The following is a 72,089-nucleotide window of genomic DNA, read 5'->3' as shown; positions in this document are numbered from 1 at the left end:
AACCAAACTGTGTTAGCCTTGCCTTGCTTTCTTACTTTGTCTTTACTCTATTTCCGCTGTGCGCTTAACTCTTTTCGAACGAAAGTTTTAATCGATATTCACCCCCCTCTATCGAACGCTTACGATCCAACAAGTGGTATCAGAGCGGGTACCGCTCTGATTTGGTGCAACCACCAATCAGACAGGGGGTGAACTTTCTATTAAGTTTTTTTGTTTTTAATTTTTTTTTCACATAATTCCAAACCGGTAATCTTACCTTTTTGGAAAGATTTTTTCTTCGTTATCTAAATTGGTGCAACACCCATTTAGATCTTTTTTATCATCCTTTTCTTCCCACACTGCTAAACCAAGACCAAGTCTTGGGACTTTTTCTTGTCTATTTGTTTACTTGTGTGCAGGATTAAAATGTCTCAACTTGAAGGATTCAACATAGTGCGTCCTCCCCTCTTCAACGGGGATGACTTCCCGTATTGGAAGAATTGCAAATGGAAGTGTATCTCAAGACAGACTTCGACCAGTGGATGAGCGTCACCAGACCCTACAAAATACCAGTCGACAGTTCCAGGAATCTACTGGATCCAGAAGATTGAAGATTGGACATCAGACGTAAAAAAGAAGGCATTAACAGAGAACAAGACAATCAACACCCTACAGTGTGGGTTGACTAGAGAAGAACTAAACCAGGTCGGACCACATAAGAACGCCAAAGAGCTGTGGGACAAACTGATCGAGCTGCACGAAGGAACGAGCGACGCTAAGGTAACAAAACGAGACTTATTATTAAATAAAATATTTAATATAAAAATGCAGGAAGGGGAAACTGCAAGTCAGCTTCACGCGAGGATCAAGGACATCCTCAACGGACTCCACGCCATCGGCCACCAAATGGAGAACCGGGACTTAATAAGGTACGCATTAAACGCATTTCCACGTAATAGTTTGTGGGCATCTATCGTAGATGCCTACAAAATCTCTAAAAATTTATCTAAACTTAAATTAGACGAGTTGTTTTGTGAATTAGAACTACACGAACAAACTAATGTCGAGGCCGAGAAAGGAGTTGCTTTGTTTGCAGGTTCCTCCAAAGAAAAGAAGAACAAACCTGAACCTGAAGAAGATTCTAACCAGGACTCTGAAGATGAAGACACCTGGTGAACTTGGTAAGGAAAATGTTCACCAAGAGAAAGAGGAGCTTCAGCAAGAAAGACCTTCAGAAAATCAACTCCCCCGAATCAAGGAGCGTGACGTGCTTCGGATGCAACAAAAAGGGCCACTACAAGAACGAGTGCCCCAAACTGAAGAACAACAAACCGAAGCTGATAAAAAAGAAGGCGCTCAAAGCGACGTGGGACGACACTTCCTCGGACGAATCGGAAGCCGAAGAACAAAAGAACCAGAGTTACCTCGCGCTGATGGCCCGCGAAGAAGAATCGGAGGATGAATCGGAAGACTGGTCTGAACCCAAATCAAGCCACGAGTCTGTACTCGTTTCCAAAGGTTCTGAAGAGGTATACCGAAATCTAAACAGAAAATTTTTTAAAAATATTTCCTGCTTAAATAATAAATTAGTAAAAATAGAAAATGAAAATAAGTCACTCCTCAAGGAAAATCAAGACCTCAAGGAACAAATCAAAAACTCAAGTCCAACTCAAGATCTAACACTTGAGGAGGAGAATCTATCACTAAAAATAGAAATTAATAATTTAAAAGAAATGTTAGAAAAATTCACAACGAGATCCAAGAACTTAGATTTAATTTTAAACAATCAAAAAGCAAGTTACAATAAAACTGGACTTGGTTACAAATCAAGTTCAACTAAAACTTTTAAATCATTAATAACCCAACACAAGCCAACATGTAAAGCTTGGGTTCCGAAAGCGTGTCTCACCACGCAAGTAGGACTTAACCAATTTTACATACCTAAAGAAAAAATATATTATATAAATTCAAATAAACCAAATCAAAAACCAAAATACAAACCTAAATCAAACAATTTAAAATCTAAAACTCACCAAAAATTAGACTATCACCTAGTTAATTATAATTATAAAAGAAATAAACATAAACCAAAGAACAAAAAATTAAATTAATGGTCATTAATTCAGGGGGAGGTTCTAGAATAGCTGACACCTCCAAAACTAACCTACCCGGCAGGGTAACCCCAACCAACCTACCCGACAGGGTAATTAGGACTAGTTAAAGATGGTTCAAGTTTAACTTGAAAAATGGTACTGGTGACGTTTTGGATGATAGTACGTTAGGGAAGCTTAGTCTATACATGTCTAGGAAGATATGGCTTCGACCTAGTGCATTTGGCTAAGTGGAACTGACCGAAGCTACCCTTTATGAATCCTAACCAGTTAAACCAAGATTTTGTACTAAGTCCAGTGGATAGGACTATTGGGAAAACCTCGAAGGCATGATTACTTTAATAATGTCCGAGTGACTCACCATAGCCCAGAAGTTTATCCAGAGAACGCCTATTTATTGAACCCAAAGCTAAAACTTGAATCTAACACAAGTTAAAAACAAACTCCAAAATTGAATATAATTCATCTCACAAAATTATAGGATTCCCTGATTGACAATTTAGATCGGGTGAGATAACTAAGGATTTTAAAATAAAATTAAAATAAATTAAATTGAATTAAAATTAAATTAAAATTAAAATTAAAATTAAATTAAATTAAAAATTTAAAATTTAAAATTTAAAATTAAATTAAATTAAAAATAAAAATTAAATTAAATTAAAATTAAATTAAATTAAATTAAATTAAAATTAAAATTAAAATTAAAATTAAAATTAAAATTTAAATTTAAATTTAAATGAAATTAAATGAAATTAAAATTAAATTAAATTAAAATTAAAATTAATTAAATTAAAATTAAATTAAATTAAATTAAATTAAAATTAAATTAAATTAAATTAAAATAAAAAATTAAATTTAAATTAAAAATTTAAATTAAATTTAAATTAAAAATTTAAATTAAATTTAAATTAAAATTAATTAAATTAAAAATGAAATTAAAATTAAATTAAATTAAATTAAAAAAAAATTAAATTAAAAATTAAAATTAAAATTAAAATTAAAATTAAAATTAAATTAAATTAAATTAAATTTAAATTAAATTAAGATAAAATTAAAATTAAATTAAGATAAAATTAAAATTAAATTAAAAATTAAACTTAGAATTAAACTAAATTAAAATTAAAGTAAATTAAACTAAAATTTAAATTAAATTAAATTAAATTAAACTTACATTTTTTAACCTAAAAATTTATTTGGATTTTTTTATATATAAACTTTTAAAATTAACTGATGCTTAAGAATTAACTGAAAATAACCTTAAGTGACTAAAATTACACTAACCTTAATTCCTATTTATTGTAGGGAACTAAGTGGATCTTGGGTAGTGGTTGCTCCAAACATATGACTGGAGATCACACCATGTTCACTCAGCTTACTTACAAAAGTCTAGTAACAATTGCCTTTGGAAACAACGGCAAACTAAAGGTAATTGTCATAGGTAATATTGAACTACAACTTGACTTTATCATTACAAATGTCTTACTCGTTGAAAATTTCAAGTATAATCTACTAAGTATCAGTCAATTGTGTGACACTAGATATAAGGTTAGGTTCTTATCTACAGAATGCCTAATCAAACACCTAGATAACCCTAACATAAGCCTAAAAGGGTTTTGAAAAGACAACATCTATGCAATCAACTTAACCACTTCTTCAATTAAGTGTTATTTAACACAAAAAGAAGAAACCTGGTTATGGCATAGAAGAATGTCACACACGAATTTCAGAAATATAAACAGACTAAATGGATTAGTTAAAGGATTACCAAAATTACCTAACTTAGATTCAACTGTATGTAATGCTTGTCAACAAGGTAAGCAAACAAAATCCACCCACAAACCAACTAACGAATCACAAACCAACTCAATTTTAGAACTATTACACTTAGACCTATTTGACTCCCATGGAGTTAAATCAATAAATGGAAGCATATACTATCTAGTGATAATAGATGACTACTCTAGGTTCACCTGGGTAAAATTCTTAAAAAACAAGGATGAAATTTTTGAAAATTTTTCAAACTCTTGCAAACAAGTTGAAAATGAAAAGGACCTTAAAATTAAAAGAATTAGAAGTGATAACGGAGGAGAGTTTAAAATCATAACTTTAACAAATTTTATCTTGAAAATGGCTACCATCACGAATTTTCGTGCCCTAAAACCCCCCAACAAAATGGAATTGTAGAAAGAAAAAATAGAACCTTACTTGAAGCCTCTAGAACGATGTTAAATGAATACAACTTACCTAAATATTTGTGGGCAGAAGCTGTTAGTATAGCTTGCTATGTACAAAATAGAACAACACTAAATAAAACCCATAACAAAACCTTTTTCGAAATTTATTATAATAAACAACCCAATATAAAATATTTTAAAGTATTTGGTTGCCCAGCCTTCATCTTAAACACAAGAGAACACTTAGGAAAATTCACCTCTAAAGTTGAAAATGGAATTTTCGTAGGTTACTCCCCAAATAGTAGGGGCTATAGAGTTTACAATAAGGTTACCCTAAGAATTGAAGAAACGACTAATGTGAAATTTGAAGAATCCAAACAAAGCCTAGAACAAACACAACTTCACCCAGTTGAACTTGATCAAGAAAATAATAATTCTGAAGGAACCAACCAAACTCTAAATCATGAAGAAGAAGGGCAACCTCAGGAAAGTCAACCACCTAGAACTTTAAGGTTACCAGGATTCATAAACTCTAATACTTAAGCCTGGAGGTTTAGAGTTCGAATCCTGGGGGAGACAAAAAATCCACTGCTGGGGGTGGAAAGTCCTAGTGAGTAACGGCACGGCCAAGGGTCGTCGGTCGACGACATTAGAGGTCGCCAAATGGGCCGACGACATAAGGGCCGACGGTCGACGACATGAGAGGTCGCCAAATGGGCCGCCAAATGGGCCAAGAGGGCCATCTCACTTGGTTACCAGGATTCATAAACTCTAATACTTAAGCCTGGAGGTTTAGAGTTCGAATCCTGGGGAAGGCAAAAAATCCACTATCAGGGGTGGAAAGTCCTAGTGAGTAACGACACGGTCAAGGGTCGTCGGTCGACGACATGAGAGGTCGCCAAATGAGCCGACGACATAAGGGCTGACGGTCGACGACCCGAGGGTCACCAAATGGGCCAAGAGGGCCGGGTCGTTACACTTAACATCCAAAGGGTTCAACCAGGGTCAAATTGACCCAACCTTGTTTGTTAAATCATTAAATAAAGACATATTTATTGCACAAATATATGTAGATGATATAATCTTTGGTTCAACCAACTCATATTTTTTAGAAGAATTTACTAATCTAATGGAACAAGAGTTTGAAATGAGCCTAGTAGGAAAATTGACTTATTTCTTAGGATTACAAATCAAACAAACAAATGAAGGAAACTATATTTATCAACAAAAATATACTAAAGAACTACTTAAAAAATTCGGAATGGAAAACACAAAAGAAATAAAAACACCTATGGCAGTAAATACAATCCTAAATGATGACCCCAATGGAAAACCAGTAGACTTAAAATATTATAGAAGTGTCATAGGTAGTCTACTATACTTAACTACAAGTCGATCCGATATTTTATTTGCAGTTAGTATGTGTGCTAGATACCAAACCTGTGCTAAAGAATCCCATTTGACTCAAGTCAAAAGAATTTTTAGATACCTTAAGGGAACAACAAATGTAGGTATTTGGTATCCTAGGACCAACAACTTTGAATTGATAGGATATTCTGACTCAGATTATGCCGGGTGCAAATTAGACCGCAAAAGTACAAGTGGTGGATGTCAACTATTAGGCCCATCACTTGTCAGCTAGTTTAGTAGAAAGCAACACTGTGTTGCATTATCTACAACTGAGTCAGAATACATAGCAATAGGAGATGTGTTGCACAACTATTATGGATGATGCACACCTTAAACGATTTAAACTTAACTATCTCAAATGTAAAAGTTTTAATTGACAATATTAGTTCAATTAATTTGACAAAAAATCCAGTGCATCATTCTAGAACCAAACACATTGAAATTATGCATCACTTTATCAGGGATCATGTCACTAAAGGTGACATTGAACTCAACTACATTGAGTCCAATTCAAATTTAGCTGACATATTCACCAAACCACTCCCTGAAAGTGAATTTAGCAATCTACGTAGGAAATTAGGGATGTGTCTAATAGACTAGGATGTTCAAAATTCAAAATTGTTTTCTAAACTGATTGCTTTCAAAATTCTAGGTTAAACTTGTTTTCATTTGTTTTAAAACCTTCCAAATTTTAGAATTTCAAAACAACTTTAGCCTTAGACTAGAAAATTCCCTTAGAAATCATGTTCCCCCAGGACTAGTATTTGAGCATCTCACCAACACCCTATGCTTACTTTGATTGTGATTGACAAACTTAGAAAGGGGTGAGATGCATAGGCCAATTGCCTGGATTTAAGATGCTTATTTCAGTACATCAATATAAGTCTGGGTGTTAAATACAAAACCCACATTAATCAAGTTAAGTTGTTCAGCTTAGTCAACCACTAACTGATCACAATGAACTTAACTTGACTAACCAGGTGAAAGCTGTCATCTTCTGATAATCAGTAAGTAACTAATTGGTTAGACAGCTACTTTTGATGTCAGGTTTGGGGGGAGGATTAAATCAACACTTAACACCAACATTATTTTCTCCACCTTAAACATAATATTTTTTTTATTTTTAGTATTCAAATTAGTCTTTGGTTTCAATTTTTTTCTTGAAAAGAAAAGTCTTTCAAACTTAATTTTTGAAATCGTATTTTTCAAATATTCTTTTAAAACTAGCTCTTATAAAATTAAATTCTTCAATTAGATTTTATAAACTCAGAGGTATTTTTAAATCTAGTTTCAATCAGTTTTGAAAAGAAAATATCTTTTAAAAATCAGTTTTGAAATTTTTTTTCAGAGTTGAAAAAATGTTGTTTTGATTGTCAAAACTTATGTTTGAAAAATACTTTAAAACATATTTTGAAAATTCACCCTAATCCTAAAATTTGAAAAATATACTTATATTAGAAAATTAGCTTTTCAAAATTTTTATTTGAAAATCCTCTATGAATTTGCAAAGTCATTCTTGAAAATTAAATTCTGGAAAAATAAATCTTTAATGCTTTATATTTAGCAACTCCTCGAGCGTTATTAATGTTTCAGACAAATCCTCGAATGTTAAAACTCCCCCAAGTTAACTTGACATCATTTTTTTGTATTCTGTATTTTTGAATGTCTAAATGATATCCTTGTTTGATGAATGCCAAAGGGGGAGAGATAGGTGGTTAAGTTAGAAAATAAAATTAAAAACTAACTTAAACCTCATGCGAGAACAAAATGCTCATTTTTTTCGCATATTTTTACTAACTTAACCAGATTGTCATTCCATCAAAAAGGGGGAGATTGTTGGTGCGGTTAGCACTAATGGTCTAACTCAGGTTTTGATGAATGACAAATCGGGTTAAGTTAGGTTTGTCGTGATCTAACACTCTGACCGAGTGTGCAGACGAAGTCCAGACAGGTTGACAGGCTGACCAGATGTCTGGCACAAAGTCCAGCTAGGTAGACAGGCTGACCGGATAGCTGGCAAGAAATCCAGCTAGGTCGACGGGCTGACCGGATAGCTGGCAAGAAGTCCAGACGGGTCGAAGGGCTGACCGGACGTCTGGCAGGTAAGTAAGGTAAGTCACTCGAGGGCAGTGACTGTGAGGACGCGTTCCCGGGAAGAGTACATTAGGCGTCGATCCGACTTATATCCATTTCGGATATCTAAGTCGAGACCATGATTAGATTTCAGTCTCGGAAAGATGGAATCTAAGTCATACTTTTTATGTCAAACTTATAGACTGTGCTAACGATCTGTTTTGCAGGATATACATTATTCATTTACCTCGGACTAACCTTGTCTTGCAGGAAAGCTGGTCTCTGGAGAAAGGTGGTCTGGGTGCCCGGAGGGGATCCGGGTGCCCTGAGGTCCGGGCCTCCGGAAGGGATCCGGGCGCCCGGGAGGCAAAACTCATCTTGATCGTGCGTCGCCACGTGGAGCTTGCTGGTTGGACTTGCCACGTCCCACCAGGGCACCCGGAAGGGATCCAGGCGCCCCGAGCCTCCTATATAAGGAGGGTCAAAGGCAGAGCACAAGACAAAACTCAGAATTCTCAGACTGCTTACTCTGCTGCTCTACGCTCCAGCGATGCTAACGAAGCTTCGACAACTCGCTCCTGTTCTTTTAATTTCCTCCTTTGTCGGTATAAGCTTTGTTTTATTTTCATTAGCACTTCTGTACTTAACTTTCTGTAATCAAATATTCGAACTGCTAGTGGATTGGCCAACGAAAGCACTCGACCAGTGCGGGCCTTGGAGTAGGAGTCGACACAGGCTCCGAACCAAGTAAAACCAAACTGTGTTAGCCTTGCCTTGCTTTCTTACTTTGTCTTTACTCTATTTCCGCTGTGCGCTTAACTCTTTTCGAACGAAAGTTTTAATCGATATTCACCCCCCTCTATCGAACGCTTACGATCCAACAGTTTCTCTAAGGAACTAGAGCGCTAAACACATTTATGCGCAGTGGAAACCATCTAGTTTCTTCAGGAGATCCATGCGAAGGGAAAGAAAAATATACTAAGTTTTCTAAAAAAGCATGAAAAGGTTAATCTTTGGTGCGTGCACACGGACTCCAAACAGCTTGAATCACAACACGATCACACGTTCGCGCCTCTATGGTATCCACACGAACAAGCCTTGCCTTTGTTTGTCTCACAAACTCACAAGTAGAAAAAGGAAACCACCTAAGGTTGTGCTAGCAACCTAGAGAAGGGGGTTCAGCCAAAAGGAGAGGAGAGGAAGGAGGGAATGAAGATATTGCCCAAAAAATGAAGAGAAAAATGCTTAAGTATTTTCATCTAATGAAAACATTTAATGTGCATGAATTCAATTAATGAGACTTAATGAGTATTTACACTCCATTAAGGACCACACTTGAAACTCCTCATTTTAAATTTAATTTAAAAAATTGAATGAAATGATTCATTGAATTTCGAAATTCAAAGAATATCTCCATTAATCCTCACTTGAGTCTAACTCAAGTCTAATTCACTTGAGTCTAACTCAAGTTTAATTCAATCGAGCCTTATTTCAATTAATCTCATGCAATTTCAAATTCAATGAATCATATTTTATCAATTTGAATTGACTCAATAAGTCCAATTCGGATTAGACTTAATCCAATGATTCATCGTATGAAGTCATCTCCAAATCTACTTGTTCTTTGTGTGTGACCTAATAGGTTCTCGTAATGTTGGCAATGCACCCAAATTAATATTTAGATACATAAGCATTGAGTAGCATCTAGCAAGACATCATTGCTGCCCAAGTGATGAGAAAGTCGAGATCCGACCTAACCTGTCCGTGGTTATTATCTTGTATGACTTGGTCCCTCTATCCTTAATATTTAGATTGATCAATGAGTCATAGACCGTATCATCCTCTTATCAACCTTTGTGTTTCTTGATCTCTAAGTATACACACTCAATCAAATAAGCTCAATATCTCATATTGACTTATTTGAGCATGGTCATGCTTTCTTGTGTCCTACTAATCAAGGGGCCCATAGATATCACTTCCGTCATATGGAAGGGATAGATCTCATCTACATCACTCACATCCCTCCGCATAATTCATTGCATACCCAGTGATCGACTTTATTATCCACCTTATTACAGGTGACGTTTGCCGATACCAAAGTACACAACTCATTATGTAGGGACCATAGTGACTTCAGGTCTAAGGACTATTCATACCAATAGTCACATGTGAATGTTTATGACACTCATATAACGATCCATGAAACATTCTCATGACGGATTATTCAGTATATATTCTCTAATATATACCCATGTGTCAACCTGATATCTCATATCCATGACTTGTGAGATTAAGTCATCCGTTGACCTACATGCTAGTCTCAACGCATTAATATTGTTCTTGTATATTAATGTTTGACTAGGAATAATTAAGAGTAGTGCTCGATGTATATCTACAATATCTCACTATCAATTCAACTAATTAATATGTTGTCGATATGAACCTACTACCCAATGACATTATTATACTTATTCAATCGGCACTGAATTGAAACAAATATAATAATCAATTTTGTCTTTTATTAATAATGGAATATGATACAAAAATGAGCCCTTTACAATTATCTCATAATTGATACTAGGGCGAATACTGACAGTTTCAACAATCTATAGGTACTCATCATAATGATCAGCAAAAACTCCATATGTCAATTGACGGATAACCGCGGTACATTTCTGAAGTGGCGATAAGTCTTTTGTTCCTGTCGTATCGACTTTAGATTGAAAATATTTTGAATGATTTTTCAATGCATGGACTATATGAAGGAATAACCTTCTTTCCATTCGGAATTGATGTCGAAATATATCATCAGGATATATTAACTCATTAGAGAAATAATCGTTAAAAAGACGAGCATGTCCGACTTCACGATCCCGATTTAAATGTCTTTTCCTCTATGTTCTATCGGAAGAACTTTGAGTTCTTTGACATACCATTTGTTGTTGTTCATATAGCCGGAGCATTGTTTGTTCATTTATATCCTTTGCATCTTCCTTCAATTGATTTATCCAGAATTCACGAAGCACAGATTGATCTGAATTTTCAATTTTTTAAGATATTTTTGTGGTCGAAAGAAATAAAAAATTGAAAAAATAATAAGAAAAATAAAATATTAAGAATATATTTATAAAAAAAAATTAAATGAAAAAATTAATCGTTGAATAGCCATTGCACAACGGCATTCACTAAAACGGTCACTACCTTTGCTTTTTAAATATTTTAATATTTTTACTTTTTAAAGAAAAAAAAAAAAATAACGTTGAAACAGTGAAGCACAATTGTTGGACGTGTTAGGTCTTGGGTGTGTATTATTTTTTTATAACAAATATTAAAAAAAAATAATTAAAAAAAATACTACAACGGGGAGACTCCCCTTCAATACTATGAAGCATCATAAATTATGAAATGAAAATTTTAGCTATTATTAGTCACATTATCGCATAGAGTGAAAGAAAAATTAGGATAATAAAATGGAGCTCAATGCTCAACATTTGACATAGTTACAAAGTTAACCTAATGGATCAATTTATTAGAATGGTTATCTACAAATACATCCACTATAAAACAGGCACCAAACAACACAACTGTTTTTGTTTGGCCTGTAACTTCTTTCTACTCTAGTCGATCTGCAAGTCTCGAAAGAATTCTTGTTCTAAAACTACTTAACTTAAAATTTTCATAGAATTTGGCAAAACACTTAGCACTCGATTGATCTAGACTCTAGTTTTTAGCAAAACCGATTCGATTCAATCTCGGTATTTGTTTCGTCAATGTTCAAGTAGGTGAATGGAGCGTGAATTCGAGAGTGTGTACCTCTCTTTCCCACAAGTGCAACAACAATTCCATCTTGAGAGTCTGAGTTTGATCTTCTCAAGTTTGCCTTTGATGAAGTAGATCCATCCATTAGATTTTCGCGAAGATCTACCCCGATTGTATTCGGGGCTCTGAGATAAGCCTTCCTTGCAGGAAACAAGCTTGTTGTTCAAACCAGAATGCACTTGATCATCCAACTTCACAGAGTTAGTCTTTTCATCATCAGTGACAAGTGAGCCGCGGTGCGGTCCGCGGAAAAGCTTTCTTCTCTTCCGATTCGAGCGGATGCTTGCCGAACTATGGGCCATTCGAAAACTTTTCAAAAAGTATAGTTTCATCTGCTCACAACATGGAAACAAAAGGTGTAGGCTGGTGATCGATTTTCAGAATATATAGTAGAGTTTTATCAGTAAGAAAGTATTATGGAACTCATATAAATGTGAAACCTCAGAGACTTGTATGAAACAATGAATCAGTTCCTTGAGCTCCTCCAAAAACACCTCTCTCAGTTTCTCATTGGGGTGATCTTCTTTGAACCCTTCCCTCCTCTGCCAAAGAAAATTGTAGAAGATGCACATTCGGTGAGGTTCTAAGATGGAAATATATCGATTGCAAATTGATAATAAAAATTAGTCTAAGGTGTCAACAAATTCACAAAATGAACAAATTTTTTATGGATGAGGAGGTGTTACTGAGCACCTCTGTTCTCTTCTTCTTGAATGGCTTCTGCTCCCTCACCTTCAGTTTCTTGATCCAGCACTTTTTGAACGAACCAGTCCTCCTTTGTACAGATTCACAAACACTCTCCAAACTAATTAAATCAGAAACAAACAAACAAACAAAAATGATAAAAGTTTGTCAAAAAAAAAAAAACGATCAAATCACTAGCAAAATCTCATAAATATCAAACCTTGCGGCGAAATCTGCTTCAGGGGAGTAGTCATGGTCGTAGGCGTAGTCCTCCTCGCCGAAGATTGCTTCCGGCGGTGGTTGAGGCAGAGCCACCATCTCCATCGCCATCGACTTCCTCCTCTTCCCGGCGCCGCGGCCAGCCGTCTTGATCTGCCGTGACAGGGAAAGGAGGCTCTCGAAGGCGCGGACCAAGTGCATGACGCGGCCGGCGCCGAGCTCCGGCATCGACCTCCTCGCCTCCTTCATCATCCTCCGGCGCATCCGGGTGATCTCCATCTCGTCCCAACGGACCACCATCGTGTCGTCGCCGGTGCAACTCGAAGACGCCGAATTTAACGTTGAGAGCGTTTCAGGGCTGCGCAGAAAGGAAGGAGGAGATTCATCAGTTAGTTTCGGATGCAGTATATAATCCATCGTCCTCTTTCGAATTTGCCTTTTTTGGAATAATAATAATGATAATGATGATGATAATAATTACTATTTTAGAAATTTTGATGAACGTTAGGAAAAAACAATCTTTATGGCATAATTAAAAACGTATAATTTCTAAAATGATCATAAGTTTTTGTCATGAAAAATTCAACTCTGTCCTACAAATGAGAATTTGAATCTTTCTTTCATTAATAAATAATTAAATACATGTATTATTATTATTATTATTATTCAATGTGGTTTATATTTATTAACATAAATATTTATAAATTTAAATGGCACCAAATTAAAAGAAGCTTTTTATTTTTATTATTATAAAAAAACTTCTCTTAAAAAAATTAAAAATATTTTTTATATTTTAAAAATACCCTTATTATAATGCTTTTATTGTATTTTTTCAAATTTATCAAATAATTATAATCAAAATAATTTTTATTATTAGTTAAAATTACTCAAATATTAATTTAAATCATTTTAATTTGATCAAAATTTGTCTAACTTAGTTTACAAAATAGTTGACCAAATATTAATTGGAGTAATTTTGATCAAAACTGATACAATAATATTAGATAAGAATATTTTCATAATATATAGTGGTCTTTTGATATATATATATATATATATTAGTGATAATGAATATCTGAGGCTTATAGGATATATCATATGTCCATGCAATGAGGCCACGGATTAACCCATGCAATGAGGGATTGATTTTCTTATAGGATATATCATATGTCCGTATAGTACTTGAATTACTGGTGATATTAGGCCACGGATCTATTGCGCTTCCAAATTTATTTGATGAACTCACCCCCAAGATTAATCAGGCGTGATGGTATGAATATCTGAATTAACAACAACAACAAAATAGTATGGTTATAGCTTCGTCCAAGTATAAGATCTTGAAGTATATAGCTTATTTGGTGAGGCCTTTACTTGTTGCCCCATATTTTTTGTGATTAAAAGTATAATTCAATGAACAATAAGGGTGTAAGTGTAAAAGTAGGACTTTACTTCACCCCTCTTCGGGAAGCCTGTTTGATAGCTTGCCTTGTTGCCACCGCAGCGCCGCCAAGGTGGTTCCTTGCTCGGCCCTTCTCTGTTATCGTCACATCGCACGCTGTTTTGATTCGTTGAAAGTTCAAACCTCCCTCCTGACGCGCTGTTTGGCGATTCCGCCTCTCGCTTTGGCACCATCGTAGCTTAGTAGCGTGCGCAGCTTGCCTTCCTTAACGCGACGGGTTGACTTTTGGAATTCCGCGCAACTTTGATCCAGAAAGGTCATTTTCTTCCGATCTTCTTGTTATTCTGAAACTTTGATGCTCCCTTCTTCGCTGAATCCTCAGAAAAGGTGCTTTTTTTTCCTTCTTCCTTTTGTTTCGTGATTTCTTGTCAAATCAGTAACTTTAGGCGTTTCGAGGTATTCTACGAATTCTGTGCCTATGACTTGATTTAGGATCCAGTTCTGATAGCTTGAACCCTTGGGATGATGATTTTTTCTGTTTGATGTATTGGTTCAGCGCTTTCTTTTTAATCTTAACTTGACCTAGTTCGTTGCTGCTGATAGTTGCTTTGCATCTTTTTTTATATGAATTATGGGATTATGAGTCTGCTGGTTCGAACTGGAAGAATCTTGATCGACTCACAGCCGGATTTTCTCGAGTATGATTTTGAGATCTCTTACCCATCATACCTCATGAGTTGAGGGGCGTTTATACCGATCAATTTGATTGCTTTGCACAGATAGCTGTTTGAGTCTGATCGGAGCTTTATCGTCAAGTGGCATCTCTAGGCTGCTAGTTATTGGGTATATGATCATACGACGTTGACTTTGATTCGTCTTTATTCAACAAATTGGTTGTATTGTTTTGGTCGCGTCAATGAGCCTACGAGGTGTGTCAGAGAGAATTTGATTCTCAGAACTTCTTGGTCAGATTTTTGTGTTTGGAATTCCATGATCGAATCTATATCTACTTCATCGGTAACTACCTATCTTCATTCAACCTTCTCATACTGACCATCTTTGATTGAAATTCTTGGTTGGATTCTCAGTCTGATTTCATGGTAGGAATCTTTTGACTGGATTTTCCCAAAAACTTTTGAGACCGAGATTTTAGCAGGTTGTAAATTGTCATCACGATAGTTTTCAGGCAACGACTAGAAAAGCTATGATTTCTTCCTACCTGAAGACCATTCGCTTGAGGCTAATCTGAGTTGATTATGATGTTATTATTTGTTAATATTAGAAAGACATGTGCTTAGCTATCTGATGATACTTCTTCCTGTAGTGTGTTTTCTCTCGTTGAGCATAACTTCTCTACCTCTGACAATCTACATATTTGAGAATTAAGATGGTTTTGATTATTTGCCCTTTTGTTTTTAGAGGATTGTTAAGCAGTTGATGAAGTAGATAAATACAGTTTCTTCTTATCTTCTTCCTATATATTTTTTTGAAGACTCTAGATTATGTTTTTCACAGAAAGAACTACTAATTCCTATATATAGCTTCCTGTAGAATTTTCCTCCATGGTTTCTTTAATAATCTTCTTCTCCTATTTCTTGTGCTTTACACAATCAACAACCCTAGAACTCTTTCAGATTTATTAATTTCCTTTATGGAATCATTCTCGGGTCTCCCTAACTTTGAACTTACACTTGGCTAATTTTTCTATTGGATATTCTTTTATTTTATAACATCGTAATAAGAATTCAAGTTTTTGCATTATTACTTACCTCGCTGATTTGTGGTATTGTCTTGGGAAAAATGTTACTTCTGTTATTCCAATATCTCATGTGGCAGGATGTTCAAGCTCGTGCTTCGGTTTCTTTATGAGGTGTATTTTGACAGGGCCAGTTTCTAGACTTAGCTCATGCCCTTGCCTTATCTCAGTTACCTTCTTGTTTGTTTCTGTTGCTTCTCTGACATTCTTTCTCCTTTTTCCTTTTGCTCCTGCTTAATCCATAAGAAATATCGATTATTCAAATCTCTTCTTTGGCATTTTCTCCCTAATGTTAAGTTACATTTATCAATTTGACTTCTCTCAATGTAACGTAATCGAACTCACATGTATTAGTGTGGTTTTACTACATTATATCTGACCTTGATCTCTTTGTATCACTACACTGAATGGAAATTCCATGTCTGGTTAGCTAGGTTCTATTTTCTAATGGTTACTAGAGAAGACATGCAACTTTGACTCTACTTTAAGCAAACTTGGTTGAGGTTATGTTCATCCTATCATTTTTTTTTTCAAAAAAATAAAAAGTATTATCGAATTTGTAATTTGCTGATATCTTTGTGATTTTCAGTTAATAAGTGGTTCCACATTAAAATGAGCAACAGAAGAACTCCCTGGAGCAACAAACAACAACAGCATGTAAAGCCAGGACTTTCTAGATCAACCCCTAATGATTCTGTTTCTGACTCGGAACTTGAGGTAAACAGCGTGCCTGCTAAACACTCCTCGGCCTCTGTTGTCAGCACAACAAAATTTAACAGCAGTCAATTTGAGTATGACAAAGATGAAGGAAGAGGGGCATCGTACATGGGATTTTCAGTTGAAAGAAACAAATACAAGAATGACTTTCGTGATGCTGGGGGTATTGAGAATCAATCAGTGCAGGAACTTGAAAATTATGCTGTGTACAAGGCAGAAGAAACTACGAGTAAACTAAATGGGGTTCTAAAAATAGCTGAAGAGATTAGAGAAGATGCTTCAAAGACTCTTGTTACCTTGCATCAACAAGGTGAGCAAATTACAAGGACCCATCAAAGTGCTGCTGACATTGACCATGATCTTAGTAGGGTATGCTTCTTTGTCAAATTTCTCTCCATTTCTTTTTTTTTGTTTGAATAGTTTTGATTTTGGTAGTTTGTCGATAAAATTGAGTGTTAAGATAAAGATTTTTTGGCAAAGTTATCCTAGCAGAAATTTCTCAGCACAACTTGAACTTTATCTTCCTTTTAACATTGACATGATATAGCACTACGAGGATTGTTCGCGCCTTCAAAGTGCTCTTGGAGTAGACTAGGACACTCCAAGCTTATAATCACAATCTAAATTTTTGTGTATGATTGCTTTAAGGATTGATCTTCTATCTCCTGATATGCATATCCCCCTCGACTAATTGGTGCATGGTCATTCAGGGTGAAAAGCTTTTGGGAAATCTTGGGGGCTTGTTTTCTAAGACATGGAAGCCGAAGAAAACCCGTGAAATAAGAGGACCTCTTCTAACAAGAGGTAACTTGAAACAATTTTTTTGGTAGACTGCAAAATAAATCAGGGCAAGTTATTTATCTATTTGATACTCATCCGAATCTTGACCTGTCAAATAATTATAGATGATTCTTTTATAAAACGGAGTAGCCATCTGGAACAAAGACAAAAATTGGGGTTATCAGGTCCTCGTCCCCGGTCAGAACCTCGACATTTTGCTGAGCCTACATCTGCACTTGAGAAAGTGGAGGTACATGTTATACTATTAGTAACATAAGTATGATATCTCATTGGATAGTGACAATCTATTAGGTTTATTGATCGATCATCAACAGGTTGAGAAGGCAAAACAAGATGATACGCTAGATGATCTAAGCAACTTGCTCGGAGACTTGAAGAATATGGCTCTCGACATGGGTTCTGAGATTGAGAGGTTAGTTGAACCTTTGCTTTCAGAGGTTTCTGAAATTGCACGATATGGCATTAATCTTTTATATATTGTTTTGTTGTGCATTTTCTGTTCAAGTTATGTTACTCAAACTCATCTATCCTCATTTTGTATACATTGGTGTTTGAGCTATGTTACTCAAACCCATCTACCTTCTCTGCCCTTCTCAGATATTCTAACACTGACACTCCCAAACACACATTCACACTTAGATGAGCGATTGTAGAGGGTTTAACAAAATGGGGCACATAGGTGGTGACCTCTTACTAAAACATATTTTTAAGAACTCATCTGGAGATGTGGGACTTATCCTCTCATTTTGAATATCTGTATTATGTAATGATCATGCCATATCATTTCAGTTTGGAAAAAGATAATTTATATGACAGAAAACTACTTAAACTTTGGATACAAAATGATACGACTACGAGGAGCACTAAAATCTTATATTACAATCAGTAGTCGGTTGCTAACAAAGTGAAACATTCTTTGTGGGTGTTGCAGGCAGCATGTGGCTTTGGATGCAGTGCAGGATGATGTGGAAATAGTGCGTGCGAGAGTTAAAGATGCAAACATTCGGGGGCGCCGACTACTGGGTAAATAAATTGAATCGTTTACTGAAAGATTCGTGTAGCGGTGTCGCTTTTGAGTTCATGCTCATGAGTAGTGTGATTCCTGACTTAGATAATTGAATGTTATAGTGAAACAAATCTACTGTTTTACTGTCGATGATGTAGTTCGATTCACTTGTGCACTAGTAAAGAGTCCTAGCCAACACATGTAAGTAGGATTAAGTCCCTTGTAGGCTATGTTTACTTGAGAGAGTGGAAAGTAAAATTAAGGAAAAGTTTTTACGGTGGAAAAGTTTTCGCCGTTTACTTCATTAAAATTTTCCGAAGGAAAAGTAACGCAATCCATCAGCGGATAATTTTGGAGCCAAAATCGATCACTTCAAAATCGGACGGAAAGCAGCGGATGGAAAAAAAAAATGACGCATGTACCCCTTTTTCATTCACAAAATTACATCATATATCAAAAAAAATGACGCATGTAATCTTTTTAACTCACAAAATTACACTATGTATCAAAAAAAATGACGCATGCATCTTTTTTTATTTACAAAATTATATCATAAGTATTCACCTTCCTCTATCAAGGTAAACAAGTGTGCAAAGGAAAAGATTTCTTCACCCTTTCTTTTCTCTTCCTCCAAAGATAACTTTCTATAGTTGATTCCTTTCCTTTCCTCATCCACACTCTAGAGTAAACATAGCAGTAATGATGGCTACAATAAGATCATAGCCAATCAACTCACATGTTTTGATTTACTCGTTTGGTTCAACCAACTCATTCGATCTATCGACTCTCATCAGAAATCTAGTCCATCATATTTTATCAACTTGTTTTACTTCTCGCTTTTACTTTGTAGGCTCATTTAGTCCATTATATTCTACCAACCTAATCTAAACTTGTCTGTTTTCCCACTGGTCTATCTAATTTACTCATTTTATTTATTGCTTTTGGAATAAAATGATTGCTAGGTTAGTAATATGGAACTTACGAAAAGTGTAATGAAACTTTACCACTTAAATTATTAAATTATGGCATCAATATAATAAACCATTCATCAAAATGATGCATTTCATCTCATTTCGTATATGCAATATCTGGATGAGTCATGGTAAGATAATTTAATTTTCCAACCAATATTCAATATCTTTCAAGATGTTCAAATAGTTCCTGATCTCATGTAAGGTGCATGTTCTGAGTTATATTGGAGCACTACAAGGCTTTGCCCCTAATTTTCTTATCTCAGTTAATAGGTCCAGGACATGTTTACGCTGGGATAGAAATATACCTTTTTTAGTCCTTGTAACATCAACACCCAATAAATATTTTAGCATCCCCAAGTCTTTTGCGTGAAATTAAGTGTGAATAAAAAATTTAAGAGATGAGATTCCTATAGTATCATTTTCCGTGATAACAATATCATCTACCTACACAACTAACAGAATGATACCGACTTCTGACTGCTTGTAAAACACAAAATGGTCAGACTTATTTTTCATCATACCAATTTTTTCAACAACTTGACTAAATTTTCCAAATCAAACATGAGAACTCTGTTTCAAACCATATAAAGATTTTTGACGACGATAAACTCGCCCTAACTCCCCCTGAGCAACAAAACTAGGAGGTTGCTCCATATAACCTCCTCCTGGAGATGACCATGAAGAAAAACATTCTTAATATCAAGTTGATGTAAAGACTAATAATGAATAGCAGCCATTGAAATAAATAATCAGACAAATGTCAACTTTGCAACATGAGAAAAAGTGTTAGAATAATCCACACTATAGGTATGATCATAACCTTTAGTGACAAGACAGATTTTTAATTTGGCAACTGACCCATCCTGATTGACTTTAACTACAAATAATCATTTGCATCCAATAGTCATTTTCTATGAAGGTTGATCGACCAAGTCTTAAGTGTCCTAATCATCTAAAGCATTCATTTCCTTTATAATTACATCTTTCCAACTAGGATGAGATATGATCTCACAAATTTTTTTGGGAATAGAGATAGAGTCAAGTGAAGCAATACAAGAACAAAATGAAGATGACAACCCGTTACAAGGAACAAAAGAAGTATGATAACTACATTGGTATATACCTTTGCGTAACACAATAGTAGATGTAGGATATGAATCAAGAGGTTGACGCCTAGAGTAGACTTGAATAATAGGAGGCTTGACAGGAGCTGATTTTGGGGCGGGTGCGGAGGATATGATAGAATACACCAATAAATCATCATTCTCCCTTTGACTAGTTGGGATAGGTGAGGACGGGAAATAAAGTGTCTTTTATGAAGGTAACATCAATTGAAACATGATAGTTGTTAACAATGGGGCAATAACACCTATAACTTTTCTAAAGATGAGAATAACCAAAGAAGATACACTTCAAAGACTTGGAATCTAATTTAGTGACATGTAGATGAACATCCCGAACAAAATAAGTGCTACCAAATATCCTAGGGTCAACAGGAAACGATGACCTATTGGGAAAAAAGATTTTGTAACGGATCTCACAAGAACAGAGGATAATATGCGGTTAATAAGAAAACATGTTGTAGAAACTGCATTAGCCCAAAAAAGTTTGAGAACATTCATTTGAAATAAAAATCCCTGTGTAATTTCAAGATGTTTGTTTTTATGTTCATTTACACTATTTTGGGATAGAGTATCAATACAAGAAGTTTTATAAAGCATGTCATTTTGATCCATATATGATCGTAATAAATTGGACATATATTCCTTGACATTATTACTTCACAAAGAACGGATAGACGCATTGAACTGAATTTTAATACAAAAGACACGAAAATAATTGAGAATGATTTTTCATTAAATATAACCAAGTTATATAAAAATAATCATACATAAAAGTAACAAAGTACTTAAAATCAGGTTTAAACAAAATAGGACAAGGACCCCAAATATCGTAATGAATTAATGTAAAAAGAATAGTAGCATGTTTATTTACTCAAACTCGAACCAAGAGATTGATATTTTGTAAATTGACACGACTCAATCTAATGAAGACACATTACCATATTATGGACATTTTTTTTTTTTGAGAAAAGAGAGATGGATGCCCCAACCTAGTGACATTAGAGGAAGCAAAAGAATTTGGAAGTGGTGCGTCAAGAATGTAGAGGCCTCCAGACTCATGCTCTTTACCAATAATTTTTTTCATCAAAAAATCTTGAAATAAACATTAATCATGGAAAAAAATGAGATGCAACAATTAAGATTACGAGTTTGTTGACTGACAGAGAATAAATTAAATGATAGATTAGGTAAATGTAAGAGAGGACGTATAAAAGCAAAGAGGTAGGATTGTTAGTGTCAGATCCACAAATACGGGATAAAGACCCATCAACTAAAATAACAATAAGAGAGTGAGCTTTGGACTAAAAAGTAAAAAGGAGACTAGAATTACTTGTCATATGATCCATGACACTAAAATCAATAATCCATTTGGAGAATGAGGAAAGAAGACACCCATTTTGATTACTTGAATCAGCAATATCATTGACATTGGAAGATGAAGATTTAAGTGATCTTGATATTTTGAGAATTTGACAAATTCATCTGCAGAGATAAGGACCATTTATCAGAGGCATTATTAGTGGATGCAATATGGGTCAAGTGTTTTTGTTGATTTTTATATTGAAGATTTTTTCACTCAAACTTTATATGACTTGAATTACGACAGTAGTTACACATAATACGACCCAAATTCGGCGTTCGAGTTTCAAAGTCCTGTGAACCACCTCCTTTGTTTCCAATGTGATTAGTTGATTTTTCTAGACACATAATTAGTATTTCGACTCACCAAAGCACCACTAAGCGAAATAAGTGCATTTTTTGTATGAAAAACATGACTAAATACATCTTATAAAGATAAGATCTCAGAACTTGAGAGAACTTATGACTTAACAGACTCAAAGTCAGAATAATACAGTATCAAATCATTACAGAATCTCCCTTTACACTAACATAGTATAAGAGTGACCTAAATCGTCTCTCGAGAATGTTAAGATGGATGTTAGCTCTAGGCTAGATTTTTTTCTATGATGGATTGGGTGTTTGAAAGGCAACCAGAGACAATTAACAAACAACAATATTTAAATGAAACCTAATTCATATTGTGATCAAAAGAGAATGAACAATTAACTAAACTATGTCGCATGGAGATTTTTCAATTAACAAGCATAATGGACCTACAATTCAACCAGACACATAACAACCAATTGTTGGATCGAGAAGCGCTAGAGGAGGGGGGTGAATAACGCTCGTGACTTTCACACGTTTCGGAATCGTAAAACTCGAATAATGTAGCGGAATAAAATAAACAAAAAACACAGAAAGACATAGGTCGTTTACTTGGTTCAGAGCCTGTGGCGACTCCTACTCCAAGGTCCACGCTCGTTGAGCGTTTTCGTTGGGCAACAACTATAATTTCGTTAAAGTGTTTACAAGATGAAGTACAATAATAAAAAAGAGACAACTAAATTATACCAATGACAGTAGAAAATTGAAGATTCTGATCTCCGGGTCGTCGGCGTCAAGTCGTTAGCAGCTGTTGCACAAGGATGGCTTAGAATGTGTTGTTGTGAGCGCTGCCTCGAGAGCTTCTTTTATACCCTGCTGGAGGCGCCTTAAAGCTCATCCGAGGCGCCTCCAACCCATCGAGTCAGCCGCGAGGATCAGCACTAATCCGGTCGCACCTCATCCACTTGAAGGCGCCTCCAATGCCTGGTTCAAGGCGCTTCCAGCCTAGTCCAAGGCGCCTCAAGCTCTGCTGCGCTGACTTCTTCTGGCTTGCACCCGAGGCGCCTCCAAGCTCCATGGAGGCGCCTCGGACACTGTTCATCCGAGGTCAAGTGTACTCTTTTGTCCCTCCACAACGTGTTAGTCCACAAAATACACATATACCCTGCAAGACAAGGTTATCACACATAAATATGATAAGAAAGGCATTTGACAGTCTCTGGACTGTCCGGGTCTGACTTTGGATTTCCAACCGGAAATCCTAGGTCGACCCGACGCCTACTGTTCCCTCTGCGGGGAACGCGTCCTCACCGACTTCTCTCAGGAGAGTTACCTATTGCCAGTGCGATCCTCCATATCGACTGGATTTTTGCTCAGTGCTCGATGCTTTCGGACTTTCTGCTGGATGCCCGCTCCCCGACCCGTCCAGTCTTCCACTTGGTTCGCGACACCAGGACTTTCCACCTAGGATTACCAAACCTTAGGACTTTTGCCTGAAGCCCTCGACCCACCAAGACTTTCCGCATAGGGTTATCACCCCGTATGACCTAGGGTTACCACCCCTAAGGTTTTCCACCAGCCTAACCTTAGTTAGGACTTTTGCCTAAGTACACTTGGGACTTTCCTGCAAGCTCATTTAAACTGTTATATCACAACATAACCTTAATTTTGAATCCTTTGCCATTATCAAAACACTGGTTCGACCGTCGGATGCTTCCCGCACCAACAATGTCCCCCTTTTTTATTATGACAATTTAAATTCAAAGTTAAGTAAAACAGGAATAAGTAAACGAATGTATCAATAAACAAGCTAAATGTCTAAGACTCCCCCTTAATAAGAGCTCTCATTTTATTGTCCTTAATTTAAATTTGTCCTACTCTTCCTCTTTGTCATATATCAAAAAACTTTTGTAGGGAAAAGACAAGATGAAAGGACTAAGTTTTTTAAACCAATAAATTACGTTTTAAAAAAGTTACACTTTTAAAACAACATTTTAAAACAACTTGTAAGTAAAATTTGCTAAGTAAAAACTTGTTTTTGAAGTAAGCAAATTAAAGCAGAAGAAATATTTTAAACACGAAGTTGGTTTTAAGAAAAGTTTAGTAATTTAGCTAAAAAGATTTTTCTTTGAACCGAAAGATAGCTAAATTGACATTTTCTTTAGTTTTGAGCAACTCCTTTTACTTAGCCAAAATTTGTGCAAATTGAGGTTAAATTTTGAAAAATTAAAACAAATAATTTTCGAGAGGCAAGTTTTGAAAATAGTAAGTTTAAGTTTTACAATTAAAAATGACTTAGCTAGTTTCGAAAGGCTTTGTTGAAAAATTTTTTGTTAAAATTTTTAAAGCCTTTTAAAAAACATTAATTTCGAAAAGCTTTTCGAATAATTTTTAAAAGCATAAAAAAAATTAAAAAAATCTTTTGATTTGACTTAGTTAATTTTGAAGACGGCTATAGAAGTTATAAAATATTTATACGAATAAGGAATTTTAAATTAAAGGCAAAGGAGGAGGAATAATTTAAGAACCTAATGTCCAAGCATGAGTTAAGTTAAATGGATTTTCAAATTAACCAATTTTCTTTAGTGAGGTATCAGAGCCCTAAGGTGCACGCATGAGTCAACTTGAAATTTTAATATCCTTAACCAACTGTCTAACCTTTAGCTACTGGCTGAATACATAGAGAGCAACAGTTTTCACTTGGTTAGTCAAGTTAAGTTAGTAATCCAATTAGATTTGACTAGGGCTAGATCATTTAACTTGATTAATGTAACGTTAGTTTTTAACGCCCAAACTCACTATGATGCACAGAAATAAGCATTATGGAGTCCAGGCTATACCCTATGCATCTCACGCCGTTCTAAGTTTCTTTCAAACAAAAACAAGTTATACCTAGTGTGTTTGTGAGATGCTCTAGCTGAAACTAGGGGAACATGATTTCTAGGGGGAAGATCCTAGGCTGAGTTCAAATTTTGAAAAACTAATAAGATTGAGATTTTGAAAACATTATTTTTCTTAGAATTTTAAAAGATAATTTTAAGATTAAGCAATTTTGAAGACCAACAAAAATTTTTAAAAATAAATGTAAGAAATTGGTTTGAAGGTCAAGATCTATTCTATTCAACACATTCCTATGTGTCTTCTAAGTGTACTGAACTCGAGTTCAGGTAAGGGTTTTGTGAAAATGTCAGCTAGGTTTGATTTGGACTTAACTTGGTTAAGTGCAATTTCTCCTTTAGCTACATGATCCCTTATAAAATGGTGTTTTACCTCTATGTGTTTAGTCCTAGAGTGGTGAATTGGATTTTTGGTCAGATTAATTGAACTTATATTATCAATTAAAATTTTTGTATTTTTATATTCTAGTTGATAGACTTTTAGTGTATGCATCATCCACAAAAGTTGAGAAGCACATTCTCCTAGGACTATGTATTCAGCTTCAGGAGTGGATAAAGCAACGCAGTGTTGCTTTCTGCTTAACCAACTTACTAGGCACTGACCTAGAATTTGGCAGCTACCACTTGTGCTTTTTCTATCTAGTTTGCACCCGGCATAGTCTGAATCAGAATAGCCAAAAAGGTCAAAGGTGCAAGTTCTAGGATACCAGAGTCCTACATTTAGGGTGCCCTTAATGTACCTAAGTATTCTTTTAGCATATGTTAGATGTGATTCTTTTGCACAGGATTGGTATCTTGCGCACATACCTACTGCAAATAATATATCGGGTCGACTTGCAGTTAGGTAGAGTAAGCTACTTATTACACTTCTATAGTGTTTTGGATCTACTGATTTTCCTTCTGGGTCAGAATCAATGTTGATATTAGTTGCCATTGGAGTATTTATAATTTTTGAATTTTCCATGCCAAATTTTTTAATTAGTTCCTTAGCATATTTAGTTTGATAAATATAGATTCCATCTTTGGTTTGTTTAATTTGTAAGCCTAAGAAAAAATTGAGTTCCCCTACCAAACTCATTTCAAATTCATTTTCCATTAATTTAACAATTTTTTTAAAAAGTTTAGTGTTGGTTGAGCCAAAAATTATATCAACAACATATATTTGGGCTATAAAAATGTCTTTCTCTAAGGTTTTGACAAATAAGGTCTGATCTATTTGACCTTGGTTAAAGCCCTTGGATATTAGGTAATTAGATAACCGTTTATACCATGCCCTAGGTGCTTGTTTTAGATCATATAAGGCATTTTTCAGTCTGAATACATGGTTTGGTTTGTCTAAGTCCTCAAATCCTGGGGGTTGACTTACATATACCTCTTCCTTAATGAACCCATTTAAGAAAGCTGCCTTGACATCCATTTGGTATAATCTAAATTCTTTATGTGCTGCATAGGCCAGCAACATTCTAATGGATTCAAGTCTAGCTACTGGTGCGTAGGTTTCATCATAGTCTAATTCTTCAACCTGGTTGAACCCTTTGGCTACTAGTCTGACCTTGTTTCTTACAATCTCACCCTGATCATTCAATTTGTTCTTAAATATCCATTTGGTGTCAATTATGGGCTTATCTATGAGTTTAGGTACAAGTTCCCAGACTTGATTTCTATCAAATTGGGCTAACTCTTCCTGCATCGCAATGATCCAGTCTGGGTCAGGTAGGGCTTCTTCTATAGTCTTAGGCTCAATTTTGGAAATAAGGACAATCTGACTCAGGTTTCTCTAAGATGATCTAGTTCTAACTCCTAGGTTTGGGTCACCCAAAATTTGGTCAGGTGGGTGAGAAGTATTTATTCTTGTTGGTCTTATATTTGGGTTAGTCATTGGTTCCTCTGGTTTACTAGTGTTGGGTTGAATTTTATCATCTTCTATAATTCTTGGGTTAATGTCAATACTTTCATTTGTATTAGGTAGATTATGTTCTTCATCAAAGATTACATTTGTTATTTCTTCAACTTTTAGGGTATTTTAGTTATAGACTCTATAGACCCTACTGGTTGTGGAGTACCCTAAAAGTATTCCTTGGACTGATTTGGGTGTAAATTTTCCTAAGTAATCTTTAGTGTTTAAAATGTGAACTTTACATCCAAACACTTTTAAATAGTTCAAGTTGAGAATTTTATTATAATATATTTCATAAGAGGTTTTATTGTGTAATTTGTTAATCAGAATTCTATTTTGAATGTAGTTTGCTGTATTTATTGCTTCGACCCAGAACTGATGATTTAAGTTGTACTCATTTAGCATGGTTCTAGCGGTCTCTTGTAGGGTTCTATTTTTCCGTTCCACCTGTTGGTGCGGTTAGCACTAACGATTTAACCCAGATTTTGATGAATGACAAATAGGTTAAGTTAGTTTTGTTGTTGTCTGACACTTTGATCGAGTGTGCAGGAGAAGTCCAGCTAGGTCGACGGGCTAACCGGATAGCTAGCGAGAAGTCCAAGCGGGTCGACGGGCTGACCGGACGCTTGGCGAGAAGTCCAGACGGGTCGACGGGCTGACCGGACGTCTGGCAGGTAAGTAAGGTAAGTCACTGGAAGGGAGTGACTGTGAGGACGCGTTCCCGGGAAGGGAACATTAGGCGTCGATCCGGCTTAGATCCATTTCGGATATCTAAGTCGAGATCGTGACTAGATTCCGGTCTCGGAAAGACGAAATCTAAGTTATACTCTTTTTATTTATCCGTTGAACTTTAATTGTGCTGACAATATGTTTTACAGGATATATATTTGCCTCGGACTAACTTTGTTTTGCAGGAAAAGGGAGTTTTCTGGAACAAGGTGGTCCGGGCGCCAGGAGGGGATCCGGGCGCCCGGAGGTCCGGGCGCTCGGAAGGGATCCGGGCACCCGGAAGGGATCCGGGCGCCCGGAAGGCGAATTCTATCCAGCCGAGTCGTCGCCACGTGGAGCATCATGGTTTGTGCAGCTACGTCACATTCCAAGTGCCCGGAGGGGATCCAGGCGACTGGAACAGCATATAAAAGAAGCCCCAGACAGGAGCTTCAGATCAATCAATCAAGCTGAGAATTCTTCTACTGCTGGTCTTGCTGCTCGACGTTCAGTGCGACGCCAACAAAGCTCCGACATTACGCTCCATTCTTTTCCCTTCTTGTCGGTATTTGTTTTCAGTTTTCATTAGCATTCACTGTACGGTTCTTTTGTAATCATCATTTCGAATTGCTAGTGATTGCCCAACGAAAGTGGTCAAGGACCACGGGCCTTCGAGTAGGAGTCGTCACAGGCTCCGAACGAAGTAAAACATTTGTGTCTATTTTAATTTTCCGCTGCGTTTACACTCTAAGTTTTCGAATCGATATTCAACCCCCCCCTCAATCGAATCTAACGGTCTTACAAGTGGTATCAGAGCAGGTACCGCTCTGATTTGGTGCAACCACCAATCAGACAGGGGGTGAATTTTTTTTTGGTTCGATAATTAATTTTAAAACTGGTGTTTCGTTAACTTAATATTTCTCTAATCAATTTAAATTAGTGCAACACGAAACTATTTTTTTTATTTTTCTCTTCCCGCACTATTAATCTAAGACCAAGTCTTGGGATATTTTTTGGTTATTTACCTGTGCACAGAATGTCCCAACAAGAAGGATTCAGCACAGTACGACCTCCACTCTTCAACGGGGACGACTTTCCGTACTGGAAGAAGCGCATGGAGGTCTACCTCAAAACTGACTTCGACCAGTGGATGAGCATTACGAGACCCTACAAAATTCCAGTGGACAACTCCGGGAATCTAGTGGATCCTGAAGACTGGACAGCAGATCTGAAGAAAAAAGCATCAACAGAAAATAAAGCGATCAACACTCTACAGTGCGGATTGACAAGAGAAGAACTGAACAGAGTCGGTCTACACAAAAACGCTAAAGAGCTATGGGACAAGTTGATCGAACTGCACGAGGGAACGTGCGACGCTAAGGTAACAAAACGAGACCTGCTTTTAAATAAAATTTTTAATATAAAAATGCAGGAAGGAGAAACAGCGAATCAACTCCACGCGAGGATCAAGGACATCCTCAACGGGCTTCATGCGATAGGCCACCAGATGGAGAACAGAGACTTAATAAGGTACGCATTAAACGCCTTTCCACGTAATAGTTTGTGGGCATCAATAGTGGATGCCTACAAAATTTCTAAGAATCTTTCTGAATTAAAATTAGATGAGCTTTTCTGTGAATTAGAATTACACGAACAAACTAATACTGGAGCTGAGAAAGGTATAGCTCTATTTGCAGGTTCTTCCAAAGAAAAGAAAAGCAAGCCTGAATTTGAAGAAGAATCTGACCAAGACTCCGAAGACGAAGAACACCTGGTGAACTTGGTAAGAAAAATGTTCACCAGGAGAAAGAGGAGCTTCAAAAGATCAGATCTCCTCGGAACAAAAGAACGTGACTGCAACAAAAAGGGACACTACAAGAACGAATGCCCAAAACTGAAGTTCGACAAACCAAAGCCAACCAAAAAGAAGGCACTCAAAGCAACGTGGGACGACTCCTCGGACGAATCGGAGGAAGAAGAGCAGAAACATCAGAGCCACCTCGCACTGATGGCCCACGAAGCCGAAACAGAAAACGAGTCGGAAGATGAAGACGGGTCTGAACCCGAAACAAGCCACGAGTCCGTACTCGTTTCCGAAGGCCCGAATGAGGTATTCTTTAACTTAAACAAATTTTTTTTTAGAATTATTTGCTGTTTAAATAGTAAATTAACTAAATTAGAAAATGAAAACGAATCACTTCTTGAGGAAAATCAAAACCTCAAGGAACAAATCATAAATTCAAATCCAACTCAAGATCTAACACTTGAGGAAGAAAATTTATCACTAAAAAATGAGATTAACAATTTAAAGGAAATGTTAGAAAAGTTCACAACAAGATCAAAAAATTTAGACTTAATCCTAAATAATCAAAAAGCATGTTATAATAAAACCGGACTAGGATATAAGTCGAATTCAAATAAAACCTTCAAATCATTAATAACTCAATACAAATCAACCAATCTAGCTTGGGTTCCGAAAGCGTGTCTGACCACGCAAGTAGGACTTAATCAATATTATATACCTAAAGAAAAAATACATTATATAAAATCGAATAAACCAAACCAAAATTCAAAATACAAACCTAAATCAAATTCAAAATCTAAACAGTTTAAAGATCAACAAAATTACCACCAAGTTAACCATAACTATAAAAAGAATCGACACAAGCCTAAAATCAAAATTTATTAAAGGCCAATAATTCAGGGGGAGGCTCCAGAATAGCTGGCACCTCCAAAACTAACTTACCCGACAGGGTAACCCAAAATTTACCAACCCGGCAGGGTAATTAAGATTAGTTAAAAAGAGACCAAGTTTAACTTGAATCATGGTACTGGTGAAATTTTTGGATGATAGTACGTTAGGGAAGCTTGGGCATCGCATGTCTAGAAAGATATGGCTTCGATCTGGTGCATTTGGCCAAGTGGAACTGACCGAAGCTACCCTTAAATGAATCCTAACCAGTTAGACCAAGATTTAGTACTAAGTTCCGTGGATAGGACTATTCGGAAAACCTCGAAAGGTTGGTTACTGCTAATGATGTCCATGTGACTCACCAAGCTTAGAAGTTTATCCGAAGAATGTCTATTTGTGGAAACCAAAACTAAATCTGAATCTAACACACGTTAAACCAAAACTCCATAATTAAAAATCCAATTTCATCTCACGAAATCATAGGATTCCCTGATTGAAAATATAGATCGGGTGAGATGAATAAGGCTTCAAAAATTTTAATTTTAAACTTAAAAAAAATTATATTCAAAATTTTAATTTTTAAACTTAAAAAATTATTTTCAAAATTTTAATTTTAAAATTCAAAAAAAATTATTTTCAAAATTTTAATTTTAAACTTAAAAAATTATTTTCAAAATTTTAATTTTTAAACTTAAAAAATTATTTTCAAAATTTTAATTTTAAAATTCAAAAAATTATTTTCAAAATTTTAAAATTAAAAGACTAACTTTAAATCCTACTTACTGTAGGAAACCAAGTGGATTTTGGACAGTGGTTGCTCTAAACATATGACTGGAGATCACACCAAATTCACTCAACTCACTTACAAAAGCCTAGGAACAGTTGCCTTTGGAAACAACGACAAACTCAAGGTAATTGGTATAGGTAATATTGAATTAAAATTAGACTTTATAATTACAAATGTCTTACTTGTTGAAAACTTTAAATATAATCTTCTAAGTATAAGTCAATTGTGTGATACTAGGTATAAGGTCAAATTTCTATCTACAGAATGCTCAATCAAACATCTAGATAATCCTACCATAAGCCTAAAAGGTTTTAGAAAAGACAACATCTATGTCATCAACTTAACCATTTCTTCCATTAAGTGTTATTTAACACAAAAAGAAGAAACTTGGTTATGGCATAGGAGGATGTCTCACACCAACTTTAGAAATATAAGTAAACTAAATGGACTTGTAAAAGGCTTACCAAAGTTACCTAACTTAGATTCAACCATATGTAATGCTTGTCAACAAGGCAAACAAACTAAATCAACCCACAAACAAACAAATCAACCACAAACTAACTCAATCTTAGAACTTCTACATTTAGACCTTTTTGACTCTCATGGAGTCAAATCCATAAATGGAAACTTATATTGTTTAGTAATTATAGACGATTATTCTAGGTTTACTTGGGTAAAATTCTTAAAACATAAAGATGAAACTTTTAAAATTTTTACAAATTTTTGCAAACAGATTGAAAACGAAAAAGATATTAAAATTAAAAGAATTAGGAGTGACAATGGGGGAGAATTTAAAAATCACAACTTTAACAGTTTTTGTCTAGAAAACGGTTACCATCATGAGTTCTCATGCCCTAAAACCCCCCAACAAAATGGAATTGTAGAAAGAAAAAATAGAACCTTACTTGAAGCTTCTAGAACAATGTTAAATGAGTATAACCTACCTAAATACTTTTGGGCAGAAGCCGTTAGTACAGCCTGCTATATACAGAACAGAACAACAATAAATAAAACTCATAACAAAACTTTCTTCGAAATATTTTATAATAAACAACCAAATATAAAATATTTTAAGGTATTTGGGTGCCCAGTTTTTATCTTAAATACAAGAGAACACTTAGGAAAATTCACCTCTAAAATTGAAAATGGAATTTTTGTAGGATATTCCCTAAATAGTAGAGGCTACAGAATTTATAATAAGGTTACCTTAAAAATTGAAGAAACTACTAATGTAAAATTTAAAGAAACTAAACAAAACATAGAACCTACACAACCACCTGAGTTTGTTCCAGAAACCAACCAAACTCTAAGTCATGAAGAAGAGGAACAACATCAAGAGAATCAACCTCCTAAAACAATAAGGGTAAACCCAAATCATCCAACTGATCAAATAATTGGTGACCCAGACTTAAGAGTTCAAACCAGATCATCTTTTAGAAACCTAAGTCAAATTTCATTAATTTCAAAAATTGAACCCAAAACTGTGGAAGAATCCCTACTAGACCCAGATTGGATTATAGCTATGCAAGAAGAACTAGCCCAATTTGAGCGTAATGAGGTCTGGGACCTAGTCCCACCACCTAAGAATAAGAAAATAATAGAAACAAAATGGGTATTCAGAAACAAACTAAGTGAAACTGGGGAAATTACTAGAAATAAGGCTAGGCTGGTTGCCAAAGGATTTAGTCAAGTTGAAGGACTTGACTATGATGAAACATATGCCCCAGTAGCCAGATTAGAATCCATTAGAATGTTACTAAGTTATGCAGCCCATAAGAGATTCAAACTATACCAAATGGATGTTAAGTCTGCCTTTCTTAATGGACTAATCAAAGAAGAAGTTTATGTAGGTCAGCCTCCTGGTTTTGAAAGTCTAGAACACCCTGATTATGTTTTTAAATTAAAGAAAGCACTATATGGACTTAAACAAGCACCCAGGGCATGGTATGAGAGGCTAACATCTTACCTAACATCTAAAGGATTCAAACAAGGTCAAATTGACCCAACCTTGTTTGTTAAATCATTAAATACAGACATATTTATTGCACAAATATACGTAGATGATATAATATTTGACTCAACAAATTCAGAATTTTTAGAAGAATTTATTAATCTAATGGAAAAAGAATTTGAAATGAGCTTAGTGGAAAAATTAACCTATTTCTTAGGATTACAAATCAAACAGACAAATGAAGGAAATTATATTTATCAACATAAATACACCAAAGAATTACTTAAAAAATTCGGAATGGAAAATACAAAAGAAATAAAAACACCGATGGCAGTAAACACAATCTTAGACAGTGACCCAAATGGAAAACCAATTGATTTAAAACATTATAGAAGTGCAATAGGTAGCCTACTGTACTTAACTGCAAGCCGACCTGATATTTTATTTGCAGTTAGTATGTGTGCTAGATACCAAACTTGTGCTAAGGAATCCCATTTGACACAAGTTAAAAGAATTTTTAGGTATCTTAAAGGAACAACAAATGTAGGAATCTGGTATCCTAGGACAAATAATTTTGAACTAATAGGGTATTCTGACTCAGATTATGCTGGATGCAAATTAGACCGCAAAAGCACAAGTGGTGGATGCCAATTATTAGGTTCATCACTTGTTAGCTGGTTTAGTAGAAAGCAACATTGTGTTGCTCTGTCTACAACTGAGTCAGAATACATAGCTATAGGCGAATGTGTTGCACAATTATTATGGATGATGCATACTCTAAAAGATTTCAACTTAAATATCACAAATGTAAAAGTATTAATTGACAATATAAGTTCAATTAACTTAACCAAGAATCTTGTGCATCATTCAAGAACCAAACATATTGAAATTAGGCACCACTTCATCAGGGATCATGTTACTAAAGGTGATATTAAACTCAAGTACATTGAGTCCAAATCAAATTTAGCTGACATTTTTACAAAACCACTCCCTGAAAGTGAATTTAGCAACTTACGACGAAAATTAGGGATGTGCTCAATAGACTAGGATCTTTCAAAAATACTTTCAAAAATGGTTTTATCAAATTATAAGTCAAATTTATTTGTTTTCAAAACTTTCCATTTTTAGATTTTCAAAAATAGTTTTGGCCTTAAACTAGTTTTGAATCCTTAGAAAGCATGTACCCATAGGACTAGTTTTTGAGCATCTCACCAACACCATAGGTTTACCTTGCTTGTGTTTGACAAACATAGAAAGGGGTGAGATGCATAGGCCAACTGTCTGGACTTAAGATGCTTATTTCAGTGCATCAGCATAAGTCTGGACGTTAAATACAAATCAGACAGTAATCAGATTAAAGATCATCAGTCAAATCATACACTGACCTTAATCTGACTAACCAAGTGAAAGCTACTATCTCCTGATAGTTAGTTAGTACCTAATTGGTTAGACAGCTGTTTAATATTAAATGTCAAGTTCAGGGGGAGAAATTAATCAAAATTTTATGTGTTTGACAAATGCTTTTTAAAAATTAGCTTATGTTTGAACATTAATTTACAAAAACGGTTAAATTTAACTAAGTGTTTGAAAAACTTGAAAGTTTAATCCCACCTAATTTTTTTAAACATGAGTTTAAAAGTTGAATATAGCAAATTTAAACTTATTCAGTTTTTGTAACATATGCTTGAAAATTCAACTTTCCAAACTTAGCTTTTATCAAATTATCCTTAAAAATTTATTTTGGCAAAAATTTTACTTCTTGAAAAATTATTCTTGTTTAAATTTTTGCTTTGTTTTTTAAAAATCGAAGTTGAAAATTTACCTTGTTGAAAAGTAAATGTTACTTAAAAGTAAATTTGAAAAACCTGATTTGAAAATCTTTACACACTTGAAAAGTGAAACTTGATTAACTTTAAATTTATACTTTTCAAAATTCAACTTGTCTCCCCCAAGTCAACTTGACTATTTTTTAACTTTGGCTTGATCACAGAATTCTTCTCATTTTCCCTGAGCTTCCAAGGTCTATTGCATGTTCCAAATTTGGTTAAAAATAAGCATGAGCCCTATTGTTTGAAGATTTTATGGTAACAAGAAAGTAATATAGCTGAGAAAAGATGATATTGTGTTGTTAAATGATAATAACTCCTTCACTTCTGCAAAATTATGCAACTCAGCCATCGGCTCATTTTCCTAAGTGGTTAGGCTCCTAAACAGAATCCGTCGTATCAAGGGATCACTCCCTCATATAGACCGAAGAAAAACATGGAACTCAGTGATCTCAACTTTATGCAAGGCATTTAACTATGGTAGTTGGTTTTCATTTTTTTCTGAGTGACTGATGGAATCATAAGAATTTGCTTGAGATTTATAGGCTGATCTTATATTCCACGTACATACTTGTCATGTTCGTTTATTCACTAGTTTTATAATCTTTGCAATTGGATATTCTAATTGAAGGGGAGCCTTGGCGCAACGGTAAAATTATTATTTTGTGACCAAAAGGTCACGGGTTCGAATCCTGAAAACAACCTCTTGCAAAAAGCAGGGTAAGACTGCGTACAATGAATCCTTCCTCGGGACCCCTCATAGCGGGAGCTTCGTGCACCGGACTGCCCTATAATTAGAGTATTCTAATTGTACTTGTCACGTCCCGAGGGAGTCCTGCTCGGCAGCATCTCTCCCCTTATGACAACATATAGAACCTGGATACATGGCCACAAGGCAATACAAGATAATATCTACGACTCACACGGCTGAAAACAAACACAACCACGTAAAATAAGAAATTAGACTGCGTATCGATACGACTTACCTCAACAAATACATAACAGACAAAAATGACATCACAAGTCCAGAAATCCACACACAAGTTATGTAATACATGAACTATTCAGAAAGCCAAAATACGAGTAAGAGTAATAACAAAAATAAAAACTCTCAATGCGACGTGGGATTGGCAGCCAAGACCTTTGAGCGACATGATGTGTCATCTACCTATTAACCTAGAAACAAAAGAGAAAGCAAGAGGTAGTGAGTATAATATACTCCGCAGGTACAAGAAGATAGTGCATGATAATAAGGGGATCAAAGGGGGCGGTCTCAGACAAATACTTACTACAAAAGTAAGAGTATCATTGTAATCGTTTGTTAACTAAAAGCATAACAATAATAATAATACTCCACTAACCTGCTTAACACCAATACATATTGTACCTCTAAACTTGTTTAAACATATGCATAACAAGTGATCCTGTCCGAATCGCTGAACCAAAGGACGCTGGGCACGTGGCGCGCTCCTAGTCGATGGAGTGGATCTCCGGCTGGATGGAGTGGATCTCCGGCTGGTCAAACGAAGCTCCAGCGATCCTGCACCAAAGTCGAGCCGGGAAGGGATTCCCGGCGGCGACCCTCCGACGCTCAAGTCAGGTAAGTGGTGGAAAAAGTGGCTGCCAAGCTTGTATTATGCATACCTTTGGCGGAGTAATAGGCTCTTTATATAGGACGGAGAAGGAACTAATGCACGTCCACCGAGGTGCATACGTGTCAGCAACCCATACCCCGGTATGCACTTGTCAGAGAGCTTACCTGACACCATACTGCTACAGTCCGAGCATGTTCTTCGATGGGACAACAGGACCCCCCGTTGTCAGACTAGGAGTATGGCGTAGCCATACGACTTGACGGCTGTCAGAAGATGTTCCCGTCTTTTACCCACCGCCTGACCGGAACGTCCGGCCGGGCTGGCGGGCAAAGAACGTCGTCCGGACGGCCTTAATTCCTTGCGCCGGCCGGGAGGCACGTCCTTCCGCTCGGTCATTATGTACTGCTTCATTTGAGCGTCAGAACCCTGGTCCCTACCAGGGTGCCTTTTACTATCAGATTTCCCTTTCTTCCGAGTCCGGTCGGCTCGTCCCTTTCCGGCGAGCCAGTGGACCCTTTGACCTCCCCGTGGCGTTGACCCCTCCTTATGGGGTTCCGGATTCTTACCGCCGGATCACTTGCCTTCCTCTCGAGTCTAGTCGAAGGAGGCAAAGTCCGACTGACTGGACTGCCGATCTGCCTGAGCAATGATCATTGCATTAGGCCGCTCGGTCATGCATAAGAATGCTTATCCGTGCGGCGGTATCTGTCCGTTCGACGATATTTTGTCCATGCCTTGTGTTTTCTTGGAATCCACGCCCGTTGTTCTCCCATGCTACCCATCACGTGCTCTGCGCACGGTAAGGGGAGCTCATTAAATGCGACTAGTAACCGGCTGGCACGTGGCGATCGCGCATTTGTCAGCGTATGGCGGTTGCGTCACTTCCGATGGGACAGCCGCCGTTTGAAATGAACGGCTAGATGACAACCTCGATATCAACGACCTGGATCGGACGGTGGAGATCGCTCCCGGGCGGCGATATAAAGCCCTTGACTCCATTTCCGCCGCATTTCGCCCTCTTCATTTCCAGACCCCTGCCGTTCCTCCTTTCGCCGGCGACCTTGTGCTCAGGCTTTCCGACGACCATACGGCTTCTTCCGATCATCTTCCTCGCTTGTAAGACCTTTTTCTCGCTCCCGACGCTTTCTTCTTTCTGTTAATCATCTTTTTCAGTCGGTTTTCCTCCATTGCTTGAACCCTCCTCTTCTATCCCGCATTCTGGCCTTTCGATCATGACTAGTACCTCGCAGTCGACCGGCGGTACTCCGGGTCTTTGGTACTCGAACATGGAAAGCCGGTTCGACGAGGAAGACACCTTGCGCCTCACTCGGCATATGACCTACCGATCGACCACCAAATAGTGTTAGCCACACCGTCCGATCGGCCTCACGATCCGTCGCCCGGCACTGTTGTTTTCTTCCGGGACCAATTTCTGGCCGGCCTACGTTTTCCACCCCACAAGTTTTTCTTAGAAGTTTGCAATTATTTCCGCATTCCGCTCGGCCAGGTAGTTCCCAACTCTATTAGGTTGTTGAGCGGAGTGATAGTTTTGTTCAAACTGAACGGCGTTCCCTTAACCCCAAAATTCTTCCACTACTTCTACTATCCCAAGCAAGCCGAGCGGGACACTTTTGTTTTCCAGTCTAGGATAGGCTTCGTCCTTTTCGATAATATGCCGAGCTCCAACAAACATTGGAAGGAGCATTTTTTCTATATATGTTTTCCCGAACGGCCAACTTTTCGCACCAAGTGGCAGACGGCGATGCCATCGCAACCGGAGCTCGGCAAATTTAGAGGTGACGCGGCCTACCTTCATGCAGCCGAACGGCTAGTTGGCCAGCGCTATCATATTGACAAGCTACTCCTCCCGGGAGTAATGCACATATTCGGCTTGTCCTCTACCACAGCCGATCTGCCCTGCAGCATGAGTAAGTTTCCTTATCTTCCCATTTGTTTTGTTCTAACTGATTTATTTTTTGCTCCTGCAGCTGAAGTCATGTGGCGCGCCAAAGCTACCGAGAAGCTCAAACTGAAGGCCGCTCAGATTGAGGCGGTGACGAACAAGGAGGCCGCCGAACGGGGCCTTGCTCCGGCTGATCCGGCAGGCGAAGAAGGTGAGGGGATGCCAACTGTCCCCGAAGCCTCAGACGCCCCAACTCCTCATGATGAGGCCGTGGGCGACATAGAACCTCCTACCGAAACTGAGGTGGAGGGCCGTTCGGCCGATGATGTGCCGCTACGCACTAGGAAACGTCGACGACCGGAATCCGCCCCTGCCTCTACACTTGATGAGTCACAACCCGAGCGGGGCGCGGATGCACTGGTGCAGTCTGGGACAGTTTCCCTCGAGAGTACCCCGACCCCTCAGGGTTCTCCGAGGGCCAGTTCGGAGGTGCCGTCTTCCATCCCTTCAAGAACTTTGCGCCGTATCAGGCGTTTAGGCGAGCTACCCTCCTCGTCTGCTGGTGGGCCGTCTCAGAGCGAGCCGAGCGGCCAGAATTTACTTAAAACCGTTCTGCGCCTTCCTTCGGAGGAGTACATGGCTGCTGCTGATCGGCCAGTGTTTCCTGAGCAGATTATCACCCTGACGGGCCCTCTCGCCCAAGCTTGGTTGGATGCTCGGCGACGAATAGCCGCGCTAACTCCCGGGCAGCTCGGCGACAGCAACCTTCAGTCAGCCACCGGGGTATGCTCTCCCCCTTTTTTTTTTTCGTATATTTGAATTAAGTTTTTAACCTGCCCACGTTTGCTAGCAGAACTGGGTGGAGCAGATCGCTATTAGCGATCGGTTGGCCGAACTGGAGGATGAACTGAAGAAACAGAAAGCAGCGGGGGAGGATCGACGGCCGCTCTGGAGAAGTCCCAAAAACTGCTGGATGCCGAGCGAAAAAGGGTGTCCGATCTGGCGAGCAAGGTCGTTCGGCTTGAAACAATGATTAAACAACGAGACAAGGAGATCAAGACGGCGACCACTCGGAAGCAACAAGCCATCAATGATATGGACCGCATGAAGGTGGAGATCCGGGGGCTGGAGCAACGCATCAAAGACTTGGACGCCCTGCTGACCACCGAGAAGGAGAGCCGCTCGGCTGATCTCCAGAGATTTGATGGGGACTTGAAGGAGCTTCAAGCTGCCAGTGATGCCGCCCACTCCGCGCTCAAGGAATACCAAGAGGGGGAGTCGGCCCGCTCGGATGAAGTGAGGAAGGCGTTCCTCCGCTCGGAAAACTTCGGAGAGAAGTTTACCGACAAGATATCCCTCACTTTCGAGGAGGCGATCAAGGCGGCGGTGGGCTATCTGAAGACCAAAGGCCACCTGTCTGCCGAGCTGACCATCCCCCCCGAGGATCTAGCGAGCGTGATGGACACCATCCCCGACGCTCTTTTTGATTTTGATGTGTGAGGAGCGTTTCTGTAAACTTTTTTGAATTCCCGCCGTTCGGCCCCGCTTATCTCTGTAATGACTTTTTTGGCTTGCATATTAGATAATCTTCTGTTCCTTTCACTTTCTATTTTGGCAAGAAATTTTTCCCTCGTCCCAACTTTAAGTGTTCTTTAAAACTCTTCCGCTCGGCACCACGCTATGCCAGGTAAGCGAATTGTCTTTAATGTCTTTCATCATGCGACTAAGCAGCCGCTCGGCGCACGGACGGCGCTCGTTCACTTGCTCGCATTTTTAATTCCGATTAACCATCTTTTGCTTCGCGCCTCGCCTCAAAGGGGTTTTTGCTGGATTTTCGCAAGGCCTTCCGCTCGGACGTTTATAGACGCCGGCTCGTCTCTCGATCTTTAACGTCGGAGCTCGACGGCGCGGATATTTATAGCCGGTCGGCGCGGCTCTCGATCTTTAACGACGGGGCTCGTCGACCTTTCGCTCGGACGTTTATAGACGCCGGCTCGTCTCTCGATCTTTAACGTCGGAGCTCGACGGCGCGGATATTTATAGCCGGTCGGCGCGGCTCTCGATCTTTAACGACGGGGCTCGTCGGCCTTTCGCTCGGGCGTTTATAGACGCCGGCTCGTCTCTCGATCTTTACCGTCGGAGCTCGACGGCGCGGATATTTATAGCCGGTCGGCGCGGCTCTCGATCTTTAACGACGGGGCTCGTCGGCCTTTCGCTCGGACGTTTATAGACGCCGGCTCGTCTCTCGATCTTTAACGTCGGAGCTCGACGGCGCGGATATTTATAGCCGGTCGGCGCGGCTCTCGATCTTTAACGACGGGGCTCGTCGGCCTTTCGCTCGGACGTTTATAGACGCCGGCTCGTCTCTCGATCTTTAACGTCGGAGCTCGACGGCGCGGATATTTATAGCCGGTCGGCGCGGCTCTCGATCTTTAACGACGGGGCTCGTCGGCCTTTCGCTCGGACGTTTATAGACGCCGGCTCGTCTCTCGATCTTTAACGTCGGGGCTCGACGGCGCGGATATTTATAGCCGGTCGGCGGGGGGCTGGCGCTTTAACGACGGGGCTCGTCGGCCTTTCGCTCGGACGTTTATAGACGCCGGCTCGTCTCTCGATCTTTAACGTCGGAGCTCGACGGCGCGGATATTTATAGCCGGTCGGCGCGACTCTCGATCTTTAACGACGGGGCTCGTCGGCCTTCCGCTCGGACGTTTATAGACGCCGGCTCGTCTCTCGATCTTTAACGTCGGAGCTCGACGGCGCGGATATTTATAGCCGGTCGGCGCGGCTCTCGATCTTTAACGACGGGGCTCGTCGGCCTTTCGCTCGGACGTTTATAGACGCCGGCTCGTCTCTCGATCTTTAACGTCGGAGCTCGACGGCGCGGATATTTATAGCCGGTCGGCGCGGCTCTCGATCTTTAACGACGGGGCTCGTCGGCCTTTCAAGGCTAACTCCTTACCAGGCCGAGCGGCCTTGGCCTTCGTATCATATCCCATGCTCGAACAATATTTATGCCCGGCCGAACAGCACGGGCTATTTGCTTACAAAGTCTTTAAATATATAAACCTCCCGGCCGATCGGCTCGGGGGTCTTCACTTAGTAAGCCATTCGGCGGAGAATGCTCAATGTGTTTTCATCTTTTTGCTTCCTGCATTACAAGTATATAGGCGACTAGCATATACACAAAAATGGATTACATTCGTGCACCTTTCATCCAACTCGATAAGGCTGGAGATGATTTGCATTCCACGGTCGATCCAGCTGCCGCCCGGATTCATCTTCCAAATAATAGGCTCCCGAGCGGAGCTTTTCAATAACTTTGAAGGGGCCTGCCCACGGTGCCTCCAGTTTGCCTACGTCGCCGACCGGCCTGACTTTCTTCCAGACGAGATCGCCGACCTGGAATGATCTAGGGATTACTCGACGGTTGTAGTTCTGCTTCATCCGCTGCCGGTATGCCATCAGCCGAACGGACGCCTTGGCTCGCTCCTCTTCGACCAAATCCAGCTCCATGTTCCTCCGTTCGACATTGCCATCATTATAGCTCTGGATCCGGACGGACTCAACGCCGACTTCCACCGGAATGACTGCCTCGCCGCCGTACACCAAATGGAAAGGCGTGACGCCCGTTCCTTCCTTTGGAGCCGTTCGTATGGCCCACAAGACGCCCGGCACCTCATCTGGCCAGCTTCCTCCGAGATGGTCGAGCCGAGTGCGTAGAATGCGAAGGATTTCCCGATTGGTCACTTCGGCTTGACCGTTGCTCTGGGGATAAGCCACGGACGTGAAGTGTTGCTCAATCCCATAGCTCTTGCACCAATCTTCAAGCAACTTCCCTGTGAATTGCCGCCCGTTGTCGGACACAAGTCGACGTGGGATGCCGAACCGACAGATGATGTGTTGCCAAATGAATTTTTTAACCATCTGTTCGGTGATCTTTGCCAGCGGCTCGGCCTCCACCCACTTGGAAAAATAGTCGACCGCCACTAGTAAAAATTTCCTCTGCCCGGTCGCCATCGGAAATGGACCGACAATATCCATTCCCCATTGATCGAACGGGCATGAAACGGTTGATGCCTTCATTTCTTCGGCCGGTCGATGGGAGAAGTTATGATATTTCTGGCACGAAAGGCATGAAGATACTGTCCGAGCGGCGTCTGCTTGTAAAGTTGGCCAAAAATACCCGGCCAAGAGGATCTTCTTGGCCAACGAGCGGCCGCCCGGATGCCCCACGCATGATCCTTGATGTACTTCCTGGAGGATGTAGGACGAGTCCTCCGAGCTCACGCATTTCAGCAGCGGGCGAGAGAAAGCTTTCTTGTAAAGCTGATCGCCGATGAGTGTGAACCGACCGGCCCTCCTTCTTAGCAACCGGGCTTCATACTCACTGGATGGGGTGGCTCCCGAGCGGAGGAACTCTATGATAGGTGTCCGCCAATCGCTTGGAAATGTAAGGCCTTCCATCCGGTCGACGTGCGCTACTAACAGTACTTTTTCAAATGATTGCTGAATGGCGATCGGCGTTATTGAGCTTGCAAGCTTGGCTAACTCATCAGCTGCTTGATTTTCTGCTCTGGGTATCTTCTGTACAATAACTTCTCTAAAATCAGCCTTGAGTTTCTCGAAGGCTTCAGCTTAGAGCTTGAGCCGAGCGCTATTGATTTCGAAGGTACCGGAGAGCTGCTGAGCGGCCAACTGCGAATCCGAGTGAAGAGTGACCCGACCGGCTCCCATATGCCGAGCTGCCTGCAAGCCAGCTATGAGGGCCTCGTACTCGGCTTCATTGTTGGTAGCTTTATATTCCAGCCGGACGGATAAGTGTATCTTTTCTTCTTGAGGGGAGAGTAACAATATCCCAATCCCGCTTCCGAGACGTGTGGACGACCCATCCACATATATTCTCCACATAGCTTCTGGTTCCGACCTCTGCACCTCAGTCACAAAGTCAGCCAAGGATTGCGCTTTGATCGCCGAGCGGGGCTGATATTGGATATCAAATTCACTCAGCTCCGTCGTCCATTTGATGAGCCGTCCGGATGCCTCTGGATTTAGTAGCACACGTCCGAGCGGGCTGTTGGTTTTGACAACGATTGTGTGCGCCAGGAAGTATGGACGAAGGCGTCGAGCGGCGAGAACCAGAGCGAAAGCTAGCTTTTCGAGCCCGGTGTAGTGAGATTCAGCGTCTTTTAAAATGTGACTAAGGAAATACACAGGCTCTTCTCCGCTCGATCTCACCAAGGCTGAGCCGATTGCATGCTCGGTTGAAGACAAGTACATATGAAGTGGCTCACCTGCAGTCGGCTTGGCTAATACCGGGAGGGGTTCAGATATGCCTTCAAATCTTCGAACGCCTGGTCGCATTCTTCGTCCCAGTAAAATTTTGTAGCTTTGCGTAAGATCTTGAAAAAAGGAAGGCTCCGGTCGGCGGTTTTGGAGATAAACCTGGACAGAGTGGTTATCCGACCGGTCAGACGCTACACCTCCCTTGTATTTCTTGGATGCGGCATATCTTGTAGAGCTTTCACCTTGCTGGGATTGACTTCGATGCCCCGCTCGGTCACTATGTATCCCAAGAAGCGTCCTCCTTTCGCTCCGAACAGGCACTTCTGGGGATTTAGCTTGACTCCGTACCTGCGCAGCGTTTGGAAGGTTTATTCCATGTCTTTGAAGAGCTCGGCCACTCGGACGGACTTAATGAGAATGTCGTCCACATAAACTTCTAGGTTCCGCCCGATCTGCTCTCTGAATACTTTATTCATCAACCGCTGATATGTGGCTCCCGCATTCTTCAGTCCGAACGGCATCACATTATAGCAATAAGTGCCGTCGGTCGTCACGAAACTGACTTTTTCTTGATCTTCGCGGGCGAGCGGCACTTGGTGATAACCCTAGTAAGTGTCGAGCATACAGATCAATTCACATCCGGCCGTAGAGTCCACCAGCTGATCTATCCGGGGCAGAGGATAAAAATCTTTTGGGCAAGCTTTGTTGAGGTCCCGAAAATCTATGCATACTCTCCACTTGCCGCCCGGCTTGGAGACCAGCACCACATTAGCCAACCAGCTAGGGAATTGGACCTCGCGTATATGCCCGGCTTCCAGAAGCTTTTCTACCTCCGCCCGGATGATGGCATTCTGCTCGGCGCTGAAATCTCTTTTTCTCTGCTTTACCGGCCGAGCGTCCGGTCGGACATGTAACTCGTGCTGCGCTATGCTCGGCGAAATTCCAGGCAGTTCATGTGTTGACCAGACGAAGACATCATGATTTCTTCTGAGGCATTGGATCAGCCCCTCTTTCTGCTTCTCCTCCAGATCGGACGCAATAAAGGTGGTGGCCTCCGATCGGATTGGATGAATCTGCACTTCCTCTTTTTCCTCATAAATTAAAGTGGGTGGCTTTTCGGTGATGGCGTTTACCTCGATCCGAGGCGTTTTCCGAGCAGAATTGGCCTCTGCTCGGACCATTTCGATGTAACATCGCCGAGCTGCTAGCTGGTCTCCTCGTACTTCTCCCACTTTGTCCTCCACGGGGAACTTGATCTTCTGATGGAAGGTTGAGACGACCGCTCGGAATTCGCTGAGCGCCGGTCGTCCCAAAATGACGTTGTAGGACGAGGGAGAATCAACCACCACGAAGTTTATTGTTCTTGTCCTCCTGAGCGGCTCTTCTCCTAGCGAGGTAGCCAGCCGAATCTGTCCAACCGGCTGGACTTCGTTGCCCGTGAACCCGTAGAGCGGAGTCGTCATGGGTAGCAGCTCGGCTCGATCAATTTGCAACTGATCGAACGCCCTCTTGAATATGATGTTGACTGAACTCCCTGTGTCAACAAATACGCGGTGAATAGTGTAATTGGCTATTACCGCTTTGATGAGCAGAGCATCGTCGTGGGGTACTTCGACTCCTTCCAAGTCCCCTGGTCCGAAACTGATCTCTGGTCCGTTCGCCCGCTCTTGGCTGCAGCCGACTGCATGATTCTGGAGTTGTCGGACGCTCGCCTTTCTAGCTCGATTGGAGTCTCCTCCGGTCGGCCCTCCAGCAATAACGTTGATCTCGCCTCGGGAAGTATTGCCCCTATTTTCCTCTTCCCGAGCGGACGGTCGAGACCGTTCTCTGGACGCTCGGCGATTCTCCTGCCTTGGAGAACGACGCCGATCGGGAGTCTGTTGCTGCTGTGGCCTATCAGCTCGCGCCCGATCGGCTTCATGTGTTCTCTGTCGCCTGTCGACTGAGGTCGCCTGTCGACTGAGGGCGACCGTCGACTGAGGGCGACCGTCGTCCGACATTCCGAGGAACAGGATGAGCCACGAAGGGAAGACTTCGACAATCCCTTGTGTTGTGCGTATTCGTCCAGTGGAATGAGCAAAACATCGGGGTCCATCTTTTCTTTGGCTTGGGCCGAGCGGCAGCTACCTCTTGTACGTGTGATCTGGCGTGGGTGGATCGGATGGCTTCGGCCCTCGGTCCTCTGGGCGGCTGATGAACGGCAGGCTGTTTACGCTCGGCAGGCGGAGCCCGCTCGGTTGGGGCTTCTTTCTTCCTAGCCGCTTGTGCCTCTTCCACGTTGATGTATTCGTTCGCCCGGTGTAGCATGTGATCATAGTCCCGGGGCGGCTTTCGGATGAGTGATCGGAAGAAATCCCCATCCACTAGACCTTGTGTGAAGGCATTCATCATGGTCTCCGAGGTGGTTGTTGGAATGTCCATGGCCACAGTGTTGAATCACTGAATGTAGGCTCGGAGCGATTCGCGGGCTTCCTGTTTGATAGCAAACAGACTAACGCTAGTTTTCTGGTAGCGCCTACTGCTAGCGAAGTGGTGAAGGAAGGCCGTTCGGAAGTCCTTGAAGTTAGTGATTGATCCGTCCGGCAGTCTCCGAAACCACCGTTGGGCCGACCCGGAGAGGGTGGTGAGGAAAACTCGGCATTTTACTCCATCTGTGTATTGATGGAGAGTAGCTGTGTTGTCGAACTTACCCAGATGATCATCCGGGTCGATTGTCCCATTATACTCGCCGATCGTTGGAGACGCGTAGTGCTTGGGCAGAGGATCTCGTAGAATAGCCTCCGAAAATTGGCAATTGATCCGTTCGGGAGATACGTCCGCTCGGGGGGCTTTTCCTTTTCGTTCATCTCGTCTGGGCATTTCATCCGAAGAAGATCCCCTATCTTTATGAGTTGGTACGGCTTCAGGGGTGCGGAATAGAGCCCGATGAAATGCAACGGTGGCCTACGGCGCTTCTGCTCGCTTGCTGCTCCGGCCGCTCGGCTGTTGCTTTATGTTTTTGCTCCACAAGCTTGGCGGCCCTAATTTCGACCAGAGCGTCGAGTTCCTCGTTCGAGAGCGTCACCATGTGTTGTCGTCCAGCCTCGTCCATTGTTTCCGATCGGATGCAGGAGCGTTCCCACAGACGGCGCCAAATTGATCCTGTCCGAATCGCTGAACCAAAGGACGCTGGGCACGTGGCGCGCTCCTAGTCGATGGAGTGGATCTCCGGCTGGATGGAGTGGATCTCCGGCTGGTCAAACGAAGCTCCGGCGATCCTGCACCAAAGTCGAGCCGGGAAGGGATTCCCGGCGGCGACCCTCCGACGCTCAAGTCAGGTAAGTGGTGGAAAAAGTGGCTGCCAAGCTTGTATTATGCGTACCTTTGGCGGAGTAATAGGCTCTTTATATAGGACGGAGAAGGAACTAATGCACGCCCACCGAGGTGCATACGTGTCAGCAACCCATACCCCGGTATGCACTTGTCAGAGAGCTTACCTGACACCATACTGCTACAGTCCGAGCATTTTCTTCGATGGGACAACAGGACCCCCCGTTGTCAGACTAGGAGTATGACGTAGCCATACGACTTGACGGCTGTCAGAAGATGTTCCCGTCTTTTACCCACCGCCTGACCGGAACGTCCGACCGGCCGGGCGGGCAAAGAACGTCGTCCGGACGACCTTAATTCCTTGCGCCGGTCGGGAGGCACGTCCTTCCGCTCGGTCATTATGTACTGCTTCATTTGAGCGTCGGAACCCTGGTCCCTACCAGGGTGCCTTTTACTATCAGATTTCCCTTTCTTCCGAGTCCGGTCGGCTCGTCCCTTTCCGGCGAGCCAGTGGACCCTTTGACCTCCCCGTGGCGTTGACCCCTCCTTATGGGGTTCCGGATTCTTACCGCCGGATCATTTATACTTTTCAAAATTTAACTTGTCTTCCCCAAGTCAACTTGACTATTTTTTAACTTGGTGTTAAAAATTGAACCAAACTTAAATATGTTGCAAAATCTGATTACATTTTGCAGTAACTCTACACTATGATTGTTTACCCTTGCTTATTTTTGATGAATGCCAAAGGGGGAGGGTTAGGTGGTTAAGTTAGCTAAACCAATTTGAAAATACAAACTAACTTTAAAACCACATAAATGCATGTTGTTTCTTGCATATGTTAACACTAACTTAACCAGGTTGTCATTCCATAAAAAAGGGGGAGATTGTTGGTGCGGTTAGCACTAACGATTTAACCCAGGTTTTGATGAATGACAAATAGGTTAAGTTAGTTTTGTTGTTGTCTGACACTTTGATCGAGTGTGCAGGTGAAGTCCAGCTAGGTCTACGGGCTGATCGGATAGCTGGCGAGAAGTCCAAGCGGGTCGACGGGCTAACCGGATGCTTGGCGAGAAGTCCAGATGGGTCGACGGGCTGACCGGACGTCTGGCAGGTAAGTAAGGTAAGTCACTGGAAGGGAGTGACTGTGAGGACGCGTTCCCGGGAGGGGAACATTAGGCGTCGATCCGGCTTAGATCCATTTCGGATATCTAAGTCGAGATCGTGACTAGATTCCGGTCTCGGAAAGACGGAATCTAAGTTATACTCTTTTTATTTATCTGTTGAACTTTAACTGTGCTGACAATCTGTTTTACAGGATATATATTTGCCTCGGACTAACTTTGTTTTGCAGGAAAAGGAGTTCTGGAACAAGGTGGTCCGGGCGCCCGGAAGGCGAATTCTATCCAGCCGAGTCGTCGCCACGTGGAGCATCATGGTTTGTGCAGCTACGTCACATTCCAGGCGCCCGGAGGGGATCTAGGCGCCTGGAACAGCATATAAAAGAAGCCCCAGACAGGAGCTTCAGATCAATCAATCAAGCTGAGAATTCTTCTACTGCTGGTCTTGCTGCTCGACGTTCAGTGCGATGCCAACAAAGCTCCGACATTACGCTCCATTCTTTTCCCTTCTTGTCGGTATTTGTTTTCAGTTTTCATTAGCATTCACTGTACGGTTCTTTTGTAATCATCATTTCGAATTGCTAGTGATTGCCCAACGAAAGTGGTCAAGGACCACGGGCCTTCGAGTAGGAGTCGTCACAGGCTCCGAACGAAGTAAAACATTTGTGTCTATTTTAATTTTCCGCTGCGTTTACACTCTAAGTTTTCGAATCGATATTCACCCCCCCCCCTCTATCGAATCTAACGGTCCTACACCACCAACCCGTTCTGTTAGGGAGTTCTAGGGCAAGAAAATTCATGTTTGTATCCATTTATTTACAAAATTGGGTAAACCTATGATTTTCAAATTTACCCCCATGATCACTTCTTATCCTTTTAATTTTGGTATCTTTTTCATTTTCTATTAACTTATAAAAATTATTAAAAGCTTCAAAGGTTTTATCTTTTGTTTTTAGAAACTTTACCCAAGTGAATCTAAAATAATCATCAATTATAATTAAGCAGTACTGGTTCCTGCTTAGTGACTTGGCTCCGTATGAATCAAATAGGTCTAAATGTAGGAGCTCAAGTAAGGAGTTAGTTCTATTTAGGTTGGTTGATTTGTGAGTTGATTTGGTTTGCTTACCTTGTTGGCAAGCTTGGCAAATTGTATTTTCTAAGTTCCTTAATTTGGGTAGCCCTCTAACTAAGCTATTTTGACTCATTTTTGAAATGAGTTTGACATAAGTGTGACCCAGTCTTCTGTGCCACAGGCTGGTTTCCTCTTGTTGTGTCAAAAGACACTCTACTGAGGATAAAGGCAGGTCAATTGTGTAGATGTTGTTTTTCTTGAGTCCCTTAAGTATGACTTCGGGGTTGTCAATATTTTTAACTAAACACCCAGAATTATTAAAAATAACTAAATAGTCACTATCACACAATTGACTTATACTTAGTAAATTAAAATTAAAATTTTCAACCAATAAAACGTTTCGAATAATGAAATCGGAACTAAGTTCGATATTACCATTTCCGATTACCTTAAGTTTATCGTCGTTGCCGAATGCAACTGATCCTAGGTTCTTGTATTTAAACTTAGTGAACTTCAACCTATCTCCAGTCATATGTCTGGAGCATTCACTATCTAACATCCATTGATCCAATTCCTACACATAAGGTATTTTGAATTGGATTCTTTTAGATGGATCAACAGATAGTTAGATTGAAATAAACTCCCTAATTTTCCATCTCACCCAATGTATGTTAGCAATCAGTTATTTCTATGAGTGATTGTTAGATGGTTGAATAATTATTTTTAAAAAAGCTTAAGTTAGTCAATTTGAAGAATATTAAGTTAATTAAATTTAAAAGTTTAAGTTAATTAATTTTGAAAGAGTTTTAAGTTAATTAAATTTAAAAGAGTATTAATAAAAATATTAAATTTTAAAAAATATTAATTTAAATGATTTTCAATTTAATTGAATTGAATTAATTTATTTTCAATTTAATTTAATCTCAATTTTAATTCTTAATCATCTCACCTGATCTAAGTTTTTCAATCAGGGGATCCTATAATTTTGTGAGATAAATTAGGTTCAATTTTCGAGTTTGGTTTGACTTTATGTTAGATTCAGGTTTAGCTTTGGGCTCAACAAATAGACATTCTTTGGATAAACTTCTGGGTTATGGTGAGTAACTTGACATCATTAAAGTAACCATGCCTTCGAGATTTTCCAAATAGTCCTATCCACTGAACTTAGTACAAAACTTTGGTCTAACTAGTTAGGATCCATGAAGGGTAGCTTCGGTCAGCTCCACTTAACCAAATGCACTAGGTCGAAGCCATATCTTCCTAGACATGCATAGACTAAGCTTTCCTAACGTACTATCATCCAATATTTCATCAGTACCGTGGGTCAAGTTAAACTTACTTTTTTTTTTATTCTAGCCCTAATTACCATGTCGGGTAGGTTCCTTTTGGAGGTGTCAGCTATTCTGGAGCCTCCATTATTGATTTTCCTTTTATCTTGTTTTTAAAGTTTTAATTTTGAATTATATTCCTTTAAATTTATTTGTTAAGATAATTTTTATTTATTTATTTAATTATTTATTAGTTAAGATAATTTTTCTTTTTGCTCCCCCTGGATCATAGCCTCGATAAGGTCTATCAAGGTAATGTACTTGATCCTTGGGGACCTAATATTGACTAAGTCCAACTTGATTGACCAAGTTGGACTTGGGTACCCATGCTTGGACTAGTTTACTATTTGGTCCGTTGACTAAGGATAGATAGGATCTATATTTCCTTTTGGATTTAAAACCTAGTCCAGTTCTATTGTAAACGACTCTTTGTGTCCCAAGAATTAGGTCAAGGTTCTTGGACCCCAAAGAAAATCGTTCTAAGGTTTTCTCTAAATCCTTGACCTGAGTTTTCAGACTAGAATTTTCTTACTCAAGCTTTTGGACTTGAGTTGAATTTCCAGTCTGAACTGGGTCAGGCAAGGTTTTGGAGTTAGTCACTTCTTTAAGGATTGCTATTTCCTTTAGAAGTGACTTGATCCGAATGTTTGATTTTGCTAATTTGCGTAATAAATAATTAACTAAATTATTTAATCGCGGAATACTTACAGTGGGGTCAGGTCCTTCGGAAACGGATACGGATCCGTGGCTTCTTTCTAATTCAGCTTCCGATTCGCTCTCGAGAGCGCTTCCGATTCGCTCTCGCTCTCGAACACGTTGATTTGATCCCGGGCCATCAGTGCGAGGAGGCTCATCTGGTTGAGCTCGCTCGTTGTCAGTATCTTCTTCTGAAGATTCCTCAAAAGTTGCTTTCAGCACCTTCTTCTTTCTTTGCTTCTTTGCTTCCTTTTGATTTAGGCAGTTGGCCTTGATGTGCTCCTTCTGATTGCACCCGTAGCAAATTACCTCGAACTTGACTTTTGAGCTTGGTTGACTCTCCTTGGATTGTACTGCCTTCTTTAGGTCTCTCTTGTTGAAACCCTTCTTTTTGTTGTACAGTTTCTTCACAAGGTTCACAAGTTCTGTTGTTAGTTCGTCGTCTTCATCGTCTGAGTCGGGTTCTTCTTCCGACTCTGGTTCGGTTCTTCGCCGTATTCTTGGTTAACGTGTTCTGCTTGTACCTGCAATCAAAGCAATGCCCTTCTCGGTTGGCTATGCATTAGTCTGCTCATGTAGTTCGAATTCAGAAAACAACTCATCCAGTCTAATGGAAGATAAGTCCTTGGAGACTTTGTATGCATCTACTATTGATGCCCATAATGTACTCCTCGGAAACGCGTTGAGAGCGTACCTTATTATGCCTTTGTTCTCGACCTTTTGCCCGATCGCGTGGAGGGAGTTGAGAATGTCTTGAATCCGTGCATGGAGTTGACTTGCTGTCTCTCCTTCCTGCATTTTGAGATTATATAATTTATTAAATAATAAATCTCTCTTGCTTACCTTGGTGTCGGAGGTGCCCTCATGAAGTTCAATCAGCTTTTCCCATAACTCTTTTGGTTGGAGAATGGTCCAACTCTGTTGAGCTCCTCCTTGGTCAGGCCACACTGGAGGATGCAGGTGGCTCTGGCATTGACTTCCACCTTCTTGATTAGAGCTGGTTCCCAGTTCTCGCAGGGTGTAGGCTTGCCGTCTTCGTCGGTTGGCAGTTGTAATCCAGTCTTGACAATTATCCACGTCTCGAACTGGATTTTTAGGAAGGTTTCAATCCATCCTTTCCAGTACCCGAAATCTTCTCCGATGAAGAGCGGGGGATGAACGGTACTGTATCCTTCTTGTTGGGCCATTTAATTAATATGCAAATACAAAAATAACAAGATGTCCCAAGACTAAGTCTTGGATTAGTAGTGCGGGAAAATGTTAAAATAACGAGCTTGAGTGGTGTTGCACAAATTTCGAGCAAAAATCAGTTCGTAAAAAGAATTAGAATGTAGCTATTAGGCTAATTCTAATTGACTCCGTAAAACTGAAAATAACCACAAAAATAATTGCTTGATTGGTGGTTGCACCAAATTGAAGCGACCCTGCTCTGATACCAATTGTTGGATCGAGAAGCGCTAAGGGGGGGGGTGGGTGAATAACGCTCATGACTTTCACTCATTTCGGAATTGTAAAACTCGAATAACGCAGCGGAATAAAATAAACAACAAACACAAAAAGACACAGGCCGTTTACTTGGTTTGGAGCATGTGGCGACTCCTACGCCAAGGCCCACGCTCGTTGAGCGTTTACGTTGGGCAACAACTATAATTTCGTTAAAGTGTTTACAAGATGAAGTACAATAATAAAAAAGAGACGACTAAATTATACCAACGACAGTAAAAAAATTGAAGATTCTGAGCTCCGGGTCGTCAACGTCAAGTTGTGGCTTTGTCGGAAGGTCTCGTTAGCAGCTTGTTGCACAAGGATGACTTAGAAGGTGTTGTTGTGAGTGCTGCCTTGAGAGCTTCTTTTATACCCTGCTGGAGGCGCCTTAAAGCTCATCCGAGGCGCCTCCAACCCATCGAGTCAGCCGCGTGGATCAGCACTAATCCGGTCGCACCTCATCCACTTGAAGGCACCTCCAAGGCTGGTCCAAGGCGCCTCCAATGCCTGGTTCAAGGCACCTCCAGCTTAGTCCAAGGCGCCTCAAGCTCTGCTGCGCCGACTTCTTCTGACTTGCACCCGAGGCGCCTCCAAGCTCCATGGAGGCGTCTCAGACACTGTTCATCCGAGGTTAAGTGTGCTCTTTTTTCTCTGCACAACGTGTTAGTCCACAAAATACACATATACCCTGCAAGACAAGGTTAGCACATATAAATATGATAAGAAAGGTATTTGACAGTCTCTGGACTGTCCGGGTCTGACTTCGGATTTCCAACCGAAAACCCTAGGTTGACCCGACGCCTACTGTTCCCTGTGCGGGGAACGCGTCCTCACCTACTACTCTCAGGAGAGTTACCTGTTGCTAGTGCGATCCTCCAGATAGACTGGACTTTTGCTCAGTGCTCGATGCTTCCGGACTTTCTACTGGATGTCCACTCCCCGACCCGTCCAGTTTTCCACCTGGTTAGCGACACCAGGACTTTCCACCTAGGGTTACCGCCCCCTAGGACTTTTGCCTGAAGCCCTCGACCCACCAAGACTTTCCGCATAGGGTTACCACCCCCTATGACCTAGGGTTACCTCCCCTAGGGTTTTCCACCTGCCTAACCTCAGTTAGGATTTTTGCCTAAGTACACTTAGGACTTTCCTGCAAGCTCATTCAAACTGTTAGATCACAACATAACCTTAACTTTGAATCCTTTGCCATTATCAAAACATTGATTCGACCGTCGGATGCTTCCCGCACCAACACCAATCACCAAATAAAATTGCAAAATTAACTTGTAACTGACAAGAGAATGCAAAAGAGCAAGAAAACATAACAGCTAAACAACCCATTCAAAATAAACTAATGCAATGTTGGAGTAGTGACAACTAATAATCCAAACACAACAACAATTGAAGAACCACTAGTCGGAGCTACAAATCATTAGAAGGAGAAGATGTTGTTCGGGATGAAGAGAAAAATGATATGGTTGGAATTATAGATTCGCCGGAAAGTGGGAGGAAGAGCTTCCCTTCTAACTTGAAGGGAAGACCTATGTGGATGGTTAGAGATGGACAAGGATGAACGCTGGAGGGAAGAGCTGGCTGCTGCTGTGAGGAAGGGTGGACGGATCCTCCTCTTCTAGCCCAAGAAGGAGATGGTCAGTCGAGTGGAAGAAAAATGGAGGCGTGCGACAAGAGAAGATGGTTGGAGCCCCTCTTCGAACTGGAAGAGGAGAGGGATCCAACAATTGTGGGGTTGTTGGACGAAGAAGGGCAACCACTTGGAGTTCTTACGTGAGGAAGAGATGGAGATCTGGCGTTGGCGTGTGGGCGTTGGCTTGGATTTGGGCGACATAATGGAAAAGGGGAGTTGGCGTTGATGGCATCGAGGACTGGATGATGATGACCAAGGGGGTGTATTCAATATTAAACTTTTAATTACTTTGAATGACTTTTGTGAATTTTAAAAGTCTAGGTGTATTCAATCTAGACTTTTATAAACTTTATAGAAATCTAGTGGTATTCAAATTAGTTTTTTATAGAGTTTTAAAAAGTCATGTAGTATTCAAACTTGACTTTTTAAAATTCTATGAAAATCCTTTGATATTCAAAGTTTCAATAGATTTTCATGGATTCTTATAGAAATCCTTGGATATAAATTTTAACTAATAAAAACTCTCCAAAACACTTGTTATAATTTTAAAAATACAATAAAAAGTCTTCTCCTCATCCTTGAGATTTCTATAGACTTCAAATCGCTTTAATTTTTACAAATAAGTCCTTTTTCTTCCCGCTCTTCGATTTTGATTATTTCTTTGATCTTAAAGGCCCTGTCCTTGTTCAACTGCTCGGCAGCTTGCATCAAACTCTTAGCATGCATTTCATGCGAAGCTGAGAGTCCTCTGAAATGTCGTTCTCCGATGTTAAAACGACAAAAGAATGGATCGGAACGGCTGGAATGGAACAGCAGCCGCTTGCAGCCTTTTCTCCGGCGGCGGGCTACAGGCGGAGATTTTTTCTCTAGTTGCTCGTGATGGGAAACAATGAGTGTCATCCGGTGAAGCCTGCGGTGCGCCAGAAAGGAGGAAAATAAATAGAAAAATTATTTGAGGCGACCGTTGATGCTTTCCTCGACTACTTGCGAGCAGGTCGAAGTCGAAGTCGATTTGGACAACGACGTTGTGCATAGAGGGAAGAGAAACTTGATACAGTAGGTTTTAATATAAAATATATATTAGTAAATCAAATTAATTCTCAACTTGATTAATAGATAATTTAATAAAGTCTAATGAAATTCGACCTAAAAATATTCTATAAAATTTATTAAATTTTAAAAATTCCTAAATAAATTTTATATATTTATATTTATTTATTTTAATAATAGTATTACTAATCAAATGAATAATAATATTATTACTAATCAAATTTATCAATTCCACATTTTATTGAAAGTTTGACAAAATTAAAGGGTGGACCAATATTTCAGGTTAATTGTGATCAAAATGATAAATAAAAATACTTAAAATTATTATAATATTGTTGAAAAATTATATTATTAAAGTTTTTTTTAGTGAGATGTTATATTCTCTTTGTTTTTAGCCAAAACAAGATAAAGGTATAAAAAAATTTTTATGGACAAGTATGTTATTTATTATTTTATTAAAAAATAAATTTAATTAGGTATTTTAGGTTTTGTTTGAAAATAAATATCGTGTGAGACCATGATCGCCTATGTTTTTCTAAGATTGAATACATCCCTTTCAATCCACAAGTTTCCATGAAATTTACAAATATCTGTAAAAGTCTTGTAAAAAAATCTATAGAACTCCATGAAATTTTTTTCACAACTATATGAGATTATATAAAAATCAATAAAAATATATCAACTCCACAAAAGTATATTATTAAAACAGAATCAATAAAAATCATTCAATCTCTTAATTAAATACACCCCGCAAGAGTGGATGCATACTCTAAGGCTTCTTTTCCTTTTAATCTCCAATTTCCAGCCATTGATTCATGTACATGCGTGGCTCATATTGAATCCAACTCAATAGCCCAGATTACTTCAGATCTAGAAGAGAGGCTGAGATAACATCTGGATGATGCCTTGATTATATCTAGATCCAATAGTTGTGTTCTCTTCCTTTGCAAGAAGAGTCCAAATTAACACAAATTTTGATGAAGGCCTAAGATTGGCCAGATTTGAGTAGCGAGTGTAGATCTCTCCATCTCCACATCAGTCAATGAGATTAATTCAGCATAATTCCTCAACTTCAACGTGGAAGAGCCTCAACTTCAATGAGATTAATCGCTCGGCGGCTGCTATCTACAAAAGAAGGTCAATGAGTACATCAACATAGAATAAGTCTAGGCAGAAAGAAAGGAGACGCCCATCGAGTCCGCAGGAGGAGCCCCCTAAGGGGCCTCGCTCGGGAGGAGCCCCGTCACACGAGCCCAGGACACATGCCGTGTGGCATGTGGCGGCTGCTCGTCCAAAGGCTATAATAGGCAAGAAATGGATGTCGATGTTCTGCTCCTTCCACCAGTCAATGACACACAACATTTGGGATTGCTATGACCTGGCAGCATGCAGGCCGACCCTGCGGAGATATCGTCGTCGATCCCCATTACCTGATTGGCAACAAAGGCGTCGATCAACCAGTCGATCGGAAGAAGACAAGATAACAGTCGAATCACGCCACCATTGACCTCAGCGTGGGAGCAGTCATAGTCTCGTCCGAGTCTCTACCGAGCGGAACAAACCGTTGGCACGGGAGGAAGAGAAACGGAGTAACGCTGCTTGGCGAGAGATAGGGATGATCGTCAACGGCTCGACCGGTGGAGATTCTAACTGAGCAAGGAAGTCATATGCTCAGTGACTCGAGGTCCACACTGTTGGCTGCAGTAAGAAGAGAGCTAAAGGACCCGAAATCAGCTTTGGCCCAAGAGATTTTGAGGGAGTGGAAACTCCTCACGATGACACACTAATAATTCAAGTGGTAATCGACAATTATACAATCCGTCGAACCTTTGTTGATACAGGGAGCGCGATGAACATCATATTCAAGAAGGCGTTCAATCAACTATAAATTGATCGGGGTGAGCTGTTAACAATGACGACCCCGCTCTACGGCTTCACGGGCAATGAACTATTGTCGATCAGACAGACCAAGCTGTCAATCTTGCTTAGAGAAGAGCCCCTGAAGAGGACAAGGACACAAACTTCATCGTGGTAGACACACCTTCGGCCTACAATGTCATTTTGGCCTACCGACGCTCAATGAGTTTCGAGCGGTGGCATCCACCTATTGCCAGAAGATCAAATTTCCGGTGGACGATAAGGTGGGGGAAGTCTGAGGAGACCAGTTGGTCGCTCGATGATGCTACATCAAGATGGTCAAGTTTGAAGTAAGATCCACTCAGAAAAACCCGCGCTTGGAGGTGAACGTCATCATTGAGAAGGCCCCTGCAATGGTTTATGAAGAAAAGGAAGAGGTCCAGATTCACCCGAGCCGATCGGATGCAACCACCTTTTACAAGTTCGCCTGGTCGATCCACGAGCTCCATAAAATCTCGCCGAGCATCGCCCAGCACGAGCTTCATATCCGACCAGACACCCGACCCATGAATCAGTGGAAAAGGGACTTCAACACAGAGCAGAACCTGATCATCCGGGCAGAAATAAAGAAATTACTGGAGGTCGGTCACATTCAGGAAGTCCAGTTCCTGAGCTGGCTCGCTAATGTTGTGCTGGTCTCCAAGTCGGGCAACAAATGATGGGTGTGCATCGACTTCCGTGACTTGAATAAGGCGTGCCCGAAGAATTTATAGACCAGATGGTGGACTCTACGGCGAGCTACGAGCAGATCTGTATGCTAGACGCGTATTAAGGCTACCACCAAGTGTCGTTCGCCAAAGAAGATCAGGAAAATATTAGTTTTATAACGACCGATGGAACGTTCTGTTATAATGTCATGTTGTTCAGACTGAAGAACACCGGCGCCACCTACCAAAGGCTCATGAACAAGGTGTTTTAGAAGCAGATTGACTGCAACTTGGAGGTATACGTCGATGACATATTAATAAAGTTAGTCCGAGCTGTTGATCTGTGTGCAGATATCGAAGAAACATGCCGAACCTTGAGGACATACGAGATGAAGCTAAACTCGAGCAAGTGTGTGTTTGTCGCTAAGAGTGGACGCTTCCTCAGATACATCATCACTGAGCGAGGGATTAAGGCGAATCCGAGCAAGGTAAAGGCACTGCAAGACATGCCCTCACCCAGCAGCTTAAAAGACGTCCAACGGCTGACCAGACGAATCACAACGTTGTTTAGATTCATATCCAAGTCATCCGATCGGAGTCTACCATTCTTCAAGGTGCTACGTCGAGTGACAAGATTCCAGTGGGACACGGAGTGCGATCGGGTATTGGAAGAGCTCAAGGAGTATTTTAACTCTTTACATATGTTAGCTAAGCCGAGCGCCGGGGAGCCGCTTTGGATTTATTTATCGTCCATCAAGTATGCGGTTGACTCGGCATTAGTTAAGCAGAATGACCATGAACAGCAACCCATGTACTTTTTAAGACATATTTTGAAAGACATCGAATCCCACTACACTGGTCTAGAAAAATTAGCTTACGCTTTGGTGCTTGCCGCTCGAAGACTCCGCTCGTGCTTCCTCGCTCATCCAATCATCATCATGACCAACAGTACCCTGGGAAGAGTCCTCAACCCAGAGGCGTCCGGGCGACTAATCAAATGGACAACCGAATTAAGCAAGTTTGATATTCAATATCAACCCCGAACGACGATCAAAGCTCAGGCATTGGATGATTTTGTCATAGAGGCCCAAAACGTCGAGCCAGTAGCAACTTGGAGAATATATGTCGATGGTTTGTCCACTCGACAAGGCAGCGAGATCGACATTCTGCTCATTTCACCATGGGAAGACCAAATGCAACTTTTCGTTCGACTGGATTATCGGGCCACCAACAACAAAGCCGAGTATGAAGCCTTGATAGCCGACTTACAAGCAACGCGACATGTCGGAGCCACAAAAGTCCTCATTCATTTGGACTCTCAGTTGGCCGCCCAACAATTATCAGTGACGTTCGAGATTAGCAGCTCCCGACTTAGGTTATATGTAGAAGTTGAAGGTAAATTTTCAAGAGGTCACTGTACAAAAGATCACCCGATCAGAAAATCAAGCAGCGGATGAACTGGCTAAGTTAGCTAGTTCATTATCACTAGTCGTGATCAGCCAGTCGATCAAGCAGGTCTCACTAGTAGTGCACATCGACTGGATGGAGGGAGTAATCTTCTCAAGCGACTGGAGAATGCCGTTGATTGAATTCCTTCGATCAGGTAGAACTCCGGCTGACCAGGAGGCAGCGCGACTATTAAAGAAAAGGGCTGGGTGGTTCACCTTAGTCGGAGATCAGTTGTATAAAAAATCCTTCTCTAGACCCTTGCTCAAGTCCCTTGGACCATAGGACATAGAGTACATTGTGTAGGAAGTGAACCAAGGCTCCTGTGGAAACCATCCGGGCTACCATTCGTTGGCTCGAAAGATTCTCCTAGTTGGATATTTTTGGCCAACTCTCCAAGAGCATGCCGCTCAGACAGTAGTCATATGCCTGTCCTGGCAAAGGTATCACAACATCCCACATCTACTGACCGATGAGATGAAGGCATCCGCGGTGTCCTGCCCATTCGACCAATGGGGCATAGACATCGTGGGACCATTTCCCATAGTGCCTGGTCAGCGAAGGTTCCTGCTTGTCACGATAGTTTACTTCTCAAAGTGGGTGGAGGTCGAGCCATTGGCAAGGATAAGTGAGCAGATGGTCATCAAATTCATCTGGCAGAACATCTTGTGTCGGTTCGGCATCCCGCACCGGCTCGTCTCGGATAACGGGGGCAGTTCATGGGTCGGAGTCTCAGGGAGTGGTGCGAAGGCTATGACATACAGCAGACCCTCACCTTATTGGCCTACCCCCAGAGCAACGGCCAGGCGGAAGTCATAAATCGGGAGATCCTTAGAGGTTTATGAGCTCGGCTCGACCACGCTAGGGGTAGCTGGGTCGATGAGCTCCCGAGTGTCTTGTGTAGGTGTAGCGGAAGTCGGCAAGAGGGGGGGGGGGGTAAATTGCTGTAAACAAAAATAAAACTACACTCCTCGTTCTTTCAACTCAATAATGCAATAGTAAATAAAATAAAGGCAGAAATAAAAGCAGAAATCGAATTTAACCTGGTTACAACCAAGAGAATCCAGGACAGTAAGAAAACACACTAAGAAAATTCTCCTTTGCTGAAGGCGGAGAAGCTTTTTACACTCTAATGGCTCAGAACTACTGCTAGGAAATGCTTACAAAGTTGAATGTAGAAGTTGTTCTTAATTCCTAGCTCCAGAGGTCCTTTTATAGCCCCTGGAAATTCTATCCCGAAGCTCCAAGGCGCCTCCATTGAGGGTGGCGCCTCCAAGCTGGGTCAGCAGATAAAACTTTATCTACGCACGAATGGTCTGATTGACCAGCTTGAGGCGCCTTCAAGCTGGAGGCGCCTTCAACCTGGTTGAAGGCGGCTTGAGCAGTGATTCCAGCACTGCTTCTTTCCGGCTTTGGCTTCCGATGCTCTGATCTTTTGGGTGATTGCGGCCAACCGGAATAGGGCTTACCCGAACCCAATTCCCGGTCTTCTCCTCGAGCAGCCTTCCGTCTCGGCTTAACGTCCCTCGAACGCCGCGCACGCTCTTCACGCCCACCGGAGTACTCTTCCGCAGCTCACTCGTCCTTCGGACGCACCGAGCCCGTCGGCTCCTTTCCCGTGCCGTCCTTCTCGCTAGCTGCGTCTTCCGCTCGACTTCCTGCGCTCCTAAACTCCTGCACACTCAGACACAGGGATCAAACACAGTAGGACCTAACCAACTTGGTTGATTACATCAAAACACCCACAGGGACCAACAGTCTCCCCCTTTTTGATGTGCATCAACCCAAGTTCAAGTTAGGATAAAAATAGACAGAAAAGTAATTTTAAAAGAAAATCACTAAACTCTCATATTAAGCATTAGTTTGCAATAAATAAAATTGCAACACAATTAAAATTTTAAACTTTCTAACTCCCCCTTAACTTGTAACTTTTCTCTCCCCCCTTTGATCATAGCAAAAATGGGGTACCAATAAGAGAATATTAAGCAAATTATTAAGGTAGAAAAAATTATGAGCAAAAATGAATATTTAGAAAAAATTTCTAAGTTAAATTAAATTTTCAGAAAAAATTTCTAAGTAAAAATGAATTTTTAGAAAAAAATTTCTAAGTTAAATTGAATTTTTGAAATTTCCCCAAAAAAATTCTAAGTAATATGAACTTTTAGAATTTTCCAGAAAAAATATTTCTAACTAAAATGATTATTTTTTTTTTGAATTTATAAAAACCATTTTCCAAAAATATTTGATTAAACTTCCAAAGCATTATTTAATTCTAATTTTTAATGTTTTTTCAGAAAGTTAATTAAACATTTTATTTCAATATTTCAGCTTCCAGGTCGTGGCGAGGCACTAGACCTTCTTGGTTATTGGAGCAAGAATTTCAATGTTTAATTTTCTCACTGTAAGCTATTAACTAACAGAGAAATTTAAACTAGCAAAGATTTTCGAACCCAATAAAGGTTCCTTTCTACAGGGTTGGTCAAAAACTTATGGGGTACTTGATTTTTGGGCACTTTTCTAAGTTGACCCTGGTGTTTTCTAATGTACCAATTTAATTTTCATAAGTTCTTAATTTTGATTTAGGAAATTTATTTAAGCATGCATCATATTTCAATTTTTCAATTTTTAATTTTAATTTATCATTTTCTGATTTTATACTATCGTACATTTCAAGTGGACATGTTTTTTCTAATTCGAATAAGTCTTTAGAAAGCGATTTAATAAATCGAAAAGACTGAGACGGGGTTAGATTGCGTACCTTACTTACCTGATCTGGTGACGCTCCCCCTTCACTGCTGCTTTCTTCTTCTGATGTTCCTCCCCCTTTATCGATGCTCATCTCTGAGCTAGACGTTTCTTCTAGCTGATGGTTAGCTAGTAGAGCTAATCCTGAGAATTCTTCGACTTCTGACTCGGAGGATGAAGAGTCGTCCCATGTCGCCTTCAGGTTTTTGTGCTTGGATCGAGCTGGCTTCTTGCATCTTTCCTTATCTTTCTGTTTGCTCTTCAATTTTGGGCAATCATCCTTGATGTGCCCTTCTTCGTTGCAATTGTAGCACCGGACTGTCCTTCCTTTTTGATGACGTTTACTTGACTGCGATCTAAACTTGTTAGATTTAAAAAACTTATTAAAACGTCTTACCATTAATGCAACTTCGTTTTCGTCGATTGACGCTTCGGAGTCAGGATCGTCTTTTTCAGCTCGTAGGGCACGTTGAGGTTTGATTTCTCTACTGGTTTTTCTGCAAGTCGAGACTCGTGAAGTTCGAAAGTTGAAAACAAGTTTTCTAAACTACTTACCTCAAAGTTCTTAGAGATGTAGTAAACATCTACTAAGGATGCCCATTCTGAAGTCCTCGGGAAGGCATTGAGCGCGTATCGGATGGAATCCCGGTTGGTTACTTCTTCTCCAAGGTTCGTTAGTTGCGTTATCAGCTCCTTGATTCTCGCTTGGAGTTGCGCTACCTTCTCGCCGTTGTTCATCCGGAGGTTTGTTAGTTGTGTCTGGAGGATGTCACGCCGCGCCAGCTTCGCTTCAGAGGTACCTTCGTGAAGCTCCAGGAATTTCTCCCAGAGATCTTCCGCTGAGTCGTAGCTTCCGATCCGACTTACCTCCTGAGGTGGCAGAACGCTGAGGAGGTGGAATTCAGCTTTTCCATTGGCGACAAAATCGGCTTGCTCCACGTGTTTTCTTCTTTGTCTTTAGGAGCTGCAAAACCATATTTCATAGTAATTAAAATATCAAAGTATGTTTTAAAGAATACCTCCATTTTTCGTTTCCATGTAGCGAAATCTCCGTCGAACTTCGGGGGATGAATGTTCGCGCTGGCCATTGTCTTGATCTTAGTGCTTCAGACGGTGGTTAGTCCTTCTGAGGCTGTCAGACTCTGATACCAATTGTAGGTGCAGCGGAGGCCGGCAAGAGGGGGGGTGAATTGCTGTAAACAAAAATAAAACTACTCTCCTCGTTCTTTCAACTCAATAATGTAATAGTAAATAAAATAAAGGCAGAAATAAAAGCAGAAACCGAATTTAACCTGGTTACAACCAAGAGGGTTGTTAATCCATGGCACTAAGAAAGCACACTAAGAAAATTCTCCTTTGCTGAAGGTGGAGAAGCCTTTTACACTCTAATGGCTCAGAACTACTGCTAGGAAATGCTTATAGAGTTGAATGTAGAAGTTGTTCTTAATTCCTAGCTCCAGGGGTCCTTTTGTAGCCCCTGGAAATTCTATCCCGAAGCTCCAAGACGCCTCCATTGAGGGTCTAAGGCGCCTCCAAGCTGGGTCAGCGGATAAAACTTTATCCGCGCACGAACGGTCTGTTTGACCAAGTTGAAGGCGCCTTAAACAAGGCTGAAGGCGCCTTCAACTAGCTTGAGGCGCCTTCAACCAGATTGAAGGCGCCTTCAAGCTGGAGGCGCCTTCAACCTTGTTGAAGGCGCCTTGAGCAGTGATTCCAGCACTGCTTCTTTCCGGCTTTGGCTTCCGATGCTCTGATTTTTTGGGTGATTGCGGCCAACCGGAATAGGGCTCACCCGAATCCAATTCCCGGCCTTCTCCTCGAGCAGCCTTTCGTCCCGGCTTAACGTCCCTCGAACGCCGCGCACGCTCTTCACACCCACCAGAGTACTCTTCCGCAGCTCACTCGTCCTTCGGACGCACCGAGCCTGTCGGCTCCTTTCTGTAGAACCGTTAGATTCGATAGAGGGGGGGGGTGAATATCGATTCGAAAAAGACAGAGTATAAACGCAGCGGAAAAATAAAATAGACACAGATGTTTTTACTTCGTTCGGAGCCTGTGACGACTCCTACTCGAAGGCCCGTGGTCCTTGACCACTTTCGTTGGGCAATCACTAACAAGTCGAAATATGATTACAGAATAAGTACAGGAAATGCTAGTGAAAATAAAGCAATACCGACAAGGAAATTAAATCAAAACGGAAGGAGCACTTTGTCGGAGCATTGTTGGCGTCGCACTGAACGTCGAGCAGCAAGACCAGCAGTAGAAGAGTTCTAAGTTTGATTGATTCTGAAGCTCCTGTATGGGGCTTCTTTTATATGCTGTTCCGGGCGCCTGGATCCCTTCCGGGCGCCTGGAATGTAACGTAGCTGCTCACACCGAGATGCTCCACGTGGCGATGCGCAATCAGGATAAAGTTTGCCTCCTGGGCGCCCGGATCCCTTCCGGGCGCCCGGACCTCCGGGCGCCTGGATTCCTTCCGGGCGCCCGGACTCTGTTTTCCCGCAGAATCCGTCCTGCACGACAAACGTTAGTCCGGAGACAAATATATATCCTGTAAAACAGATTGTTAGCACAATTAAAGTTCAACAAAGTAATAGCAAAGAGCATGACTTAGATTCCGTCTTTCCGAGACCGGAATCTAGTCACGATGTCGACTTAGACATCCGAAATGGATCTAAGCCGGATCGACGCCTAATTTTCCCTTCCCGGGAACGCGTCCTCGCAGTCACTCCCCTCTAGTGACTTACCTCACTTACCTGCCAGACGTCCGGTCAGCCCGTCGACCCGTCTGGACTTCTCGCAAAGCGTCCAGTAAGCCCGTCGACCCGCTTGGACTTCTCGCCAGCTATCCGGTCAGCCCGTCGACCTAGCTGGACTTCTCGCCAAGCGTCCGGTCAGCCCGTCGACCCGCTTGGACTTCTCGCCAGCTATCCGGTCAGCCCGTCGACCTAGTAGACTTTGTGCCAGACATCCGGTCAGCCCGTCGACCTGTCTGGACTTCTCCTGCACACTTGATCAAAGTGTCAGACAATAACAAACTAACTTAACCTGATTTGTCATTCATCAAAACCTGGGTTAAATCGTTAGTGCTAACCGCACCAACAATCTCCCCCTTTTTGATGGAATGACAACCTGTTAAGGTAGTGAAAACATATGTAAGTAACAACATGCATTTATGTGGTTTTTAAGTTAGTTAGTATTTTCAAATTGGTTTAGCTAACTTAACCACCTAACCCTCCCCCTTTGGCATTGATCAAAAATAAGCATGGATTAAGTAAGCATACCCATAGATTTCAGACAAAGTAAGAAATAATGTCAAGATAATCTGGGGGAGTTTAAATTTTTTGAAAACTTGTTTGAAGCATTAGCTTTTAGCTTTTAGAAAAACAACTTTCAAACATAAGTGTATAAGTTCTAAATTTCAAGATCAAGTTTTAAATTTCAAGACACGTTTCAACTTTGAAACGCTTTTCAAACATAAGTTTTCAAAATCAAAATTCCAAAACTAAGTTTGAAAAATCCAGTTTTCAAAACTGATTGAAATTAATTTTTCAACACTAAGTTTGTAAAAGATTCAATTTTCAAAATTAAGGAAAATGATTTTGAACTTTACTTTTAGTTTTCAAAAATAATTTTGTAGAATTCTTTTTCCAAAATCAAATTTTCAAAGTTCAAAAGTACTAGTTTCAAAACCATGATTTAAAATACTAGAAAAGTTCAGTTTTCAAGGACTAAGTAAAAAGGACAAAAAGTTTGTGATTTAAAACAAACAATTGTGAGTTGATTTAAGAAATTTTTCACAATTTTAAACAGGTTGATTTTGAAAATTAATTTTTAAACTTTGATTTTCAAAATTAAGTTTAAAATTCGATTTGAAAAACTGAATTAGTTTTATTTCTCCCCCTGAACCTGACATAAAATTTTGAAAATATTTGCTAAATATATTCAAAGTAGAAAAAAAATTGAGGTAGAATTTTCTAGAGAGATTTTAAAGAGAAGATTAAAAAATAACACTTAAAGGAGACAATTAAAAACCTCCCCCTGAATTTGATACTCCTTTAATTTATTAATTTTTCTTATTTATTACTCCCCCTTAATATAAAATTTTACAACCGTAACATATTTTCGTACCTAAGTGTTTTAGGCGATTGTATAATTATCTTTATAAAATTGTTCATTTAAATTTGACTAAACGTAATTAACGTTAGATTCAGTTGAACTGAGTTAACCTTTAGTGTAATGTTAAGTAAGATAAGTTGTTATTAATTCAATAATTAATCAATATTAATAATTTATTGATTAAAATTTTCTTGATTCAATCATTTAATATAATCTAAATTTTGTATTAAATTGATTAAATTTTGCTTGATTCAATAATTTAATATAATCTAAATTTTGTATTAATTGATGAAGGTGTTAGTTATAATTTAACTTTTCATTTACTTCCTTTTAAGTTGGATTAACTTAGTTTAAAGTTGATAGTAATTTGAAGTTAAACTCGTTATTAAACAAGATTAAGTAAGGTTCTATTTAAGTCAAACTTTAATTATGTTTTTAAAAAATAATTAATATTTTAAAGGTTGATAAAAAAATGACTTAGAGTAATTTTAATATTTTTACTAAGGTTAAATCTAGGTTCTAATCAAATCAAGCTTAGTTCTCAAATAAAGTTAAACTTAAATAGTTAAGTTCTACTTATTAATTACATAATTAAGTTTAAAGTTAAAGTTTAACGGAATTTAAGTTTTTAAGTTAGGTGTCTAAGTTTTAAATGAATTTAAAAGAATTATAATTATTATTATTTTTAAGGGATTTCTAACAGGATTTTAAAATGATTTTGATAATTATTTAATGACAATTAATATACGTTCAATTAACATATGTTTGATTCAGTTTTGATTTTAGATTTAAATTAATATTAGTGGTTAATTTAAGTTTAAGTTTAATTTTAAGTTTAAGTTAAAAATTTTAATTTTAATTGTAATTTCAATATTAAGTTTTAATTTAAGATTTAATTTTTAGTTAAGTCAAATTAAAAATTAATTTTAAGGTTAAAATGATGTTTAAGATTAAAAATGAGTTTAAAGTCAAAATAATAATTTTTAAAGTGAAAATAATCTATAGAAATAATTTATTATTACTATTTTTAAGTTAACAAAATTTCATTATTGTGAAAAAATAAGAAGAATTTTTCAAAATGATACAAAATTTTTTAGATAGTTTTAAAATGATTTTTAAAATATTTTTTAAATGATTTTTAAAAGTTTTTTTTTTAAAAAAATAATTTTTGAAATAATTTTTAAGTTAAAATAATTTTTAAAATAACAATAATTTTTAAAAGGTTTTAAAAGAATTTTTTAAAAGAATTTTTAAAGTTTTTAAAATGATTTTTAAAATAATTTTTAAAAATGTTTTAAAATAATTTAAAAGAATTTTTTTAAAATTTTTTTTAAAATGATTTTTTAAATTAAAAGAGTTTTTAAAATAATTTTTAAAATGTTTTAAAATAATTTTTAAAAGAATTTTTTAAAGTTTAAAATGATTTTTAAAAGAGTTTTTAAAATTTTTTAAAAGAATTTTTAAAAGAATTTTTTAAAGTTTTTAAAATGATTTTTAAAAGAGTTTTTAAAATAATTTTTAAAATGTTTTAAAATAATTTTTAAAAGAATTTTTTAAGGTTTAAAATGATTTTTAAAAGAGTTTTTAAAATGTTTTAAAATAATTTTTAAAAGAATTTTTTAAAGTTTTTTTTTTAAATGAATTTTAAAAGGGTTTTTAAAATAATTTTTTAAAATGTTTTAAAAGAATTTTTAAAAGAATTTTTTAAAGAGTTTTTAAAGAATTTTTAAAAAGTTTTTTAAAGAATTTTAAAAATAGTTTTTAAAGAATTTTAAAAATAGTTTTTAAAGAATTTTAAAAATAGTTTTTAAAGAATTTTTAAAATAGTTTTTAAAGAATTTTTCAAATAGTTTTTAAAGAATTTTTAAAATAGTTTTTAAAGAGTTTTAAAAAATAGTTTTTAAAGAATTTTAAAAAATAGTTTTTTAAAGAATTTTTAAAATAGTTTTTTAAAGAATTTTTAAAATAGTTTTTTTTTAAAAAATAATTAAGTTAAAATAATTTTTAGGTTAAAATAAATTTTTTGATTTAAAATAATAAATTTTTAAGTTAAAAAAAATTTAGTTTTAAAATAAATTTTTAAGTTAAAAAAAATAGGTTTTAAAATAATTTTTTTAAAAAAATTAAGTTTAATCTTTAAAATAGATTTTTTTTTTTTAAAAAAAATAATTTTACTTTAATTAATTTTAATTTAATTTGAATTTGAAATTCCAAATTTAATTTTAATTAATTTTAATTTTGTTTGAAAATTAATTAATTTAATCCTTATTCATTTCACCCGATCTAGATTATCAATCAGGAAATCTTATAATTTTGTGAGATGAATTAGATTTAATTACAGAGTTTGGTTTAACTTGTGTTAGATTCAGGTTTAGCTTTGGTCTCAACAAATAGGCATTCTTCGGATAAACTTCTAAGCTTGGTGAGTCACTTGGACGTCATTAGAAGTAACCAACCTTTCGAGGTTTTCCGAATAGTTCTATCCACGGAGCTTAGTATTAAACCTTGGTCTAACTAGTTAGGATCCATTTAAAGGTAGCTTCGGTCAGTTCCACTTGGCCAAATGCACCAGATTGAAGCCATATCTTTCTAGACATGCGATGCCCAAGCTTCCCCAACGTACTATCATCAAAAAACTTCACCAGTACCATGATTCAAGTTAAACTTGAACCCTCTTTAACTAGTCCTAATTACCCTGTCGGGTAGGTTGGTTGGGGTTACCCTTTTCGGGTAGGTTGGTTAGGGTTACCCTGTCGGGTAGGTTAGTTTTGGAGGTGCCAGCTATTCTGGAACCTCCCCCTGAATTATTGGCCATTAATTTAGTTTTTAGTTCTGGGTTTATTATAGTTAAGTTTTGGTTAAAATTTAATGTTTAATTTATAATTTAGATTCAAGTTTTTAATTTTGAATTAATTAAATTAGTCAAATTATCTTTCTTTAAGAGTTTATTTTTAAAGTTTAAGTTTTTATTCATTTTTAAACTTGAATTAATTAAATTGTTTGAATTATATTTCCTTAAAGGTTTATCTTTTAACCTTTTATTAATTGTTAAATTTGAATTTTTCAGATTATCTTTATTTAATATGTTATTTTTAACATTTAATTTTAATTTTATTAAATTTAGTTTTGATTTTATCAAAGTCTTTGATTTTATTCTTATATTTTCTTTGTTTTTTAAGTTGATATAATTAGTGAAATTTATTAGATTATTCTTATCATTAAAATTTAATTTTTTATTAATTAAATTGTCTTGGGTTTGGATAGAATTTTCTAGATTAATATTGTCTAGATTATTAAATAATTTATTAATTTTATCTAGATCAATATTGACCTTGTCATCTCTATCATTTGAGTTTTCAGATTTGTTTAGGTTCAAGTTTGAATTTTTTAAATTAATTGGATTTGTTTTATCAGATAATATTCTAGGGGTATTTTTGTAATTATTGTCAACTACATTATTTTCACATATATTTTCTGAAATAATCAGATCAATGCTCATATTTTTTAAACTACTATTAGCAGGGGTCTAACCCGAGTGGTAAATATCACTAACCTTGAGCGCAACCCCTAATTCAATAGGCTTTTCAATTGGATCTAACCCGAGTTCGGATTCGATTTTTACTTGATCCTCGAGCTCCATCGGCTCCTCGTGAAGTTTGATCAATTGGGTCCAAAGCTCATGTGCATCTTTGTACTTTTTTACTCTGCATAAAACATTGTTAGGTAAAACATTACAAATGATTTTACTTACATTTGTGTTTAGTTCTGAGTTCTGAGAAGGTTTTCTCAATATTAGCATATAATCGATATCTACGCTTCCTAAGAAGCATTCCATTCTTCGCCTCCAGTAGTTGAAATCTTCATCGTACGGTGGTGGTTCATTGGGGTTCCATCCTTCTTGAAAATACATTGTTCTTGCACACAATGAAACAAAGACAAAATCCCAAGACTTGGTCTTGGATTAGCAGTGCTGGAAAAAAATAATATTTCACTATTTTTTTAAAAAAATAATAAAATATTATTAAAATATTAATAAAAAATATTATCTCAAATTTTTGAAAATGTAATATTTTGTCGATACTAAATAATAGTGAAAAGATGACGATGTATTTTTCAAAACCAGTTTTGGAGGGAAAAAACGAAAGGCGTACCTGCTCTGATACCACTTGTAGGACCGTTAGATTCGATAGAGGGGGGGTGAATATCGATTCGAAAAAGACGAGTATAAACGCAGCGGAAAAATAAAATAGACACAGATGTTTTTACTTCGTTCGGAGCCTGTGACGACTCCTACTCGAAGGCCCGTGGTCTTTGACCACTTTCGTTGGGCAATCACTAACAAGTCGAAATATGATTACAGAATAAGTACAGGAAATGCTAGTGAAAATAAAGCAATACCGACAAGGAAATTAAATCAAAACGGAAGGAGCACATTGTCGGAGCATTGTTGGCGTCGCACTGAACGTCGAGCAGCAAGACCAGCAGTAGAAGAGTTCTCAGTTTGATTGATTCTGAAGCTCCTGTCTTGGGCTTCTTTTATATGCTGTTCCGGGCGCCTGAATCCCTTCCGGGCGCCTGGAATGTAACGTAGCTGCTCACACCGAGATGCTCCACGTGGCGATGCGCAATCAGGATAAAGTTTGCCTCCCGGGCGCCCGGATCCCTTCCGGGCGCCCGGACCTCCGGGCGCCCGGACCTCCGGGCGCCCGGACTCTGTTTTCCCGCAGAATCCGTCCTGCACGACAAACGTTAGTCCGGAGGCAAATATATATCCTGTAAAACAGATTGTTAGCACAATTAAAGTTCAACAAAGTAATAGCAAAGAGTATGACTTAGATTCCGTCTTTCCGAGACCGGAATCTAGTCACGATCTCGACTTAGACATCCGAAATGGATCTAAGCCGGATCGACGCCTAATGTTCCCTTCCCGGGAACGCGTCCTCGCAGTCACTCCCCTCTAGTGACTTACCTCACTTACCTGCCAGACGTCCGGTCAGCCCGTCGACCCGTCTGGACTTCTCGCCAAGCGTCCGGTCAGCCCGTCGACCCGCTTGGACTTCTCGCCAGCTATCCGGTCAGCCCGTCGACCTAGCTGGACTTCTCGCCAAGCGTCCGGTCAGCCCGTCGACCCTCTTGGACTTCTCGCCAGCTATCCGGTCAGCCCGTCGACCTAGCTGGACTTCGTGCCAGACATACGGTCAGCCCGTCGACCTGTCTGGACTTCTCCTGCACACTTGATCAAAGTGTCAGACAATAACAAACTAACTTAACCTGATTTATCATTCATCAAAACCTGGGTTAAATCGTCAGTGCTAACCGCACCAACACTTTCCCGTGCCGTCCTTCTCGCTAGCTGCGTCTTCCGCTCGACTTCGTGCGCTCCTAAGCTCCTGCACACTCAGACACAGGGATCAAACACAGCAGGACCTAACCAACTTGGTTGATCATATCAAAACACCAACGGGGACCAACATCTTGTGGGCACTTCGCACGACTCCAAAAGAGGCGACCAGCGTAACACCATTTCAGCTGATGTATGGAGGAGAAGCGGTGGTCCCCGTGGAGGTTGCAGTAGAATTCGACCAAGTGCGACTCTACGATGAGGGAAACACCAAGCAGAGGTTAATGGAGCTCGACTTGGTGGATAAAGCATGGGATAAAGCTGTCGTTTGGATAATGGCATATCGACAGCGGATGAAGCAAAACTACAATCGGAGGGTGATCCCGAGATCCTTCCAGGTCGTCGATCTGGTTTGGAAGAGAATCAAGCTGATCGGGGACGTCACCAAGCTCGAGGCGCCATGGGTGGGACTTTACAAGGTCGTACAGAAACTCTGCTCGGGGGCCTACTACTTGGAAGATGAAGACGGAAGATGGCTCGAGTGGCCATGGAGTGCAAATCATCTCCAACCCTATAGGGTCGGGTGAAAGGTGCGTGAGCAAATATAAATGTACTTGTGTATATGCCTTCTGGATGCAGGACATACATGAATAAACAACGAAACTTTTCTAGAGTCTCGAGCTGATCAACCAAGTTAAAAGTTGAGCGGCGACCCCAAACC

General features: G+C 39.5%; 1 protein-coding gene across 4 annotated transcripts; it reads left to right on the top strand.

The window, feature by feature from the left end:
* Positions 1-13,942: 13,942 nt before the first annotated feature.
* LOC122024237 (SNAP25 homologous protein SNAP33-like) lies at positions 13,943-18,315 on the top strand. Of its 4 annotated transcripts, none has more exons than XM_042582803.1 (6): positions 13,943-14,184; positions 16,214-16,710; positions 17,052-17,145; positions 17,247-17,371; positions 17,457-17,554; positions 18,074-18,315. In XM_042582803.1, exons 2-6 carry the CDS (start codon positions 16,237-16,239, stop codon positions 18,171-18,173), a joined length of 891 nt encoding a protein of 296 aa, XP_042438737.1. In that variant the 5' UTR covers positions 13,943-14,184; positions 16,214-16,236; the 3' UTR covers positions 18,174-18,315. The 4 variants fall into 4 exon arrangements, with proteins under 4 accessions (XP_042438737.1, XP_042438738.1, XP_042438739.1 ...); XM_042582804.1 differs by having other exon boundaries at positions 13,943-14,255; XM_042582805.1 differs by lacking the exon at positions 13,943-14,184 and adding an exon at positions 14,235-14,324.
* Positions 18,316-72,089: the final 53,774 nt, after the last annotated feature.

The sequence above is a fragment of the Zingiber officinale genome, chromosome 9B (assembly GCF_018446385.1).
Source record: "Zingiber officinale cultivar Zhangliang chromosome 9B, Zo_v1.1, whole genome shotgun sequence".
In the NCBI taxonomy this organism is placed as follows: Eukaryota; Viridiplantae; Streptophyta; class Magnoliopsida; order Zingiberales; family Zingiberaceae; genus Zingiber; species Zingiber officinale.
The sequence above is the reverse complement of the archived record's forward strand: the minus strand, read 5'-3'. Positions and strand labels throughout refer to the sequence as shown.

What these genes read in the sequence shown, in the direction of transcription:
- LOC122024237 (XM_042582803.1), top strand. Translation starts at nt 16,237, where the DNA reads ATGAGCAACAGAAGAACTCCCTGGAGCAACAAACAACAACAGCATGTA. An exon ending in CTGCACTTGAGAAAGTGGAG is followed by an intron (nt 17,372 to 17,456) that starts GTACATGTTATA and finishes GATCATCAACAG; the next exon opens with GTTGAGAAGGCAAAACAAGA. An exon ending in ATGGGTTCTGAGATTGAGAG is followed by an intron (nt 17,555 to 18,073) that starts GTTAGTTGAACC and finishes TGGGTGTTGCAG; the next exon opens with GCAGCATGTGGCTTTGGATG.